A 54,900-nucleotide genomic window follows, 5' to 3' on the forward strand; every position below is an offset into this window, starting at 1 on the left:
GGGACTGAATATCTGAAAGGTAAGAAGAATCTCACTAGAATACTAACTTGATCCGATCGATTCCCGATCGTATGATCGATTTTCGATCGGATACTAACTTGATCATACGGTGCTGATCGCACCCGATCCATCACACGTGACGGGTCAATGGATCCAATCGATTCCCGATCAGATACTAACTTGATCATACGGTGCTGATCCCATCCGATCCATCACATGTGACGAATCAACCACAACCGTTGGATGGTTTCATATCTTGAAAACTTTAAGGTTCTCCATCTCCTCGCGACAATGCGTACGTGCAAAGTGCGTCTAATGCGCCCTAAACGCCCTTTCGCATGTCGCACGTACGCGTGCGCAAGCACCACCTGGAAGCACTGAATCAACGTCTAAAGGTGTGACACAAATACAATTAACTATGTTGACTATTACTTATAAGGTACACCATTTTCTTACTTGCGAGCAATATAGGACTAAATCTTACATACACAAAAAATCTCAAAAAACTAACTGAAGAAAAACAAACCAATAAACGCAAAAATCTTATTTTATTTTGAAAATATTCAACAAAAAAAAGTTTAACACCACAATAAACATGACTTGCACCTTGTGCGATAGAGGTGAGTCAATTTTTAGTGTCATTGCAAAGAATGTCACATATGTTTATTATCATCACTAACAAAGTCTTCTTCTTCCAAAATTGGAGTAAATTGAATTATCTCAATTGGGAAGCGTTTGGAAGCCCTAAAGAGAGTCAAACATTGTGCTAAATATTTTTCAAAATAGGATTTGAAAATAAAGATCATCCTCATAAAAAATCAGTTCATTCTAAAACTTCTAACCCCAGTTTACAAGTTGAAGAATCGTGAACCGTCCTATTTTTGTAAATTATTATTAGTGAAATTAGAAATTTTACAATAAGTTATTTTTTGTGAGAATGATCTCCTCTTCAAAGATATCATCCTCACAAAAAATCAATCAATTCCAAAATTTGTAATCCATGCCTTAAAAAATGTTTGACTCTCTTTAACGCCTTCGAAAGTCACCCATCTCAATTATGATGATTTCAATATTTTATATTCATTTCTTTCAATGCTTAGCTCAATACGTTATCATAAAAGGCGTTATCCCAAATTACAGCTTACTTTAAATAGAATAGAAAAGAAAATGTACTTGGATGAAATGTTACTCAAAGATGATGACGGCCTACAAAACAAAAAATAAGGCTCTGTCTGGTACCACTAAATTAGCCACTTGGCAGGTTCTCCTCGACATTTTATTCGGGAATTTTCTATATATGGTCCCCCAACACTCCATTAGGATTTTTATTAGTTAACATTGGAAAGATGTGTTCAATTATAACTCATCGTCATCATGATCGAAGCCTTATCTCAAATACTAGGGTTGGCCTAAACGAATCATTCTCCTATTCAATTCGGACAAAAGTCACGCCTACTATTGTTGAAAGTATATTTAATTACCAATTTCTACCTTCGCTAATCATGAAAATGTCAAATTTTGTAAGTAGACGAGACTGAATGTGAGTTGTGATGCATCAATGAATGGTAATTCCTAATGGGTTCTAATTCAGATTAATTCAAGATCCCACTCTAACAATTAAATCAAGGAATCAAATAGCTATTTACAATCAAATCCATTATAGTGATTCCTGTTCGTTCTTGCAAAATCAAACAATGGAGATAATCTACTCCAAACACCAACACCGCATAACACAATTATAAAAATGATGGGAACTTATTGACTAGTATTAGGGAGGCAGACGAAATTTGTCCAATTTATAATGCTTGTCCCATTTCTGCCCACCATGGTATTTGGAGAAGAGCTAGGAATCACATTTTTCAAATCATGGTGATCACAGTGGGAGATAATTTCATATCAACTCTTTATTTGAAAATAGATATTGCATATGTAAACCAAAGTGGGAGATTTTCATAAACAATTATTTTATTTTGAAAGAGGAAAGTATGCCATCCCACGTTTCTTGCAAACATGAAAACGCCCCCAACAATTCCATAAGTGCTTGGGCTTCTATGTTCGTGTTTACCAATTTATTTATTAGAAGAAAGCAGAAAAAAAAAACATGTAACGTCGATTATGTCCATTTAATTCTATGTAAAGGTATATAGAATCTTTCTTTGATTCATTAAGGATTTTTGTTGAAAGATCCTTGTTGCAGTGACTCAAAATAACATTTGAAGCAGAACTGTGTACAGCATGGTTTTAAAACTTGTTTTGATATAAACGAGATTGAGTCATCTTGGATGAGATATCCAATTTATTTGAGTTATTTTCGGACGAGATTTAAAAAAATGCCTAGAACCATGTCTTCGAGACAATTTGTCAACCTGTCTAGTTGGTGGACAATACCGAGACAACTCGGACGAGTCATCTCGATCTCGAACGAGATTTAAAGCCATGGTGTCTAGAGAACCTTATGTTTTTCCCAAGTGAATGACACCCGTACCGAGAGGAAAAACATATATGGTTTTCTACACACTCAAGTACACTCTGTATTACTTGGAGTGCTATTTGAAGTCACTTTAGAATTTTTCTCTTTGAAATTGTCTTAATTACATGAGCATTGTCATAGTGACTTCAAATAGCACTCGATGGGTGCAGAAAATGATAGATGCTTTTCCTTGAGATATTAGTGTTATACTAGAGAAAGAGAATTGATGGTTCTGTATGGTCAGGATGCTACATGAAGTGTTATTTCAAGTCATTTTTGAATTTTTCCAAAAACAATGATATTCGAATTAGGATAAAGATGTGCAATTGTATATCTTAAGGAAAGAGATCTATGATTCCATGCTCATGTCACGTCAGTCAAGTATTGAATGAGTGAAGACTTTCTAGTTAGAATATCAACACCCTTTCCTAATTAGATTTGCAAGTGATTAAATAAATAACAAAAATATTTAGGACAAATTACCATTTCATGAGTTGAGTATAACGAATTCCAACTCACTCTTCATTTTAATTCCCAAAACATGTAAATCCAAATCAAAAGTTTTTTAAAGTGACAATCTCTCTTATTAATTTAAAGTAGTTCAATAGTTGTAAACTTGTGAGATCATCACTTTTACAAGAGTTGTGATACTCTAACGCTCCTTTTTGGTAAGCTCCCTTTACAAAATTGTACAAAATCATAAATATATGTTCTTGTATATCCCAAAGCAATGGATATACATATTTGTGAAGGAAGCATAAAAGAAAAAAAAAAAGGAGCATTAAATTATCACAATTCCATTTATACCCGTGAGATTGTCACTTAAAAAAAAAAAATCAGCGATCTTGCTAATTTAAACTAGTAAGAGACCGTCAAATTTATAAACCTGCCATCTTGCTCTTCATATTTTGAAAATTAAAATGAAAAATCAGCTGAAATGGAAATTTCCTTGAAAAATAAGTTGTTCACGTTTTGGAAAATTTCTTTATTCAAAAGTACCACAAATATCCTTGTTGGATGGATAAGAGGGTTAGGAAAAATCCTCTAGAAACATAGGATAAATCTATTAATAATTGAAAGCGATCGACCAACAACCACCCAACGCACAGTTATAAGCTTTTATATTTATAGAGAACAACAGTTAGTAACTCAGATAAAAGATCCAACTATATGGAAGAAGCACAGAAGAGGAGAAGATGGTCTCTCAAAGGAATGACTGCTCTTGTCACTGGTGGTACCAAAGGAATTGGGTCTCCCTCTCCCTCTCCCTCTCCCTCTCTCTCTCTCTCTCTCTCTCTCTCTCTCTCTCTCATACACACAGAAACTTATGTAACACTTCCTTTTTCTCAGCCGTGCAATTGTTGAGGAGCTTGCAGACATGGGAGCGTCTGTCCACACGTGTTCCCGGAAAGAAGCCGAACTCAACCAGGTCTTGAGTGAGTGGACTGAGTTGGGTCTCCGAGTCACTGGTTCGGTATGTGATGCATCAGTGAGAGCCCAACGAGAGAAACTCATGGAGGATGTTTCAACCACCTTCAAAGGAAAACTCAACATACTCGTGAGTTTTTTTTTTTTTCTTTTCCAAATTTATAATTACGACTAAGATCAAAGGGGCTTTCCTATAAATAATAATCCGGGACAAAAAAAAAAAAAAAAAGGGGTCGGAACCGTAATTTGTATCTCTCATATCTTTCTCTTGGAGGGAACCTTTCATCTTGATGGGGGGACTTCCCCTTTGATCTGAGGAGCTACCATTCTCCCTCCAAGATAATTATCTCCATTAACATCACCTAAGACCTTATCCTCTATTTACGCCCTCTACAATTACTATTCATGATGGTCTGTACACAGTTGACGTGGCAAGTGCACAGAACCGTAGATTTTTTCCTTGTGTATCCCTAAGAAAAAGATCTATGATTCTATGCACTTTCCATGTCAACCGCGTATGTTTTAACACGTCATTCAATCACAACTCTATAATTAATTCTAAAACCAATTATTCCAAAAGATCGATTTGACGGAGAAGGGGGAAAACAATGAATATAAGAGAATTATGGGGCTTGATGGGGTATGACACACCCAAGAGTAGAGGAAAATATACACTCCCCCTCACCCATAAGGGTGGGAAGATTTGAAACCCTTGACCTATATGAATCTTGCGCTCTGATACCATATTAACTAACAAATTACTCCAAAAGACCAATCTATTGGAGAAGGGGAGAATAATGAATACAAGAAGGTAACGGGGCTTGATTGGGGTATGACACACCCGAGAGTGGAGGAAAATATACACTCAACATGGGGTAAGCCGATACACCATGTTCATTATCTCCTATTTGTGTTGCATATATAATTTCGTGAAATGTGGTAGGTTGTGGTTATGAACAATTCGATTGAAAGGAAGGAATAATGTGCACTTTTCATTTGGAATTTCCTATAGTAAATTGTTGCATCTTCCTTCGATTCCTTAAAATTCACTTTTGATTCCTTGGTTTTCTTCATTGCCTTGAAGTTATAGACATCATTAATTGGTCTTTTGAGTAGGGTTGTCCATTGTGCCTACTGGCCTGACCTTGAGGGATTGAAAAAAATAATGGTTAGGGCCTTGATCTTGATCCTAAAGAGATAGAGTCGGACTCAATTTTCCAACCCATGAAATTCGAGCCGGGCTAGGACTTAACAATGCCAATTGGTCTCACCCCATTTGTACACTTTATCACCATAACAAGCTCAATTGCGGAGATCTTCAGCTCAAATGTACCCTTAGGAGCCACCCTCATGGATTTGTCCCGAAATTACCTATGCGTGTGGGGGGAGGGGACTGCATGAGTCCGACGATTAGTCGGGTGCTCTAAGAGGCCTTGACAGTTCAATCACAAATTTAAAAAGATATTTAGAGTATATATGATGCATTAATAAGATGTATGCTAGTACTCGGCACACCATATCATGTTTAGGATTCCTTGTAATAACGTGTGTATGTCAGATATACCAAACCATCTCATCTTGAAGGTTAGATAATTAAAGAAGTAAAAATTAGGATTATATTAAATAGGTTACTTTCTACAACATGGAAAAAGCCTATATTGTACGGCCCAAGACTTGATAGATTAAGTTGTCAAAATTTTCATTATCAAATATTTCCTTTTGACGGGCCAAAACTGTTAAATTAATAGAGGATGGAGAAATTCGATGGCTCTAAACCATCGAATCTGGGGAACATAAAAAATTTTGATGGTCCTTAACCATTGAAATTCAGTTTATAAAATTCTTGGGCCTTTGGCCGTCAAACTTTCCTGTAGAATTTTCCACTTTTCACGTAGTGCTACTGCTTCTTCATCCTCTGTTTTTGTAGGTCTATATTGTTCTATGTGTTATATTGTGTTTATTATTTTCTTTATATTTGGAAAACCCTGATTTATTAAGCTAGCATGCAAGGAATAAAATGATCCTTTAGCAAATTCAAAGGGATGTTTTAGTCTCTTAAGTTTTATTGGAGATATACCCATTATTTGAAGAGAATTAGAATTGAATTGCTGACAAAAGTTGTATGATACAATAAATAAATGCCCGTATCTTATATCGTTACAAGAATGACAACAATAAAGTACATTACAAATCAAAATAGAAAAAGCACGATACAAAATTTACGTAGTTTGGCAAGATTGCCTGCATCCACAAACCATGATAAGATCCTTTCACTGTTTATGTGAAAAGAAGGGTTACAATCTCTGAATCTCACTTTCTCTCGAAAAAATTGAGGGCAAAAAAAAAAAAAAAAAACCATGTAGAAACTCTTCAACAAGTTGGCCATGAATTTATAGGCTGTACAAAGATGAAATCACTCTTACGACAAAAGTTATGAAATTGTGAAAATTTTACCTTACCGTGTAGAATCATTCCTTGGTGAACAGTCTCTAATACCAATACAAAGCTATTACACCTCCAAACATAAGACATGAGACAAATATGTTCGTTAGGAACCATAGATTATTTTGCACATAAAAGTCACGCATCCATGATTCATACTACAATATTGATGATATATACTTGTGGGTATTTTATTCTGTCATTGTTCTCCTTTGATACCCGATCAAATCTTGATTTTCTTTTTTTCCTTGTGTCGAACTTGGGAGAAGAGGAACATACCAAAATATTCACTCGGGATTGACTTGTTCTGTTTTTGTTGCGGCGAAATAGATAAACAATGTTGGGACAAATATATCAAAGCCAATTGTTGATTATACCGCTGAAGATTTCTCATTCATGATGGCTACCAACTTTGAATCTGCTTACCATTTGTGCCAACTTGCATACCCTCTTTTAAAAGCCTCTGGAGAAGGAAGCATTGTTTTTATCTCCTCTATTGGTGGTATGACAGGCATAAATTTGTGCAGTATATATGGAGCAACTAAAGGTTCGGTATATTCTTAGGAGTCGTGCTGGGGTGACACAAAGGGGGACACGGGTGACACAATGACTTGGTGGCGTGCATATAACTGTAGATGCTTTTCTGCGAGATACGAGTAAAAAGCATCTACGGTTATTTGTATGCCACCATGCAACTTGTGTCTCTATTTGTGTCATTCCAGCATTAGTATATTCTTAGTGGGTTTGAATTTAGTTTCTAAGCTCAAATTTGCTAAATAAATAAATAAATTTTCTATGTATTGACCTTATTAGGAGCAATGAATCAACTAACGAAGAATTTGGCGTGCGAGTGGGCGAAAGATAATATTCGGACTAATTGCATTGCACCTGGACTTATAAGAACCCCCTTGGTGGGAGAAGTAAGTTCTACTTCCACCCCTCTATTGCATTTTTATTCTTCTTTTTTTTTTTTTTTTTTTTTTTTTTTTTAAGTTTTTATAATTAGATTAACGATACCAAACACTCCAATTCTAATATCTAAACAACCGATTAAACCATCTCAATATACTAGACATAATGGATGATGATTAATGTCTTTATTAGTTATTTTTATTTTTTAAATCTCAGGCTCTTGAAAACAAAGAGTTCATGAACAATTACATTTCTCGAACTCCTCTCGGCCGCATCGGAGAGCCTAAGGATGTTTCATCATTGGTGGCGTTCCTTTGTTTACCTGTTGCTTCCTACATTACTGGACAAATAATATGTGTCGATGGGGGCCTTACTGTCAATTGTTTATAGAACAAAATGGTGATCTGTTAATTATCAATTATTATAGCCAATATTTTGTCGTTTGGAGTGATAAAAGTTCTTCAAATCTTGGAGAATTGGAACTTATATGTATAAAAGTCAAATAAGTTGTGATAGTAATTTAACACAAATAATGGATGTGTGAGACAATATCATCTTTAGTGTGCATATGTATAATCTCGAAATTAAATGCATCTTCACTTCTCTTTGATTTAAATCAGTTATGATGTTGGTTTATAACATAATGATGTGGCAATATCATAGCCCAAAATATAATACCAATGGAATTTTGAATTTTACCATGAATACTAAAATAATAAACCCTCAAATATATCAAAATTTTGAAATTGTGCTAGGAACCAATCTTGGGACTGACTTCAAATCAGCATGTATCAAGGTAATCTATACATAATAATCAAGCTCATTTTCATATTTGAGGTGAGAAAGAATGGATTGCAAATGTTACAACCTGGCTTGCTATATTGTTTGAATTTAATTTGTATCTAGAAGGCTTTTTTCAACTACTTCATAAGATTCATGGTAGCACTTTGGTGCAAATTGAAAGTAAGGGGAAGGAAAAAAAAAAAAAACCCCGAGGGATTGGCTCAATGGTAATTTTGGACTGATAATGTAACACCCCGAATTTTTAATTCGTATCTCGAGGAAAAAATAAATAATGAAATTTTAAGAAAATCTTGAAAGTGGAATTTAGGGGTAAAATTTTATGATGTTTTTGATCATTTTTAATGGAATCTGACCTCACCATTAAATTCAAAATGATCGAAAAACATAGTTTAGCCTGTAAACGCAGTCCGAATATAAAGTTACAAAATCCTGTAGAGTAAGAATTTTTAAGATTCGATTACACCATTGGATTCGTAACGAAAAATTATTCAACATGGACTATTTATTTGTCATTTTTGGAGATCACGAAGTCAAATTATCGTCAAAAACAAAAACAACATCAAGTTTAGGGGTCACCCCAGACCAAAAATATAAATTTTTGCTAGAGATAGAATTTGTAGAAATTGACTACACCATTAGATCCGGAACGAAAATTAGGCGAAATAGAGTATTCATTTGTCAGTTTTGGAGTCCGGATGATCAAGTTATCATCGATCGAAACAATTGACAAAATACCAAATTCGTCCCACATTTTATATAAATAATATTTTTAAATTTTTTTTTTCTCTCATCTTCCCCAACGCGTCTAAACAGCCGAGACTTATACGAAACGAAATTTTTTCTCTTCGACCTTCCACCTCAGATCTCTCACAAACGGTTCGCCGTCGACGATCGACGCAGAAGGGAGAAATGTCCGCAGCTACGTTCTCTACAAAACCCACCCAACCTTTCTTTGTTTCACTTTCTATTTCACCCGATATCGTCAAAAATCAGCCGTATTTGGATACGGAAATTTCGAAACTTTGACCTCGAATTTCGTCTGTTTCGGGGTCAAACCGTCTTCCGACGCAGAAGGGAGAAACGTCCGCAGCCTTATTCTCTACACAACCCAATCAAATTCCTTCCGTTTTCTCGTCTTTTTCACCCCCGTATAGTCAAAAATCAGCCGTATTTTTATACGGAGATTTCGTAACTTCAACCTCGATTTTCATCAATTTCGGGGTCAAACCGTCTTTCATCGTAGAAGAGAGAAGAGATGAGCACATCGAGATCTTCAAAACCACCGGGCCGGTTTCGAAAATCAACCGCTTTGAAGTTTGGTCCGTCTCGATTTCCGCGTCGTTCGCCTCGATTTCCGCGTACGTGCTTCAATTCCGTCGCCTAGTAATTGTAAGGAACTCTCAATTTCTATTAGTAATCGTAAATTGTGAAAATTGCATTTAGGATTTTATTAAAAATTTGTGGTGAGTTTCCAAAATATAGAATTCTTATGTTATTTAAAAATTCACGCCAGAAATTGCATGTTTGATATGTTTAATTATATTTTTAACAAATTATACGTAGGTAAGATATTTTATCGGGTTATTTCTGCCAGTTGGGTCTTGTGCACTGCTCGAACCCTGTTTTAATATAAGTTTTGTATTTTTTTCGAGATTTTTGATAGAAATGAATTTCATAGTTAGAAAAACGATTTACTATTCAATTAACTCATATTGAGTTGATGAATATCTGAAAATGGATGTTTTATTGAAGAGATTGAAAATTGTAAAAATCAGAAAAAGGGAAAAAGGGTATGAAACGGTAAAATGTCAGAGTCACACCCGAGGGGTGATGTCTGCATTTTACGTTGTTGTGCTGTGTGTAGGTTGGTGAACAGATATCCAGGGATAATATTATTGGTTGCATGTTTATTTCCTTTCTGTTAGCGTGAGGCGCTGTTTACGTTTCCGTTATGTTATTTATTTTAGGCCGAGTGGCCACACTTGCATGGTAGGAAACTGGATATCCATTATCAACCTTGTATTGTTAATTTCTCTTTTGTTTTCAAATGAAAATAGTATACATATGTAGCTATTTTGTGAGCTGTTAAAGAGTTTGTGAATGCCTGAAGGGATAGTGCGTCATATCATCCGGAGTGGTGTACTATCTTGGGATGTACGGTAGGGACCACCAAGCTCATACGTGGTATGGAACGCGTATGAGAATGGAGTCACAACTGGAATCCGGGTTTATTCCTCTCTATCTTTACCAGTGAACTGGTAATGTAAAGGTGGTCGTATACGAATGGTTTGTATATTTGGGAATTACATGCACGCCTGATAGGCATAGACGAAGATGATTAGTCAGTGATCACTAACAATTTATAGTAGTCGAACGTTCTAACATATCGAAAAGAGACCCATTGCTTATGGTCACGTCAAACGGCCAGCTTGAGCCGGATAAATGGTCAACCAAGTGTGGTAAGTGCAGCGACCAACCACAAAATCAGGAACTAAAAACCAGAGAAGAATTGTAACATTATGTCCCGACTGGGAGCGATCCAGTCGTGAATCTCAACTCTCTAATTCCAATACTCCACCATTGTGTATTATGTATCTGTTGTTTATTTTGATATATAAAATGAAATCCATGTTTATTATTTCCCTTTGATCAATTAGATTTGTATAAAAAGATAATGTTATAGTGAGTACTGCTGATCGATGTAATGTGAGTTTTAAAATGTTTAGTTGTTCATCCCTGGCTATATGTACCAGTTAATCGTAATTTCTTCTGTAAAACTTTGACTATTTTAAAATGATTCAGTATGCTTATTCGTTCATGTTAGGAGGGGTTATTGGCAGAAATTGTTTGTTTCCCTATTGGGTAACCATTGTTACTCACCCTTTCTTTCTCCATTTTTTTAGTTTCAGATCCGAAGTTTGGCGAGGCAGATATAGAGCACGAGTGAGAATCATCTGGTGGGTCAGATAGACAGCCAGAGTTCGTCACTTGGTGAGTATTGGGGTTATTACCCCTAGTGGTGTCGATTTATCTGAGAGTATTATACATGTTGTTCTAAGTGTTAGGATTTCTGTTAGAGTGAGAAATTTTGTATAATCCTGTATCCTGGTTATTCTTCCGCACTCTGATCTTTCGTACGTTATTAGACTTATATAGGCTTCCGCTAGTATTATATTTTATATCTGTATGCAGGATTGTATGCCGTTTATCAGGTGCTGATTAAACGCCTTGGACAAGACCATGGTCTATGGATTAGGAAAAACCCATAAGTTTAAAAGTGACAAACTTACGAATTCATAAATACTAAAAGTGATGAACTTATGAGTTTGTGAACGTGTAAAATGTGAATAGTGGACCGAGTGCATGTTTTGGGAATTAAAATAAACAATTTATCAAAACCATGGTTTTAAAACTCGTTTTGACGTCTCATTCGTGAATGAGACCGAGTCGTCTCGAATGAATTTTCCGATACGTTTGAGACGTCACGTTCAATGGTGAAAAAAATGAACGTGGGTTTAAACATAGTCACAAAGTCGGCATACAGATTTAAATCAGCAAGGGAAAACTTCGGAAAAAATAGAAAATAACGATGAAAATAAAAGATAAAAAATATATATTAAAAATTATGAAAAAAAATTCATAAAATCAAGTTATTATCATCAAATCCTATATTTTTAAATTTATTAACCATCAAATTTTATTATGCATCAAATCTCACATTTATAAAAAGAGGGAAAGTGTTTACAATTTTATCCTTGTGAAAAAAATGAAAAAAAGTCAGAAAAAATTGGCAATTTTCGTTAAATGAAAAAGTCTTATTTTTATTTATTTATTATTTTAATCATTAGGAATGCGCTTTTTCAAAAGATCACCGATTTTAGTTACAATGATTTTAAAAATTTGTCCATCCGTCCTGTTGTTGGGATATACCGAGATGACCCGGGTGATACGTCTCGATCTTGGACGAGTTTTGACCGAAATCGGAATTTGGCAACAAATCTATGAATTGTGGTGGCGTTAGCAAAAGTTGGTGTGGCAATAGAATATCACATTTAAATGAAGTAAGAGCCAGGTCAGCAGTAGTATAGAAAACCGTTTGATGTCGTATACTCGTATGTGGTCACTATGTCTTGTTAGAACCTCGAGATTGTAAATTTTCTTATAATATCACAAACGATCTAGATTTGTGGATGACATACTCCACGAATAGAAGGGTTGGTGGGCTGCAGCCGTCCGTCCGATGTAAAATGTCATTTTCGCATTCATCTTTCGGGTTCACTCTCTTCTCCAATCGTTCGTCGGCAGGAAAAGAAAACGAAGCACAGAGAGAGAGCTCTACTTGAAACCCTAATTTCGTAGAGAGATCTCTACTTGAAACCTTAATTTCGCAGATCGGCCATGGCTGCCACCAAAGAGCGTGAGAAATTCGTCTACATCGCGAAGCTCGCCGAACAGGCCGAACGCTACGATGGTTAGGGTTTATCTTACTTGGTCTTGAATCTCAACATAAGATTTTAATCTTTTCTCGTTCTATGAATTTTGAGGGTTAATTTTTCATAGTTTTGTGAATGGCAGAAATGGTGGATTCGATGAAGAAGGTTGCGAATCTCGATGTCGAATTGACGGTGGAGGAGCGAAATCTTTTCTCTGTTGGGTACAAAAACGTTATTGGATCTCGTAGGGCTTCATGGAGGATTCTCTCTTCGATCGAGCAGAAGGAAGAGGGGAAGGGGAATGAGCAGAACGCGAAGCGGATCAAGGATTACAGGCAGAAAGTAGAATCGGAGCTCTCGAGTATCTGTAACGATATCATGACTGTAATCGATGAGCATCTCATTCCTTCATCATCTGCTGGAGAATCCAACGTTTTCTATTACAAGATGTGAGGGATCATAGTGTTGTTGTTGCCGATCTGGATCTGTTCTTTTTTTATGATATTCTAGGGTTTTTAGGGTTGGAGTTTTGATTGGTTGCAGGAAAGGAGACTATTATCGCTATCTGGCAGAGTTTAAATCCGGTAATGAGAAGAAGGAATCCGCCGATCAGTCGCTGAAAGCGTATCAGGTCTGTTGATCTGTGTTTATTTTACACTAGATATCTATGTTAGATTTACCTATCAGAAAAAAAGAAATATATGTTAGATCTGATTACTACATGTCAAATAAGATTAGGATTTCATAAACTTAGTCTGCGATATAAGAGTTGAACGGACAATCCGATAGATGAGACATTTGATGAGATTGATGGACAAAGAATAGCCCTAAGAGTCCATTTCTATTACACAGGTTTATTAATTATCTACATAGATGGCTCTTGGCACCATGGTTTCAAAACTTGTCCGAGACAGAAGTATCGCCCGAGTCGTCTCAGTATCAGGCATGGACGAGACGGCCAGACAAGTCAATTTTACAGACAAGATTTAAAACTCCACGTTCATTTTTTTTCATTTTTGAATGAGACGTCTTAAACGTATCGGAAAACTTGTCTGAGATGACTCGGCATTTGGCATGGACAAGATGAGACGGGAAACCGAGTTTTAAAACCACGCTTTGCACGACAGATCCACTTTGAAGTTGACTTATTCGCTCCGTCAGTCATGGGAATGTGTATGAGAGATATCATAAGGGCTCAGTATCACAATAATAAATTGGATTGAATATCCGAAACGCAGGAATGATCTCACTAGAAAGTCATTGAAAACTTGACTAAAACCCGTGTTTATTGAAGAAGCAATAAACAATAGAGTTGTTTGGGGGCCATCTCGTCCTCCTTTTTCTTTGAACAATAAATTGTACTCATCAACAACAAAAAAGCAACAGAGTCGATCATAGAAAGTATTAGTTTGAAAGGCTCGTTGGAATTACTCCGTTACGAGATTCACATTATATGCTACAGAAGCATATGAAGTACTAAACGGAGTAGGTATTAGTTTGGTAATGGTTGGAGCAGAGACTCGGATTCAGCAAGAATCACATTATTGGGTAGTACAAAGGGGGAATTGGCCCCAAAATTGGATAGGGGTCAAGACACAACTCGGTGCTGGTGACTGACTCAAGTGCCCCCTGAACCGTGCTAAATGGTCACCTATTACACGGCTCACTAACTCTGAAACATAGCATGTTCATTTGATGAGCATATCATGGGTGAGGATGTTGAATGATAACACTAGCAAAGACAACTTGTACCCAAAATTCAAAACAAGCTTCTCCTTTTTAAGGTGTTAAGAACCCGTTTGGATAAAAAGTAAAAAAGTAGCTTTAGGATAAAGTAACTTTTAAAAGTAGAAATTAGTTTCATTTTGCTTTTCAAAAAAGTTAGTATTTTTACTTTTTAAAAGTAATTTTCTAAAATGAATCCAATGCATGGTTTTAAATCTCATCTGAGACTGAGATGACTCGTCCATGTTGTCTTGGTATTGTCCACCAACTAGACAAGTTGACAAGTTGGCTTAAAGGTATGGTTTGTTCTAATTCGAAGGCATTTTTTTAGATCTCTTCTGAGACGACTAGGTCTTGTTCATTGACAAGACGAGATGCCAAAACGAATTTTAAAACTATGATCCAATCAGACTTTATAACTTTTTAACTTTCAAAAGTTAAAAAAAAAAAAACGTTATGTTTTTTGTGTGCATCCAAACAGGTTCTAAAGGTGATATGGTAGCCTTTTCTTTTTATTCTTTTTTTTTTTTTCATTCCAAGTTCTTATGGCATGTACGTTGTGTTTCCTCAATTCCATGTACTTGATACCCATGCCATTTATTATGCATTTTTTGAAATTAATTATTCTTGATTGTATCAACAAACGGATCCTATTTTCTTAGACTAGTTTATTTGTAAGGAAGGCTCCGGATTACCCAAATGAGCAAGAACAAAATGAATGCATATTTGGGACTGAATGGTGAAGTCCATTCCACTTTACACTGTCCATTCTTCTTCTTAGGACAACAGAAAAAATGGAGGGAAAATGTTGTTGTGTTGTGTTAATCTTTGCATGGAAGGAAAACAATCTATTCATCTAGTTAGTTGTGGGGCTTTGATTACAATAAGACAGCTAACTGTTTTGAGTTAATTACAGCAGTCTGGACAGCTTAAAATGGTTAATTTGATACCAAGAATGGTTTCAAAATTATCTTCTGTTAAACTCAACTATAATGATATTTTATGAGCAATTTGAACATGAAATTTAGTTTGATCAATTAGTGCTGCTTACCATGAACTAATATCAGTTTTCTGTATTTTGTAATTTGTTCTCTCTCTCAGTTGGCGTCCAGTGCTGCAGAGGCTGATTTATCTCCTACACATCCCATCCGATTGGGTTTGGCATTGAATTTCTCTGTCTTTTATTATGAGATTATGAACTCACCCGAAAGGTATGCAAATTTTAGTGTTTATTCTGCATGATATGATACCTTCTTCTTGAATCCAAACTAGTCTAGAATCTGATGTCATGGATAACTTATATCTCAGGGCCTGCCACCTTGCCAAGCAAGCTTTTGATGAAGCTATTTCTGAGTTGGATACCCTGAGTGAGGAATCTTACAAAGATAGCACTTTAATTATGCAACTTCTGAGGGATAACCTCACCTTGTGGACTTCTGACATCCCAGAGGATGGAGGTATTGCATAAAGTTTTTATGATGGTTGTGCTAAACTGTTTGTGAGGTTGAGTTTATGTAGTTTGGTTGATATCGCTTTATGAGCATTTTGAGAATTTGACCCTGCCTTTATTAAATCATCGTGATATCTGGTTGGTTAAGCCATTTTTACTGCTATTCTAGTCTAGCTTTCTCTTTTGAATTTCTATTTTTTCTCCATCGATCATTTGCTAGTTCATCAATTGCTCACTTTTCTGCACATTGTGTTCTTTCTTTTAGATACAACTTCATTGATCTCAGGTCACAAGCCAATCAAATCATATGTTTTTATCTTCAATTTCACAGATCATTTAATCACGTCAGAGCGGATGCTAAAAGCATCTCACATAATTTAAATAATTAGAATCCAAGCCAATGATATCTCTATAAACAATCTCTCACCTTTTCTATCGAAAACATTGTCTTTTACTTTAGACAAATCACTCTGCAATGATAAATAATTTGAGGTGAGCTTGAAAGTTCAGTAAGTAAATAATTATATTTGTAGAGGGTTTAAAACTGATTGTCTAAATAAAACATATTTAGACAACTGATTCAATGGTTTTCTAGTATGCGTATAGAAAAATTCCTGCTTTATTTGATTTGGCCACATGGCACGACTAAAGATTTGGATATATATCTTACTGGAAAGAGAAGCCCAAATTGGAAGGGCTCTGATTGGAGAAGTGACCATTGGAATAACTCCAGATTGGGGAGTTTCTATTTTGGTTAAGTTAGGATTCTTTTTGAAGGGGAGGATCTTGTTCTGTTTAGTGAGGGGGGGATTGGATTGTAGAGGAGTGAGTAAAACGGAGGGGGGGGGGGGGGGGGGGGATTGGATTGTAGAGGGGTGAGTAAAACGGAGGTGGAGGAGAGAGTCGGAATATAAAGAAAGGAAGAAAAAACGGATGTAGAGGTGAGAAATTTGTAGTCGGTATCATACCTTAGTGGATTGACTGACTCACCATGAGCTCAGGGATGTAGGCCACGATTTCGCGACGAACCCCATCAATGACCTTCATTTTGCTAGTGCTCAAGAATAGGGGTTGCCTGGGTGGTGTTTTTCTGGTTTCGAAACTCTGCCATTTTCTATAATGTTCTAAGGTTTTCTTTATTTCAATTTCACCTGAGTTTAACGAAGATGGCGGGCAATCTGTTTTCAGATGGAGGGATCATGAAGGTTATGTTTCCTTTTGAGCCAACCCCATTTCTCCCAAATCAATATTTGAAGATGCGAACCAAGATGTACCTAGTTGCACTTGAGTCATAATAGCAACGTCAAAAACACCAAAAATCATTACCTAATTCAGTTACAACGCCCCAATAAGAAATTACTGCTTTCTTTCACAATTGGAAAGCTCTATAAGGATGAAGTGTAGTATGATGTTTTACCCATGGATGTTTCCTATGTTGTTTGAGAGAGCTTGGCTATTTGATCAGAAACTACATTTAGAATGCTGAACCTGATATCTATGAATATTTTGATGTCTAGGATTGACTCGTGTGCAGCTGTGTTGCTTTACACGGAATTCTTACTCACAAATACTCTGTATACATTGCACATATTAATGACCTTTGATTTCTAGACTCTAGACTGAACTTATTGCAGGTGTTTCACTATAACTGTTTATTTGAAAATGTACATTCTCTATTGTAGTTTGCAAAAATGCTACAAATTCTTAAGAGCCTATGCCCAGAAACTCCGAATTCTTAGAGCTACATGTTTTTTGTTCATGCAAAATGATAGATTTAACTGGTCATAGTTAGTTATACAAGAAAAAGGGGTAACTGTCATAGTCACCTAGTCGGAGAATGGGTTTAAAACGGCAAGGAAAAATTTCGGAAAAAAGGGGAAAGAAACGAAGAAAAATTGGGGAAAAAATGTATTCATAATGTAAAGTATAATACATTAGACATTTATTCTTAGTATACAAAATGATTTTGAGCGAAAAAAAATATTATTGAATATCTATGTATGATAACATGTTCCTATACATAATTATACATTTTATGATGATAAAAAATAAAAATAAAAAGTCTAACCATCAAGTATCTTTCGAGCAAAATAACACACTATTGAACAAAAAATATTCACAGCATCAAGCATTATCATCAAATCCTACGTTAAACAATGAACCAAAGTGCAAACAACGATAAGGCCATAGAAATTAGCCATAGACCTGCAAAAAATGGGCTATTTTGGTTTTTATTTTCCTAGAAAAAATGTGTTTAAAACGTGAACGTGTTTTTTTGAATAAGTTGAGTTTCTTTGTTGTTGTTGTTTTAATTGTTAGAGGTACAAAACGCGTTTTAAATGAGACTTTATTAAAAAATGGTGTGTTTTTTTGTTATTATGGTCACTATATCTACATCGAACAACAATTGATCTCATGCAAGCACCCCTAATTGTGCACATACTTTTTGTTTCATATACAGTAATAAGTTAACCAATTAGAAAATAACAATATCAGATGCTACGGTGACCATGATGCAGGTGTAAACTGTGGCAAAAGCACTGGCTATGATGGCTGTAACACTAGTCAAACCTGTGGTTAAAATGCTTGTAGTATAGATTAGATTGTGATGCATATCTATTATGATCTAGTTTTTTTTTTCCTCGCCCTCTCCGCTTGACATTCTTATCTTTCTCTGTGTTGTCTATCTTACATCAGAGGAATCGCAGAGGATGGACAGCTCAACTAGAGGTGGTTGAGGCAAATATGTGGAGGTGAGTGAGTTACATGGCTTTTCTGCTAAGTTATTATTAAATTAACTTTATTTTATCAATCGGAATATTCTATTATATGCAGTGAAGCCTTAGAGCGTGGAAACGGGTGTTAATGACAATGATGCCTTGTTAAATCTGAAATATATGTAACCGTTGGTTCCTATATTTGTGTGGCTATCTATTATTACTGTCTGTTATTATCATCATAATTTGAAATTTGGACATGGTAAGACCTATTTGCATCCTCCAAGCTCTCTCCCATCCGTCCTTGGTGCATGGATTCCAAAGAATTGGCGAGGTTGCTTTGAAGGTTCTCCTTTTATGCAAAATGCAACATAGTTCACATGGGACTACCACTACTACTACTACCACCCTATATTGTTGTTGGGTTTATCTTTCCATCTTATCTTTCTGCTTTCCCGTTGCATGTATTGAGATTTCCATGGCTAATCCGAATTCCCTTTAACCTTGTTGGTTGTGAAAGGATGCATAGAAATCATTAGTTTTGAGCTTGAAAGTGTTCCTACCTACCTATCAATAATTCTGCATTAGTTACTTGATTTATTTTGAAAATAGTCACTAACTCTGCATTCAGTAATAGTCAGCTTTTTAATCGATCTTAAGATCTAGACTTTAGAAGGAATCATACTTGATTTAATTGTAATTTTACGACAATTTCCAGGTGTACCAATCGATTAGTCTCTAAAATCTGGCACAATTTAGTATTATGTGAAATTGAGATGATTCGGTAGGTTTGACAATTATTCTAAATTTAATTAAACAAATCATGTTAAGGATTTTTTTAAAAAAAACAGAGAAATTAAAAAGATTATTTATTTTTGTAATGTATTTAGAAAGAAAAAAAAAAGTGTTTTTCAATAGTTCATGAATAAAAGGAGTATACTCGTCTTGTCCCTCCTAAATTATAGCAAAGTCCTTAAAGGTCACTTATGGTTCACATAAGATCACTAATTTTTTATGAGAATAGTTTCCACCTTGACCTAATTAGTGAAGTCCATAAGTCTCCACAATCGTAAAAAAACCAAAGCAAAAGCCAGTTAGGTCGAGTCTTCCAATACTTATTTTTGCTGGGACAATGGAGATTCTGGTCACAAAATTCTCTAATTTTTTTTCCAAAAGTTATCCAAACAAGGGATTAGTCTATTAAGTTGGTGAACTGATGAATTTTCTCCAAAATTTTGACAATTTTCTCGAATTTATCTGAATTGCAGTCAGTGCAGAATAATTACCAAATCTAAATTTTGTTGCTATACTCTACAAAAATATATAAAACAGAACTCTCTTGAGAATAAGGAAACGTCCACAACAACACTTGACTCCAACACCATAGAAAATATCAAATTCACATACAATCTTTAGAGAGTAAAAAGTCGTTCTCAGTTGATCAAATGTGAAGATCAAGCTCAAAATCTTGTCTTCAAATAAAATCACCATTTTCAATCAATTAAGTGCAAAGTTAGGAGGAGTGAAGAAAAATCACACTAAATCTTTAAGAAAGAGTAAGCTCAAAATTCCTCGTGAACTAAAGTGTTCTTATCACGATACGTGGTGCATGAAGTCTCTAAGAGGAAATCACTCACAAAATCCTTCTCTAGAAGCCTAACCCTTCAATGGATCAAGCACACGAAATCTTGAGAAAATTATAGTACAACAACTTCTCAATGATTTTATTCTCCATACCAGTTTGATTTTCATTCACTCTCTTGAGCAAGTGTCAGGGTTCCAGAATAATTCGCCAAGAAAAAGCTTCGGAAAAAGTTGGCAACGATTGATGAAGTCGGTATAACATCAGATAAATTAAAGGGGAAATTATAAAATTAAGAAAAAAACCAATATTATTAAATATTAATATAAAAAAAGTAATATTTTTTTTGGAAATTACAATTAGGAACCAAAATCACCACTCTAAAGAAAATATATATTTGTTTGGTTAAAAAAATCAAATATTTAAAAAATAAAAAATAAAAAAGTGGCTCCCAACTAGGGTTTTTGTTTACTAACAAACTTCAATAACCGAGAAACTATATGAAAAGAGTTCGACTTGTCTTACTAGGTAAGGGTCTTTAGACTCACCTTGTGGCATCAAAAACATGATTTGATAATTAAATATTGTAGAGGACAAAATTCTATGAACTTAAAAAAAAAAAAAAAAAAAAAAAGGTTATTTTCACCGTTTACTTTTAATTTTAATTTTTTGAATTAAATGGAAGTTCGTCAGCCATCCATTTTCAAAACCTTGGATCAAGCCAAAATTTTATTTATTTTTGTTTTGGATATAAATTTTTCGATGAAATTTAGAAGGCTGTGGTGTTGGATTGTTAATTTGATAATCCATTTGAGCAAAACAACTAGGTAAGGCTTAAAACCTTTACTAAGTTGGTAAAGAAAATGTTTATCTTTGGAATATTCAAAATTGTGTAGTGTTGCAAGTTTAGTTAGGTTTAAAAAGAGTACGGCTAGTCTTACTAAGTTGGTAAGGATTTCACCCTTACTAAAGGTCCCTAGACTCACCTTTGACATCAAAAAACATGATGTGAGGCACCACGGTTGTAGAAAACAAAATTATATGAACTTTGAAGAATTTTTATTTTTATTTTAAAGTTATTTTAAAAACCTAGTGTCAAAATTATTTCGAAAGCAATCTATTTTCAAAACCTTGGATCAAGTCAAACTTTAAAATTCAAAGGTTAATATAATTTTTTTTTCTTCAAAGTTCATATAATTTTATCCTCTACAATCGTGAAGCATGGGATCACATTTTTTTTACGTCAAAAGTGAGCCTAAGGACCCTTAGTACAAGACATGGTTTTGAAGACTCAAAAAAACAACATTTTCTTTATTAACTTAAAAATTTTAAGCCTTATTAAGGGTTGCTCAAATGGATTATCACATTAGAAATCCATTACCATACCCCTCTAGATTTCATCGAAAAACTTATATTCAAAAAATTTTTAAATATATATATATATTGGCTTGATCTAAGGTTTTAAAAATGGACAGCTAACAAACTTCCACTTAACTCAAAATTTTAAAATTAAAATTCATTGGCGAAAATAACTTTTTTTTTTTTTTTAATTTGAAGTTCATAGAATTTTGTCCTCTACAATCTTGAAGCATCATATCATGTTTTTGATGCCACAAGATAAATCCAAGGACCGCTAGTAAGGGTGAAATCCTTACTAACTTAGTAAGGCTAGTCATATTCTTCTCATAGAACTTCTGGCTATTGAAGTTTGTTAATAAACACAAACTTTGAATAGGATCCACTTTTTAGTTTTTAATTTCTTTTTCTGTGATTTGTTTTTTTAATATTTTTTTTCCCAATACTTCAAGTGGTGATTTTGGTTCCAAACTGTAATCTTAATATACAAAAATTAAAAAAAAAATTTACTTTTTTATTAATATTTAATAATATTGGGTTTTTTTATATAATTTCTCCTAAATTAAAATATAAAAATATATATTTTATATATTAAATCATAAAATAACACTAACAAATGCTAAAACTAAAAATAATCTGTGATTTTTTTCAAAAAAGAGTCAGTAAATCATTAATCAACATTGAAAATCATGATTTAATGGCGACCTTTTTTTTATCTTTTTTCCCTATGAAATTTGATGTCGAACAATGACATAAAATCAGTTAAGTCATATAATATTGAAATGGGTCAAATCTGATTCCAAGTTGAATCCAAATCCGAATAAAGCTCGATGATCTGGGTAAATTCTGAACAATAGGATCCGACCCATTTCATGCCCTTTTTACTATTTCTTAAAATAGTTTAAATTTGTTTCTTAAAAAAAAAAAATTGACCGAGTCATTCCCTTCCCTGACCTCACAAAAACCAAAGGTAATAACTGCCAACCCAAAATAACTATTAACACCCATTACTTTATAAACAATACCCTTTCTTCTTCTCCTTAACCCACCACCCTCTTTAGAAGAAGAAAATATAACAACACAAGAGGAGAGAGTATGGCAAAGTCTGTCCCCCTCCTCGCCTTTGCTCTTTGCTTCTTATCCTTCCTTAGCTTTGCCTATTGCCATGACTACTATGTCCAGGGCAAAGTCTACTGCGACACCTGTCGTGTTGCATTCGAGACCCAAGTGAGCGAATATATCAGCGGTAATTTAATATATTCTATATTTCTTCGTCGAATGCATTAAGGATAGATGTTTGGTTGCAGTGATAACTTTATTCCAATAATCCTCAAGGGTTGGTGAGATGGCCAAGATCACGCCTCACGAAGCGGAGGTCTTGGATTCAAACCCACCCCAGGTATTTATTCCAGCAATTACCTTGGGCGGGGGATTACACATGTCCTGAGGATTAGTTGGATACTCTAAGAGGGCCTGACACATTCGTTAAAAAAAAATGACATTATATTAATTAATGGACTTTAATTAAAATTAGAATATTAATAGAACCCCTAGTCCTTATTTTTTTAATGAGTGGTGCTGGGGTGACACACGGGGATCTCAAGGAAATGCATCAAAGATTATGTGTGCGCCACCATGTCATTTGTGTCCCCTTGTGTCACTCCAGCGTTAGCCTTTTTTAATTCCACCTTACACGAGCCTTCATTTATGTTTGGTCAATCCATACTACAAACAAAGACTCTATATCCTTATTTTCTTAGGTTTTCTTTTCAAAAATTTGATTTGCTTGAAGAAGTCATTTTTGGTATATATTCGAAGCGGATTCTGGTTCTAAGGGTTTCATACTCGAGACCAAAAACCGAAATCGATAAGAGCCAGAACTAATGTTTTATTTAGGATTTGGTTATATGGGTATATGTGGAACCAACCCGTTGACACCATTACATATGAGTGATCAATCCAATTTTTCAAATTATAAAAAATATTTCAATACATTAATATTTTGTACCTTACACATGGATTCCTCCTTTCGATGTGTCGAGCAGGAGCTAAGGTGCGCTTAGAATGCAAAGACCGTGCAATTGGGCAGTTGATGTACTCCATCGAGGGTGAATGTGATGAATCGGGCTCCTATAATCTACCGGTAGAAGGGGATCATGAGGAAGAGATATGTGAAGTATTGGTGTTGAAGAGCCCAAGGCTCGATTGCAATGAACTCATTCCTGGGCATGATCGTGCTCGTGTTCTCATCACCAATAATAATGGAATTTCGTCAAATATTCGCTATGCTAATTCGTTGGGGTTCATGAAGAAATTACCACTTCCAGTCTGTCCTAAAATTCTTGAGTCATTGGGTCTTCTCCCTTCTGATATCATGGTTTAATTGGATTGTAAACAAGGGTTATAAATATTGATTTCTTCTTCTTAATAATGTGTTTATTAATATAATTTTTTAAGTGGCTTTTGAATTTTAATATTTAGTTATTAAAATTTGATGAGATGAGGCCCTTTTTCGTGCACGCCGATGGTGCCCCTTTCTCTCTCCTGTCCATAGTAAAAAAATATTATTTTTCATTGTTGAATTTTATTTCTAAATTTGGGTGCTCGATGGCCGTCTATTTTCAACACCTTGCATCAAGTTCGAAAAAAAATATGTTTTTTAAATATGAATATTTTCATGAAATCTAAAAGGCTGTGCTATTGGATGTCAATGTGATAATCAATGTCGGCCCAATGACCCTTTTTTAAAATCTGAAATCTTAAAAAATAAATCTGTCAGCAGAGGCAAGAGAGAAAAGCTCTCTCTATTGCTGATGTCATTCGTATCATATGTCAAATGTTTGTTGGACTATGAGCAAACACGTCAGGGGCATGCGCCAAAAGGTGTTACATTATCAGCACTCTTAATTATTTATTGATTCAACTTAGTGTATAGGTTGGACAAGCAATCCAAGCTTTTTTTTATCTTTTCATTCATGGGCTTTTCGAATGGGACATGAGTAGATCAAGCCCATTAAAATGGGATGTCCATGAAGTCAAGTGAATTAAAATTTAGATAGAGTTATTTAACTAGTTCTGCTCGTGCGGGGAGCTAGCAAATGTTTGGATAGAGCTCCTTGACACTTTTACTCTTGCGCGGAGAGGATGATGGACTTCTGTTCTTAAGCAAAGAAGTGTATCCACACAGAATGTCGCCCAAGTTGGTGTAGGGAAGTTATTTTGAATATTTATTTATAAAATATTTCTTTTAATTTATGTTTTATATTTTTATTTATTTATTTTTTCAAACGGGCATTGGATATAGAAATTTCTCATGGAGCTTTTAGTCTGTCTCCATGATGAGCCTCTCTCTAAAGTCAACTCAATGATTGAACTTTTTTTTTTTGAGAAGGACTTTTCTAACCTCAACCCAAGGCAGAGGTTGCCCATTAACATGACCGTTAGGATTTGAGGAAAAAAACACAAATTTTCTTGAGATAAGTATCAATCTTTCATGGACAAATACACCTTTTCCTCGATATAACAAAGAGCATCAACCCGTGGGTGAGGTTAGCATTTACGATTTTTGAATTCAAATAAATCAATCTATTTGATCCAATGACTTTGTAACTGGTTCAGAGGTTTAGATCGTGGAAATGTTCCAGTTTCATAACCACCTCAACTACCTAGAAACCACCCACTTTTTCCATCTTTCAAATCAAAGTTACCTCTCTCTCTCTCTCTCTCTAAATAAATTTGTTATTTATCGATTTTAGATCTATTTGGGAAGATCTAAGGGTTGGGAGCAATCCCTACTAATAACCACCTCAACTACTTGGAAATCACCCATTTTTTTTTTTTTTGGTCTTTCAAATTCTAGGGCTGTGTTTGAGATTGCCGACAATCCTAAGTAATATTTGAAATCTCACAAGAGAGTTGCTATTGGTACCCTACCTTTTACTTAATATAACCCAAGTAAACATAAAGAAAATAAGTGAATGATTGAAATTAGGTAAAAGTTGGGATGCCAATAGAAATTCTCTCATTTGTTTTTGTTATATTTCCAATTTTTGGGTTTAGGATTTTATACAAGCCCAATCATAATCATAAACAACTATTGAAAATTGTTTGAACGTGTGATATAATGTTTTGTAAACTTGAGATAATAATTTGAGCTAAATCTATGTAATGTTTGAAGAGTATGTTCTAATTTTTAATTGGGATGTAACAAGTAAAATTTGATGTGCCAATAGTAACTCTCAAAGTTAAACATATGTTTCATTTGGTTTTCAATGAGTACAAAATATTTAACGTGCAAGGATATTCAACGAGTACAAAATTTTCAATGTATAAGAAACAAATGCACAAAATGACCCAAAGCATAGGATTTAAGGCATCTGCTAATATATATATATAATGGTGGATCATGGGACATAAATAAAAACAATCATTTTTCAAAAAAGATCATCCTCACAAAAAATCAGTTCAATCTGAAACCTCTAAATCCATCAAAAGTTATTTACAAATTAAGGGTAAAAAAATTGACAATCTATATTTTAAATTACTTTTGATTGGGTTAGAAGTTTCAGATTGGATTGAGATTTTTTTTAAGGATGATCCTCTCATCATAGAGATCATCCTTACAAAAAACTAGCTAAATCCCAAACTTCTAACCCATATTTTAAAAAATAATTGTCATTAAATTATTTTTACTTATGTCCCATGATCAGCCCTAAATATATATATATACACACGGTTGGATTTGGATTCTAAAGTTGGGATTTTATTGGACGTTCATTTTTGAAGTCTTTGATCAAGCAATTTTTAACCTAATCAAAAGCGTGATGAGCTCTCGAGGGCTGAGGTGTCATTTGGGTCAAAGTGGCAACCCACGTGGCCCAAATAAAGACATCAGTACAAATCCTAAATGGTTTCTTTGGCCCATCTAACATTTTTCAGATTTATACCATATATTTTATTTAAATAGATTAAGTTTATTTGTATCTTATATATCAAATAACAATTCATGGGATTCGGATCCGATAAAATCCATCAACAAGAGTCTGATCCAATTCTTGTTCGGTCTAGGTTTGATCCGATCCTTATCGGATTAGTCTCAAATTAAACCTGATTCAATCGATTGACAACGCTGGGCCTAAAATCCAAAAGATCATAAAAAAGATTGTAAGAGTAACTTGATTTGAAGACACATACTTATATTATTATTAATTATTATTAGATGTAATAAATTATTACTAGATCATTTTAAATATTTTTACTCACGAGTTGTCAATAAGACTAGTTTTATCGAAAAGTTCCGATTCAATAAGTTTGATAAAAATAGTAAATTTATAAATATTCCAAAAATATATTTTGATATTTAAAATAAATAAATAAAAATATTTATTTTTTGTTCTCCACAAAAATGTTTTATGTTGTCAAATAACTTGGTCAAGTTTCTGATTTGACTCATTGCATTTTCAAGCTCACACTCGACTGATTTGATGAGTTGAGTGGATGATTTTCCAGTTGAATAAAAGAGTTGATTCCATAGAACTTCTAGAGTTGATTAGGCCGAGTTTTGAGTCGATTTCGAGTTTTACAGTCCCATCTTTAAACGTACAATTATTAGTCTGAACGAATATTCCAACAGCCAAAGAGAAAGAAAGAAGCAGAAGGGTTTATACGGTATATTTGTTCGAATAAATTCTTCTATGTTTTTTGAGGTGATTTTTACCTACCCCACTACTTTTTGGTCAATATTAGAGATACCCCCTATGTTTTCAATAATGACATGCCCCTTGACCAAGGTGTCATTTGAGAAACTAACGTAAAATAACCTAAATGTCCTTATCTTCAACCATCTGTTATCTTTATATTGTTATCCACTTAACCTTTATGGTAAATTACTATTAATTTACTAAACCTGATTTTCAATCTATCAGGTTCAATCTATTGTAGAAAATCATTGATTTTTCTATAAAAAATCATCATTCTCATCTAAAAATTATGTCTTGTTTTTTAGATTTGACGATTAACTTATTAAATCTTGTATTTAATCACAACGTGAAAAAGTCTATAGTTGACAATTGGCTGTTGAATTTTATGAAATTCAGTTTCTAAAATTTTTGGGCTCTGACCCATCGGATTTTTTTGTCAAAATTTTCAATTTTCAAATAATGAATATCTCGCCAAAGCTCTTGATTTTTCTACCTACCCACCATCCCGACTTGTTCTTGATGTTTGAAAGTTGAAGAAGACAAAATCTTAATCTTGAAGAAGATGGTAAAAATCTCTACCCTAAGGTTAAAGATGATTGGCTTAGCTTAAAACTAAAAGTAGATTATTGGTTTTGCAGAGAAAATAAGCTAGAAAGTGAATATGAGGGCTTTCAAGTCATTTATATTAGTCTCACAGAGAACACCTACATCAAAGGGGCATGTCATCAATTTCTAAAAAAGCAGGGGTATCTCTAATATTGACCCAGAAGTGGTGTCTTCTTCAGGTTTGGAGAATAAATTCACAGTTCCTTACGCTACAATTTGGTTTGTGTTGGCATCCAATAACATGAGTAAAGGTGATAGCAAAGGGAATCTCGTACTGGTGCAACTTGGGTCGAGCCTGACTGATCCAACATGACATTGGGCCGCCTTTAGTGGGCCATGTGCATACATGCCATAATTTGGACACCTAGTGTGGTCTTGTGGTGCATGAGCACTAGATTCAAAAATGGTTTTATTTTGATGCAGCCCTTCATGATTTGATGAATATTTGAGATACCCCTATGTTTTCAGTTTTCAAACTGTTGATATGTCCCCTTTGACCTTGGTTTTCTATCATAGATTAGTAAAAAAAATACTTAAATGCCCTCGTCTTTAATGTTAAACCAAAAATCATTAATTTTTCTTCCCAAAATTAATCGTCTTCAATCTTTGGTAAAATTTCTCACTCCCTCATCTTCAACTGTTGAGTTTAATCCCGCATCGGACATTCATTGTCTTGTCTCTCTCCTTACAAGCTCCTGACCATCTTCATTCATTGATCTCTATTTTCTATCATGGTTTGTAAAAAATAACTTAAATGCCCTCGTCTTTAATATTAAACCAAAAATCCTTTATTTTTCTTCTCAAAATTAATCGTCTTCAATCTTTGGCAAAATTTCTCATCCCACATCGAACATTTATTACCTTATCTCTCTCTTTACAAGCTCTTGGTCCTCTTCATTCACTATCAATTGGTTTTGAGTTGGACCCCCCAAATTTATCATGGTATCAGAGAGGGTCTTTCTCTCCTTCATGTCACGCAATTCATATCTCCACGTGCTTTGGCCAAATCCAATTCACTCATGTGGGGGTGTTGTTGAGTTTAGTCCCACATCGTTGGTTTTATATTGGACCCCCAAATTTATCGTCAATATTTAAATTTTATCTACTTCATGGATTGAATAAATATTGAATAATTAATATATATATATATATATACACTTAGAGGTTGGGGAGCTCAAAATGACAGATTTTTTAAAGGAAAATCAAGGCTATTAAATGTTGAAGATAAGGGCCTTTAGGTTATATTTTGCTAGTCTATAATAAAAAACATGGTTGGAGGGGCATGTTATTAGTTTGAAAACATAGGGGCATATAAAATATTCATCAAAATGTGGAGTAATGAGGGCCTCCAAATCACCTTTATATAATCAAAGTTGAATACAATTAGATAATATTTTGACTTAGACCACTCATTTGATTTTGAAGAATCTAAACTGTTAATTTAGAATATATACATATAGGGAGCGGTTCAACAGCCCCATCATGGTGCCCCATATGGTGCCATGCATTTTTCAAAACATGGGTTACAAGCTTTGGAATGAGCTGATTTTTTGTGAGGATGATCTCTATGATGAGGAGATCATCCTCACCAAAAATCAGCTCATTCCAAAACTTCTAACCCCGTCAAAAGTTATTTACAAAAATTAGACGGTCCACAATTCTTCAACTTGTAAAATAGGGTTAGAAGTTTCAAAATGAGCTGATTTTTTGTGAGGATGATCTCTTCACTGTAGAGATCATCCTCACAAAAAATCAGCCTATTCCAAAACTTGTAACCCCATCAAAAGTTATTTACAAAAAATGCATGTCCCCATATAGGCACCATAAGGGGCTGTTGAACCGCTCCCATATATATATATATATAGGGTCCCGTTCAGCAACAAACATTTTGACCAACATTTTGGCAAAACATTTTTCAAAACATGGGTTAGAGGTCTTGGAATGAGCTGATTTTTGGTGAGGATGATCTCTACGGTGAGGAGATTACCCTCACCAAAAATCAGCTCATTCCAAAACTTCTAGCCCCAGTTTACAAGTTGAAAAATCGTGGACCGTCCATTTTTTGTTAATCATTTTATGGGGTTAGAAGTTTTGGAATGGGCTGATTTTTGGTGATGACGATCTCCTCGCCGTAGAGATCATCCTCACCAAAATCAGCCCATTCCAAGACCTCTAACCCATGTTTTGAAAATGTTTTGCCAAAATGTTTGTCAAAATGTTTGTTGCTGAACATTTCCCATATATATATATATATATAGGGTCCTGTTCAACAACAAACATTTTGGCAAAATATTTTTCAAAACATGGGTTAGAGGTCTTGGAATGGGCTGATTTTTGGTGAGGATAATCTCTACGGTGAGGAGATCATCCTCACCAAAAATCAGCCCATTTCAAAACTTCTAGCCCCAGTTTACAAGTTGAAAAATCGTGGACCATCCATTTTTTGTAAATCATTTTTGATGGGGTTAGAAATTTTGGAACGGGCTGATTTTTGGTGATGATAATCTCCTCACCATAGAGATCATCCTCACCAAAAATCAGCCCATTCCAAAAGCTCTAACCTATGTTTTTGAAAATGTTTTGCCAAAATGTTTGTTGCTAAACATTTCCCATATATATATATATATATATTAATAATGTTAAAATATTCTATGATCTTCTGGTTGAGAACAAATAATCCAAAATGTCGTCCATACGAACCCCACGAGGGTAATAAGAACAAGAAGTAAGTTAGGTAATATTTTCAAATTGATGACATGTTGCTCTCGACTTTGTGCTTTTCATACAAATTAATGAAATATTACATAAGGATGTGTTTGGTTGCAGATGAAAAGTAGGTGGGAAATTAATTTTTCATAGATAATTTTTTATGTATTTGATTGATTTTTTCTATGGAAAATGAATTCCCACCTTCATCCCAAATATCTAACAAAGTTTATTTTCATTTTCCTAGTTATCCTCATGGAAGAATGAAATTCACCCTCAAATAATAAAATTTGATTTTTTTCAATCTACTCATTTCTCACTACCATTTTTCTAGAGATTTCAAATTCCATAGAAAATGAATTTCATACAATTTAACAAACTCTAAATGCCCTCTTCTTCATGATTTTAGCAACAAAAAAAAAAAAAAACACTTGATTTTTCTCCCAAAAATTTGTCATTATCAAGCACTTCAAATTCCATGCAAAAAACTCTTAATATTGAACTTTTAATCTATAAAATCTACTCTTGAATCCATCATTTTTGAACTTTGGCTCAACTCCTTATAGAAAATTCTAGATTTTTCTACTCAAAATTCAATTATCTTCAACTTTTGAAGAAAAAAAAGAAAAAATTCTTACCCTGGAAATTTGAGGATTAAAATGGATACAATCTTAATATTGAAGATTGATTGATTTTGGGAAGAAAAAAAAATCCAGGATTTGGTTACACCTTGAAGATGAGGGTATTCAGGTCATTTTAAGACGTAAGTGAAGGGGCTTGCCAAAACTGTTCTAAAATATTGGGGTATCTCAAATATTCACCAAAATGTGGAGGGGTGTATCTAATTACCAATTAGAAACGGAAATCAAATTCCCCCCCTCCACATTCCCGCTTTCTAGTTACATCAACACACCGTTACACGTCTGTGTTTCCCTCTCTCTTATAAACCCCAGCTCCTCATCAAGACATCAACAACCATTCACGCTTTGGTCTCTCTCTCTCTCTCTCTCTCTCTCTCTCTCCGTGTCTCTTATAAATTCCAACTTCTCGTCTAGACATCAACACCCATTAACGCATTTTTTTTAAGTCTTTCTCTCTCTCTCTCTCTCATTTCTCTTTTACTTCTGCCATGAGTTGCTGTGAACACAACTCTTGCAATGCTGAGACTCAAATTTTGGCTGTTATTCTGGATTTAGATGGAACCCTATTGAACACAGGTTCATTTCTTTTTAGTTTCTATGTTCTGTTCAATCACATTTCTTTGATGGGTCTTTTTTTTTTTTTTTTTGAAATTCTATGTGGTTATTTACTTACACAGAGAAAGCTACAAAGGACATTTTAAAGGAATTTTTGGGGAAATATGGGAAAGTTTTGGATATTGAGAAGGAAGATAACAGATTGGGTCAGATGCATATGGAATCAACAACCTCAATTGTTAAGGATTATGACCTCCCTTTGACCCCTTCTCAGTTCTCCATGGAAATCATGCCTTTGTATCATCAGAGGCAAGTACCATCTCTCTCTCTCTCTTTCCTTATGTGTGTGTGTATGTAATATTCAGTTTTTCTCTTATTTCTTTGTGGAAGTACTTTACTTGCATTAGGACTTATTGAACTTGTTATTTTTTATGATTATGTCACATAAGTATATAAAACATCAAAAGGGTATTTTAGATTTAAAAAAAAAACTGTTTTTGTTTTATTTTCTAAATTTGATCATAAATAGAAGATGCAGAAACTTTTTGTAACTCTGTTTTATTGATAAATATGTGTCCTCTTTCTTATTGTAGAAATTTGGGTGCGAGAAACAACGATAATGAACAGAAAAAATAAGCAACTCAAGAATAAAGAGAGAATACAGCACATAATTTACGTGGTTCGGTCTATGGGTGATGATGAGATCCTTTCACTAGAACTGTGGAAACCAGAGTTATAATCTCTCAATCTCACTTCCCCTCAGAATTTTTTTTTGAAAATCCCTCTTAGAAACCCTAAAACTAGTTTGCTTTGAATTTATAGCCCATACAATGACAAAATTGCACCTAGGGAAAAAGTTATGAAGCTGGACTTGAGGAGTCATTGGCATACAGTTCATTCTGCCAATATAATACCACCAATGGTACGCAATAAGAAAGACAGAACTCAAATACTTCCATAATGTGCGGCTATCCTTCAACAACTAGAACATCGTTCACAATCGTTCAGTGTGTCAATGAGATAACCTATGAAATTTGGAAAACTTACTAGGCTTTTTCTCAAAAGATATAAGAAGGAGTTGGCTATCTTCTTTAGAAACTAATTTGGGTAGATGTTTGATATGAATATTTTAATTGAAGATTGTCACAAAGCCATCGTCGTCATCATTGAAGTCTTATCCCCAAAGATTTGGGATTGGATGAATGAATCTGGTTCCTTCATTCAATTTTTTCTAAACCTGTATCTTCTGTTATTGTAAGTGTTTCATAGAGTGGATCCAAACATTGGTTAAGGTTATTCTTGGAGTAAATTGTACAATTGCCTCTTTTTTATTTGGTTCCATATTGTTGAAATGCCTTGGCATGCCAGTTGGCTTAACCACATATACACCTGGTTGTAAACTTGCACAGCGAAGATCATCATCATCAAATCCTTATCCCCAAGATTTGGGGTTGACTAAACGAATCTTGTTCCTTTATTCCATTCCACCCAAACCCACGACTTCTGTTATTGAAAGATGAGAAAGGATGTCTTAATTTATTAGTTGTATTGGACAATATTGAATAGTAGAGAGCTGACTTGTTAGGTCCTTGCTTGAAGCTTTACTTGAAGCCATTAATGGCAATTCGAAAAGACTTGATGGACATTTATAGCCCATATTCATCATCAAGGATTTTCAATTTGTACAAAAGCGTACTTTTCATGGATTGTTTGGTGTTTGGCTATAGGTTACTTGACATCAAATGGATTGAGTGGTCCACGATTGCTCATCCAAGTGAAGGAATTGCCTCATGTCTACAAGGATGGTTCTCAACATACCATGGTTGATGCCATAGTTCCTAGTATGGAAACAAATGTGCAAAGGGAAGTGAAGAATAGAAATAGGAAATGCATCATTCTTTTCAAAATCTGTGACTATATCATGGAGCCAGAAAAAATGCAAAAAACAAGATGTCAGAAACCTGAATTTTTGTGGTGTAGAAAAATTGTGTGATAGAGCCAACAATAACAATCAAAACTAATTTTCAAATCAAAGTAGAAAGAGCACACCACAAAATTTATGTGGTTTGGCAAGATTGCCTACATTCACGGGCGGTGATGTGATTTTTTCAGTATCACTCAATAGCACATGAAAACTAGGGTTAGAATATCTCAATATCACTTTCTCTTAGAAACCTAAAAGTCCTCTATAGAAATCCTAAAATGAGTTTTCTATGAATATATAAACCGACACAAAAAATTGTCCGTAGGGTCAGATAGTTATGAAATTGAGTGAAAAAGTCACACTAAATTTTTTGGTTTGGAAGCTTCGCCCCCAAACCCCCAACCTTCAAGCAAGGAGTGTAGTCATCTCAATGTCGAGCTAGACCCACAGTATTCACTCCTTGGTGTAAAGCCTCCCCTGCTAATATTAACTGCCACCAATATAATACAAGATTACCATCTCTCAATCTCGATTTCTCTCAAAAACTGAAAATCCCTCACAGAAACACTAAAATGAGTTTTCTTTGAATATAGAAACTTTACAAAGATGAAATTGCCTCGATGGAAAATAGTTACGAAATTGAGTAAAAAAGTCACCCTAAGTAAGATGGGTCGGGAGCTCTACCCCAAACCATATGACAAGGGCCATACTGCCCCCTAATAATCTCAGCATGGAGCTGAACCATGGTATCCACTCCTTGGTATATTGTCTCTTCTTCCAATATAAAACTACCTTCAACAAAATACAAGGCACGAACATAACATGTAGGAAATTGTTTCTTGATTAACTATGAGCTGGAGCACTAATGATCAAGACTTGTGAGCTTGGAATTGTTACATCTTTGGAATTAAGGACCTTGAAGTTCGCTCCTCCCCTCAAGGAGACAATCTGCCTCTTATATTTGTCACTCTATTTAAAACATGGCTAAGATAGTTCGACACTGCCAGATTATTAGTAACTTACACATGGACAAAAGATGATATTGATGTTATGCTAGCTACTGCATGAATATACATATTTTACAATTTTTAGTTTCTTAAACTATTATTTTTCTTATCTCCTATTTTTTTTAGGTGAACAATTATTATATATAGTTTATTATAAAGAATTTTGTTAGATAATTTACAAAATATATTAAGAATAAAATATTTACTTAGTTTGTTACATTAAATGCTTTCCAAATTCATCATGCTTTAAATTAAATTTAGTACCAGGACCATTTATAAGAAGGTTTTGATTTTTTTACAATTTGTTTTTTCTAGGTGGCCACAAGCAAAAGCCCTTCCAGGTGCTAATCGCCTAATCATGCATCTCCATAAGCATGGAGTTCCATTTGCACTAGCTTCAAACTCTATAACAAGAAATATAGAACAAAAACTCTCTCACCAACAAGGTTTTTCTATTGACAATCTGACACATTCTATCATCCAACATCTTGCATTTCTTGTGTATTTGACTTAATTTTATTTATTTATTTATATATTTCATTTATTGTTAACAATATTGAATTATAGTCTAGGAAAAATGCCGCAAAGGCAATATTTTAGTGAAAATATGGACCAAAAGGTTTCCAAACAAAAAATATTATTTTTTTAACGCCCATTTTCTAGAATATTGTCCTTATAGACAATGTTGTCAACTCATATAAGTGATGGTATGTGACTAGCATATAAGATTCACACATTGCATATGAGATGGCTTATGCATTTTTTAAAATAAAAAATAAGTTAAAAAATAGGAGATTATTACCACAGATCTAGAGAAACATATTTGTTAAATTTTATTCCCAATTTAAATGATTTATTACATTTGCATATTTAACAAGTATGCAAGAAGCCAATAATGCATAAGCTTGTGATAGTTAGAAGTACGAGAAGTAGACATGGAAGAAATATAAGAATTAATAAGTAGAACTAGAAGAATTAATCTTTTAGAGCTTGTAGTTGACTAGTTATATAGATTACAAAATAGAGAATGAGCTTGTGAGAGTTAGAAAGTGCATTTTGTAGTTATTAGAATTGATTAAGATGTAAAAAAAAATAAGGTTGTTGTCTAATGGTCAAATTTGGACCATTGGACAGCTATGCAATCACATACTGTATATGTGATCTCTTAAGCACCCAATAGCTATATTTTTTCATGTGCTACTATCGCATATTCAAAAAAAATCCCAAGGTCACATGTGTGAATATGCGGAAAAAATATCCAGGTCTGCTTATGCGAATATGTGATTGCATATGACAACACTGTTTATAGTAACCTTTTCAAGTACTATTTATTAAATGCTTAAAACTCCCTTTAAAGCATCATTCAAAGCTTTAAAACACGTAGTCTCTTTGATGACGAAGATGATGATATGATGTTGTTGATGATGATGATGATGTGACGATAATCAACATCATCAAGGCTTTGAATGACGCTTTGATTGAAAGGAAACATATTTTTTCAAAGCTTTGATTGATGCTTTAAAGTGCATTTTAAGTATTTAATTAAAATAAAAAAAAAAAGCTTCAAAGGGTCCTTACAAGGATACTATTCTAAAAAGTGGGGCTTAAAAGGTCCATATTTCCTATCAGGATACACCTTTTGCTCTATATTTTCAAAAAGATGACCTCTAGCGGCAATTTCCCTATAAATTATCATCATTGTTTTCATTCACTTACACTACCAGAATCATTTTTGTTCACACTATACCTTTGGACTATGACATTCGGATACTTAAATGTGCACCCATGTTTGCATGCTACATGGATGGATACCTATACTTATTATTTCTTATACCATTGGTTATTTTGTTGACTTCTAATATGTACCAAAAAATGTTCCATCATTGTCATCATCATCATCAAAGCCTTCTCCCAAAATATGGGATCCGCTGAACCTTTTTCCTCCATCCACTTTGTTCTACTGTCATAATATAGATAAACATTTGGGCCTCAAAGCTCACCCTTTGGAATCCACACACGTCAACATTCAAATCCAAATGAAAGAATAATTTACAATATTTTCAGGCCATACCTCTTCAACATTCAACGGCCGTCATAAAAATTGCTCCAATCAAGCTATGCTCGATGTTCTTTGAGCAAATGTTTCACATGAATCCGGTTAATCCGTTCAATCACTCAATTATGTTGTGCAATTCTAGTCACTGTCCAGTGTATATCAACCTTGTTCATATTATAAAGATCCTGAAACAATTAAGTATGTTATGTGTTCAACGGTGTGCTATGTCCACAAGATAGTAAAAAAAACATGGTTTAATCTTCTTCATTTTAGAGATAACAACTAACAAGTGCCAGAACTTCTCTAGCTCTCAAACCATAAACCCAAAGAAAAATCACAATATTCAACTATTTTCCATAATAAAGTTACCAACACCACAATAAGTTCTGCACCCTTCTATATGAAGAGATCTATATAGACCTGTGTCTCTCACTCAATTTCAGAATCAAGGCTTCACTACCTTTTACAAACAAAGGATGTCTAACAGATATAGTTAGCTTGTCGGAGATGTGTGATTGACTGACGTCTCTAATCATCAATTCAATTCCATAAAAAAAGATCATTTCTTCTATGTATTAATTCTCATTGGAGTTAAGTATATTATTGTTATTTCCACTCTTATTTATGGATGACTCTTCCACAGTTGTATCAACCTTTGTACTCATCATCCAAAAAAAAAAAAAAAGAAACCTTCATCTTAATTGTTTATTTCTCTTTCTGTTGTACACTATTTTCACACTTGTCTGTGCTATGGTTGGTCTGGTTCACTTTATTTAGATGACTTGTAGTTGATCAATTATATTTTTCCTGTATTATTTTTCTACTCAATTTGGTTCATTTCAAACACTTCATGTAGGATGGAAGGAAATGTTTTCGGTAATTCTTGGAAGCGATCAGGTTAATTCTGGGAAACCCTCTCCTGAGATGTAAGACTAAACATTTTGAGTTCCTTAAGTGATGGTAGTGGACATTTACTTTTTTACCGAAAATCTCTTATGAATGAAAGATCTTCTCTCTTTTCCTTTCATACTTATTTCTTTGGTCTCTTCAATTTGGTTTAGATTCCTAGAGGCAGCAAAGAGAATGGGCATAGATGCAGGGCACTGTCTGGTGATCGAGGACTCCTTGTAAGTCATCCTAAGCAATAATTATCTTCAAATAAATAACTTGAATTCTGTTGTAAATAACACTATTATGGATTTTACATCAATTTTTAAATTTTTTTCTGTTGCTCTATGTTCTTGTCAATGCTTAAAGTCAGAATCATTGGAGGTTGTACTGGTGAATTGTCGTTACTATGCCTTGTATTCTGTTTTCATAATTATCTTCCCTAGGGGAAGTATGGTATTTTGAGAAGGAAAAGGAGTCAGTTACGGTTTGGGTAACCAAAATGGTCTAGAGTTGGTTTTGGATTAGGAAACCTACAGTTTTATAAGGGCTATATTCATTCTCAAATATAGTGAAAATTCTCTCATCCTGGAACCTAGTTATAGCTGAACTACATAAATCTTGTGTTTCTTGATTGTTCTTGTTTAGTTTCATAGTATACATCACTAGACCTTGGGATACGTGCTTGCAGTCATAGATATTGGTTTAAGTTGCAGCTCATGGTATAGACTGCTGACCATCTTGAAGCACCATGGTAACTAGATGACAATGACCAATTTAGTGAAACCAAATTCCTTTTGTTGATTGTGCTCCCAAGAGTAAATGTGAAACTGAGAACCACTATTGTCCTACTACTCGACAAACTATTGGATACGAGGGAATTTGAGGAGGGGGGTCGGAGGGGTAGCACTTTGTGTGTTGGATCGTACTAATTAATCACATTCTTTAATTCTCCTTAACCACGCATCTGAGGCTTCTGATAATATAAACGAAGTATAGATATGATGTCTCAGTGAGGTTAGCAGAAGATAAAACACACACACACACTCACAAGTAAAATGCAACATTCAATGTGGACTTCTACTACTTGGCTCACTCATGAAAATTGTGAATATGTATAATTTGTACCATTTGTGTTATATTTAATATTTTTTCATAATCACATTTAACATTTTTCAAATTACTTTTTTTTTTTTTTTTTTTCTTTCTGATGGTGGTGGGTAAGCTGGATTTGAACCCATGACCTCAAAAACGCATTCCAATATGTCATCCAACTGAGCTATGAGTCCAAGCCCATCACAATCTAATGTTTTAGTTTCATAAGTTCTTTGGTTTACCCTTCACAATAAGACTAAAGATCTTAGAAATAATAATTTGTGAGTAACCTGTCGACTTTTTTATTTCCGGTTATGTTTTAGGCCTTGTATGATTCTATCAGTGGTGGAGCCATTTTAGTCTTGAAACAAAGTTAAATGACTTTTCGTTATTTTATTAGAGACCTTATATGGTTTTACAAAATATAAATCCTCACAAATCAATTTTGGCTTTCTCAAGTATTCGATCACTTAAAAACTGCCTTGTTTCAAATCCCTCATCTTTACTGAAATTTAGATATTTCAGTGCAATTGTCTCTCAAATAAACTTTAACAATCATATTCCTTTTTCTTTTCTTTTTTTGATATCGTGGGTATCCCCATCTTTTGGGTGGGACTAATCTTGTGGTCACACACACCACCTCCTCAGAAAGTCCTACGTGCAACAGGTTGAGTCAAGGGTCCACTGGACCCTGGAGGGTGGCCCCAAGAAATTTATAGCTTCGGGGGGTTTCGAACACTTGACCTACTCTTCCTGAGGAGCTTATCAAGGCTCAGCTTGCCACTAGGCCAACCCCTTGGGGTTATCGTATTCCATATCGCTTCATAAACATTGAAGTCACACGGCAATATCATAACTAATTGACACTATAACTTTTTTTTTTGCTCACACCCGCATCACTTTCTATATTTTATATTTCATATTTCAATCAGGGTTGGTGTTACGGCTGCAAAGGCTGCAGGAATGAAGGTAGTGGCTGTTCCATCCCTTCAAACTAAGGCTGATTGTTATTCCATAGCGGATTATGTGCTTCATTCACTATTAGAATTTCGTCCTGAGCTATGTGGTCTTCCTGCATTTGAAGATTGTACATTTCTATTCAATTACTCTTTCATTTTTGTTGTTGTCGATCAGCTTTCTGTGAATCCATGACCATGATTGGTATTAATGGTTGCAGGGGTGGAAAATACGCTGCCAATTGAACCCATGTATGTCAGAGGTCAGGTTAACAAGGGACTTCTATGTGAAGTTTCAGGTCCGTTGAGTTATCTTCTTTATGTTCTTATATCATAATTTTATCTTGACTATCAGAGAGGATCAATATGTTGCATGTTATATATATATATATGTATGTATTTTTCTTTCTATTCTCTGATACTGAATTGTGGTGCTTTGAACTCTCGTCATTTTCATTTATCGTAAAAAATAGATGATGGTTCAACTGCTCTTCCTGATCAAGTTTGGGGAGTTTACTTCGGTTGGGCCAAACTTGGCACAGATGGGATTTTCAAGGTCGTCGTGAGCATTGGATGGAACTGTCTTTCATGTGCTGTAAAGAGAGTAATTGTGAGTAACTAACCATTAAACTGATTTAACTTCCAAATAAGTCTGTTGGGAAGATCTGTATATAGTAGACAACATGAATATCTATTGGGCACAATCTGGGGATAAGCGACTAACATGCAGGGAATCTCATCCATTGTCGTCCCAAAACAAGATTGCAGATAGACAGTTGTGATTATTAGATCTCTTTAATCTTTGATTTTGTTGAGACCCTTTTAATGGTGGACGCTGATCCTGCATCTGTACTTCCCGACATCTCTAAATTTCTATGTTTTGGCTTGCTTTCTTCTCTTTTGCAGAAACCATGTTTAATTGGTGAATTCGACAAGTCTATATCTGATCAACAGTTGCAAATATTGCTTGTTGGCTACATCCGAGAAGTGAATAGCAAGGTAATTGAAAATTTTGTGGAACTCTTTTGTAGAAAACAAACAAAAAAGGGAAAGAGAGAAAAAAAGGATTGTGCACTAGATAGTTTCCCTAAAGATATCCATCAAACTCTGCATTCCGAAGCCTTTAATGAAAATTCTTCCCTACATGTATTAGTCCCACACCTAGTTTACTTCATAGGTATGGTAGTACTATAAGGAGTGACTAAAGATTATTTTTCCTGAAAAACCAAGCTATTAAATCATTCCTTAGCTTGATTTATGTCAAGCACCTTTACATAGTTGGAATTTCTTTCGAACGTCAAAATTTATTTCTCACTTAGATTTTAATCTTTCCTTACTGGTATTGCCTCTGTGCAGACCTGCACATTGATGGATTTCGAAATACTTGACAAAGACAAGTCCATTGCAAGTGAAGCTTTGGATCTTCCTATGTTTGTCCATCATATGAACAACCCTCTCTTAGCAGAAGATTCTTTTGTGGTTGACAATGCAAGCTTCAATGAGAAAGAATAAGGTTAGATTATATATTGGGTGTACTTAGTATTTTAAGATTAAAAAAGTAAAATTAAGGTTAGACTATGTATTAGGAGGTGTTAGTATTTTAAGAATTTGATACCGATCAAAAAACTATTATTTAACTGGTATAATTTCTTTTCAAGCACAATGTTCATAATCTGTCGTAGAAATACGTCAAACGCTCCCATGGGTGGTTTCTGTTTGTGAACAAATTTGGTAGAATTGCGAAATTTGAGCTCAAGTAGCGGTGATTATGCTTGCAGAAGGTGTTATTAGATATTTTGCAATGAAGTGGTAAAATGTGTTCGTCAGTGTACATGTGGGTAAGGTTTTGTATGTGTGTATGAAGAGGGAGCAATGAATGGGGATATTTTGTTTTTGTACCATGGTAGCCTTAACCTTCTAGGAATAATAATCGATGAAGGATGAAACCGCTCATCTGACAACACATGAGATGTGATACATTTGTGGATGGAATGTGCAGATGTGTTGCAGCGCTGGTCGTGATTCTCTCTTTCCCTTCCATTATTGTTTTCTAGTGCAACTGTTCCAAAGCTAAAAACATCACATTTCTATGAATTAAGTTCACGCCTGTGATCTTAAACAACTAAATTGAATCTTTCACCTCGTTCAGTTGTGTTTAAAGCTATGTCTTCGAGTGTGTTCAAATCCGATTAGAAAAATCAAATTCAAATTCAATATTGATTTAGAGTATCAAAGAATTCAAATTTGCAGTTGTGAATTTTTGTGCCTCCCCTGAATTCCATTAAGAAATCACATAAAACTCTTGTCAAAAAAAAAAGTTCATAAACTAATTTTACCAAATTTTATGTTGCATACTTTGGGATTTTATAATAGGGCTGCAACCTTAGACTGGCTCAACTCAAGTGGCAAAGCTCTCGACTTGAGCTCAACTCAACCCGAACATTCATCCGAGTTCAACCTGCTCAGGTTAGCTCGAATTAGGTAGTTTTTGATGGGTTGGGCACATTGAACAAGTCCAATTTTATTTTAATTAACAAAAGAAATTGTATATCTTAAATATAAAATAACTGAGAAACTTTAAAAGTAAATGAAAATGTATAATATAAAAATATTTATACATTATATAATCTTGGTTGCGTTCGGATTGAATTAGGATGTCTGCTTCCTCAACCTGAGCTCAATCCGAATTAAGATTGGGTTGAGTTTTCTAACCCAGACTCAACTCATGTTCTACATAACTCGGTCCAAGGTCATCCATCAATAGGTTGAACCCGGGTTAGCCCGCCCAAGTTGCAAGCCTAATTTTACATTGATGTACTAGCGTTCAAAGTAGAGTCTAACCATAGTTGCTCACACAAATTACCTCTAATCATAGTTTTAAAATTTTGCTAAGTTGAGTCGAGTCAAATCAATTGGATTTTGAGTTGACTTGGCCCCAAGACTCTAAGGATACAACTTATTGAGTCAACTTACAAAATCATTGATGCAACTCATCAATTCAACAGAGTCAATTGAAAATACCCCGAATTAGGTTAGAAAATCAACCTTATCAAATCAAATTGTCCTAATGTCCGAGCACAACGTTTATGGCTTGGAATCAGGTTCCTTGACTAGGAAACATTCCCACTAAATCCCTGCCACCAGGTAGGAGACAACAATTACACCCATGTTGGGTGGTTGACTTGATAAGATAAGTGTCCAAACATAGCTAACAAATAATCATGTCATGTTGGCACAGGGTGGTTAGACTTCGAGAAATATCGACATGTACTAGATTGAATGTAGTCAACTTCTCCGAATATGATTGTGAAGGGTAATAATGGTATATTATCTAGACTGTACACGTGTCCTAATCAAATAAGTGGTACTCGGAGCAAGTCAGTATATCCAGCCCTGCCCAACAACAGGGTAGACCAAAGTAATAACGTCTAGTCTGACTAGTAGGGCAAGACAACGTAAAGGGAGATATGATCTACCTAGCAGGATAGGTCTAGTCTGAATATCTGCATGATTTCAAATTACACATATCCAATTCCGTTTAGGATCCTTGCAATTATAAGATTCACCGTAATCGAATCTTGATTAAAAGGAAAATCCTGATTTGAAGAAAGAACCTATAAATAGAGGAATCAATGCAAGAGAAAAAATGTTAAAACTTGTTTTCTTTAACACGGTTATTTCTGCACCTCTAACTTGGGCATTAGAGGATTATTGGTAAGTATCACACTGATGCTTACAGGAGGAACTCAGGAGCTACTTCAGATCAGTAGAGTATAATCGATCAAGATAAAACTCGATTCCACCTCTACACAATGAAATTTGTCATAATTCTTAATATTTTGAACTTAATAAATAAGATCTCATTTGAATGTAAAGATATGTAATTTACCCATTTAATTTCTTTAATCTGTTGTAATCGATGATGATTGATCGTTAGAATGCAATCATAGATCTCCACCAATGAACAAAGAACGATCAACCCAAATCAAACTAAAAAAATGGAAAGTTCAAGGGATCGAGGCAAGACAAGTATTTTAGACCCACGTAAATAAATATTTATAAATGGGTCAGGCTCTGGTGGCTCCTGAAAAATGACTCATGTAAAAAACACATGATCTGAACCGAGTAAACTCAATTTTCATTTGTCCAAATCAAATCATGAGTCTATGGACATTTGAGTCGAATCAGGCTTTCTAATTTTAAAACCATGTTTCTAATATCACACTTTACAAGCACAAAGCATAAACCTACACTTCTTGCTCAAAAACACGACAGGAGTGAAGAAGTCAATCCAATATTTGAATGGGTCCATCGTTTGTAGATCAATCATGCCCTGATCCAATAAAGGCTGGTCCATTCTCAGATCCGATCCAATTGTTATTGGGCCCAATTTGACTCATTTCGGATCAGTTTCAGATCAACCCTGATCCAATCCAAGTTTGACCATTACCAGCACTGGTCAGCGTAGTACAAACGCAAGCACCCCAAATAAATTCGTTGATGATAAAATAAAATTCGCTAGCAAGCAAATATTGAATTATTAGGCCACTTGCGTATTATCAAGAAAAGTATCTTTTGGAGAGGCCCAGCCCAGGCCACAGACATGATTTAAATGCTCACGCCTTCAATGATAAGCTCATGAAATGAGTAATTAAAGGTTGTATTTTAATAAGAAAACGATTTAACATTAAAGAAAAAAATGGGCTCACCAAAAAGAAATAAGAATCGTGATTTTCTGACATAAAATTATTCACTCGGTCAATATGCGGCTGACATGGCAAGGGCACAGAACCATAAATCTTTTTCTTCAGGATACATAAGGAAAAAGATCATCGATTTTGTATCCTTGCCACATTAGTCGAGTACAGATCAAGTAAAAATTTTCGACTTAGAAAATCATTAGTGAAGAAATAATGTGGCCCTTTTCACGACTAGGTTAAGTGGGATCCATTATCTCTAATATCATCATCTTCCAAGCCTATGACGAATGATTTGGAGTTGGCTAAATTCCTTGTTACATTATTATAAGTGTGTTTATATCAATTCCACTATTTTAATCCAAATGGAGAAATATAGTTTTGAGAAAAATTATTTGATGCAACTTACAGGAGGGACTAACTTTTTTTTTTATATGACGGGGGTGTTCGAATTTACGTCCAACTAGGGGGATTAAAGGAGCTAGGGCCGGAGCCAAGGCATATGGGTCCCTCCCCCGGGCACATGAAATGCCTGCACATCACACGCACTGGGTAAGTGAGGGTGTGCTCTCATGGATGGAACTCGAGGAAATATTGCTCATATTGGGTATCGAACTCACAACATACGGACTCTCAATGCTTATTGGATCCGATGTTGCCATTGAGTCACCCCCCTCAGGGTTTAGTAAACTTTTTCTTTCTTAATACCCCCAACCTGTGAGATCAACATTACTTGGTTTGGGGTTCACTTAGTTAGAATCCGCAATTCGTCACTCTAGAATGAATGTGATTCATAGGGATAGATAGTGATAAGAGCATTTGAAGCTTAACGTGAAGAGTAGGGTAAAAAAAATATTGAAGATGGTTGGTTTGGAGAAGAAACAACCAATATTTTTTTAATTATAAATTGAAGACGAGGGCATTTGGTGGTTTTCCTTAATCTATTAATAAAGACCAAGGTCAAACGGGCATGCAACCAGTTTGAAAACTTGGTGAGATACCTCAAATACTTTCAAAATATGGAGGGTTATGTGAAAAAATAAGTTAGATTAACACAATTAGCTCCTTTCGCTACATTTCATGAACTTAGAGGGAACTGTACTCCGAATTGGTTCGACTCGAATAGATTCACAATTCATATCATGTGCAATGAATTATGTGATAACCTTGAGTGAGATCAATGTTTTTAATTGTCGAGATTGATAGTTCAGATCATTGAGATCGACCTTTGCTTCAATCGTCAAGATCAAATATTATAAAATTGTCAATCTCGACATTTGAACAAGAATCATTGAGATCAACATTCAAATAGCCAAGATTGATCTTCTTACAATCGTTGATCTCAACGTTTTAGCATGAATCATAGAGATTGATAAATAAAATTATTGATTTTAATGATTTGAATTGTCAATCTTATTTGAGTTTGTCATTTTATTAGATGAGGGCTTGAGGGGTATTAAGAAAGAAAGATTTTAATAACAAATTGTTATTTTATTAAGATACCAATCTCACCGTCATATTCAACGAATCAGCTTCACCTTTATTCTCACTTTCCCTGCAAACCCCCTTTCAAAAAATCATTGATTTTACTAAATTTGATTAAGATAATAAAATATCTTCTATTTCCACATCAATTTTTACTAATGCCACCCCAATTCATATGTTACCATTTTCGTTTGGTGAATATGACGAAATTTCGAGTCCAATATATTATTCATATTAATTTCGAAAACATGCATGAATCATTTTTCAACGAATTAGTTGCTAGGTATTTTTAATTTAAAGTGGCAAACTCGTTGATAAATTACCAACGAATTCGCCATTAAAAAATAAGAATATTTTATCTTTAAATTTGCTAACGAATTCGTTTTTGTCACTTTAAAATCAACGATATTTTGACTTCAAATTCTTCAACGAATTTGTCATTTTAAATTAAAAATACTTATCGACAAACTCGCTGGAAAATGATTCATGCATGTTTCCGGGAATAAAATGAAGAGTGCATTGTGTCTGAAATTTGGACATGAGTTGCTAATGTTTGGATAAAAATCCTTATGTAAATTACTAAAGATTAGCAGACATCTTGGAATGGCATTAGCAAAAGTTGGTGTGGCAATAGCAGATCCCGACAATAATCATGAGAATAAAGAAGGTTTGAGGTTCTCTATCAAAGGAGTGGTTGAAATTGGAGGACCTCACCTAGACTTTTAATCTCTAGAAAGCTTTTATGAAAACTGGTGTTTTTTCTCTCATCTCAACGGTTTGTTTGATTTTGACCAACAAACGTAGTTTGAGATTAGTAAAGTCCTAACTTTTTTACATCATTACCCCCCACCACGATACCCAATTTCGACCCAACGAACCCAGTCCCCGTGATCTCTCTCTCTCTCTCTCTGAAGTCTGAACCTAACCTTTAATGGCGAACAGCAATCTACCTCGAAGGATCATCAAGGTATGTATCCATATTCTCTTCCCGATCGCTTGTTTAATTTATTCGATCACACACTTTTTCATTTTCACTGACTTTTATCGATCTCTGAAATTTAAAGTGAAAGAAGCAGACAATTTAGGATTTTTTTTTTTGGTGCTTTTTTGATTTTCTGTTTGTCTTTCGTTTCTAGGGTTTCTGATTCTTGTTTTGATCTTTGATCAATTTGTTATGTTGTCTAACAGGAAACACAGCGGCTTCTCAGCGAACCAGGTCTCTCTCTCGATCGTTCTTTATATTGAAAGCTCGGATATCAGTTTTTTGTTTTTGTTTTTGTTTTTTTTTTTTCTTTTAAATTTTCGTATAATCTGATTTTCTTGATTTAAATAGGGTTTTATTAATGTTCTTTAGATAATTATTAAGTGGTGTGTGATGGATGTTTGAAGATCCAAGAATTGTTTTAATTAGAGTATTTTTGAGATGGAAAATGCTGGAATGACACAAATGGAGACACAAGGGTGAAAAAAATGAGGTGGTGGCGCGCACATAACCTTAGATGCTTTTTACTCGTATCTCGTGGAAAAGCGTCTACTGTAATGTGCATGACACCACGAGTTTTTGTCACCCCAGCACGGCTCTTTCAAAATTGTTAAATAGCTAACTTCGTGAAAACTCACTGTAAATTGGAGTGATTTTAAGGCATTGTTTATGATTTCTGATATACATGGTTACAGCTCCGGGAATCAGTGCTTCTCCTTCAGAAGACAATATGCGGTATTTCAATGTCATGATCTTGGGACCATCACAATCTCCTTATGAGGGTAAATTACTAGATAACATTCTTTTTGGACTAATTTGCTTATATGAAAGATTATTTTTCTGTGGTGTTGTTTGGTTTCATCTTTAGGTGTGAGGGATCAAATTGATACCTTTTCCATGTGTTTTTGACATTGATTTCATTGCCATCATTTTGAACTATCTCTATGATGAATTTGGAGGGGGTGAAATTGTGGTTTAGGAAGGTTGGATAACCCTATTAGTTGTTGTGGTAAATGACGCTCGAGCATGACCTTGGGATTGTTAAAAGTCCTTCGAAATAGTGAAAATCCCATTTTTGTAGTTTTCTAGAGTAGTTGTTCTGTGATGAGATCGACAGGCTCAAGTGCTTGTGTTCGTTTACATTATGGTCACTTGCATAGAATTATGGTCCAGATGAGTCTCTAAAATTTTGTTTGGGCTTTACTATACTAGAAAATGTATTGGGTAACAGTCATATTAGATTCATAGATTTCTTTGGTTATGTGTCTCAACGTTGTTATGTATTACTTTGGTTTACTTGTTTAATGTTTATTTTTCGCTGATGCGTCAGTGTTTCTTATTTGCGTAAGTTGTTTGGATTTGTTCGGTTATCTTTCTAAAGTTAGCAAGGTGCTTACTATTAAAAAATGACATGTCATGCATGGGTACACAATTTGAAGGGGTTAAGGTACTATAGATGGAATTATGTACTAATGTGTTGGCTGCCTATTTTAATAATTTATGGTGTCTGACCATTCAAATCTCTGTGAGACTGATGTAAACATGACAGGACATCTGTATGGTTTAACTGCAATAAATTAATTAAAATGAGAAGTGAAAAAGATTAAAATTTTGAAAACTAATGGAAACTTCTATATGTTGGATGTGTGGTTTCGGAGATGAACAAGTCTGGGACGTCAACTTATGCATATTCAGTGATTATTGACATCTTTGTTCCCACCCTAGCCATGTTGCATGGACTCTTCTAAATGGGTGAAGTACCCGTATTGGTCACATATCAGATTCTGACACCTCACGAACTCTTGTGAGACACTTCAATTTATTTATTTTCCAAGACATTGAATATTATTTATCATAGATTGATATTTCCCCCCTTTAAAAGAGCAAGAGGAAGACCCAAAAGAATATGGATGGAGATGATGAAAGAAATATGGACACTCTCCCTTTTTGATAGGTAAATGTTAATGGTTAGCACGAAGGTGGGTTCAAGAGGGTTTGAACCTAGGATGTGGGAACAACACTCCACACGACTTACCAATATAGCTCAGTTGACACATTCAGATATGAACACTCTTTCAATAACAAAAGACATGGCTCTGGATAGGGTGGAATGGTCAACCCCCACTCTTTGGTGTTTTAACCTTTCCAATCTATCAAATGAAAAAAATGTTTCTCCTTTTCATTGAAATTTTCTTTGTACTGAATGTTCCATTAAATATGTGTTCATTTGCAGGTATGTGTTACATTAAGAAGATATCCCATCACAATCCTTCATTTTCCTTCTTTTATATAAAAATAAATAATTTATTCAAAGTTATACAAAATTATAACGTCCAGTCCATGAATCCTGGGTATGCCAATCTCTGATTCTGTATGCATGTTGGACTGACACCCATATCCATATGTCCATGTAACACAAACTCTGGTAACCAATGATTGATGTAGTGTTGGAAAAACTGGTACTTATGGTCTTTAGTTATAAAGGTGTATTTTTTCACTCCTTAAGTATATCAAGAAACGCAAGAATTCAGGTTCTGATTTTTATTTTAAATTTTGTTTTTTTTTTTTCTGGATTCTGTTTCTCACTTTGTTGGTATCCGACTTAGATGATCAAATTCATGGCACTGTTTTTAGATGATTTTAACAATATGGCTTGTTGGACACAATCCTTTTGAGACAGAATATGTCTGTTTTTTTTTTAAGCTTTTCAGGAGATGATGCTATTCATCATATATGGGTTTTTTATTGTCATACTTGTGTATTGCATTCTCCAGCATGTCATCATAATATCTGGGAAGGAACTTGATTCTTGCTTGTACATTTAGTAGGATTTGTTTGGATGTCCTTTTTATGTTTGATATCAGATGAAAAGAAAGTGAGATGATTACTGGTTGCCAATATTTTCCCACGTTATTCATTATCTTCAATGCCTTCTCCCAAAAGTCCAGGGTCGATTGAACTTCCTCCTTTCAGACCTAAACTCATGTCTTCTGTTCTGAGTTTTCAGATCTTTCAGCACTAACCGTGCCTTTTTTTAGTTTTCCTCACTCTTTTAAATCATCTTTAACTATTAGGGAAGTCAAATAATATCAATTTATTTGGGAGCTTTTGAGTCAGGAAATATTAAACAATATCAGTGTATATTAGGAGCCTTTGAGTCACAAAATATTAATGCATCAGGAACTTTTGAATCTATTATTTATTTTGAGTAGCCTATCTAACGACTGGACAACAGTTTTTGGGTTCTTTGTCATTTTGATATACAGAAGATGTGTTCGACATGTGTCAGTACAACAATTCATCCTTTAGTTTGATGGGTTGTAATAAAAAGTGGTACTATGAAGGAGGACTGTGTGTTCTGTTTGCCATACACTACTCTATTAAACTGTCCAATACAGTAAATAAAGTTGTTTGACTTCTTGCTTGTGGGTCCTAATTATAGTTAAGGTATTTAGCTCTATGGCGCATGGAAATGTTTCTTCTACTTTATATATATATTTCTTTTCTTATGATTATATAAATCTCTTGATTAATTTATAACTAAATTTTGATTTGGTTCCAAAAAAAAAAAAACTAAATTTTATCAGCATTTTGGGCTTCTTCTCAAGAGTGTCATGTCAGGCCCCAAAACGTGAGTCTTTATGTCCATGCCATTGTTACATAGGAAGTAATGCAACAGCTTAAGTTTAATATTTCCCCCATTTCTCTCATATATTTGCATTCAGTCTGACATGTTATACTCATTTCTTGTTTTGATATCTTCTTAGGAGGAGTTTTTAAGTTGGAGTTATTTTTGCCTGAAGAATATCCAATGGCTGCACCTAAGGTATGGTAATTCTTATTTGAAAACCTGTCAGCTGTACTATCTAGCTCATTTTATTAAAGGTAATTGGTGTTCTATTAGTGCACTCTCTAATTTCTGGAATTTCAAATATTTTTTGTAATAGATGTTTTATTTGGTTGTTATTTGTCAGATGCACACAATATTCATATTCCAAGTAACAATGATGCAACACTTTTAATTTTTTTTCTTTGCCATTTTTTACACATCAACACAATTAGCATGATGAGATGTCTACCTATAAAAAAAAGCACGATGACATGTCTCAACACACATCCTTAGAGCTACAGCTATGTCACCCTTTATTTTAATGTACTTTGTAGAAGTTGATTTCTAGAAAAGGCTGCACTCCTTCATTAAGTTGTTAAAGAGAACTATATTTGTTTAATAGGTCCTCCTTGATATATTAGGTTATTGGATAGCTCTATGGTCTGAGAGGAATTTTTTATTTTTTTGGTTCTTTTCTTAATACTTATGATTTTAATACAACTAAGTGTGATACTATAATTCATGTGAACAGATGTGTCTGCATTTAGGACTTCTAGAAGGTGATTTTTTCCTTGTGACATATTGTGTCCGACCAATTATTTTGTGCTTTATCGAGATGCGTACAAATTCAGTTTGTGTTCTCTCTCTCTCTCTGAAATGGGTTGTGTTTTCTTTGTTTTTTGAGTGTTTGACTTCATGTTAGATGTTTTGTAGAAGACATTTTATTCCAATGTACTCATGGATGTGTATTTGCTTTGGAATGCCTCTTTTACGGCCCAATTTCTTTTGTTATTGTCAAGGTTGCTCTTCCTTGGAACTTAGGTCTTAGGAGAAACTTGAATGATTTAAAAGTGGAATTGATTGCTTCATTTGTGGGATGTTTCTCCTCTTTTTATCTCTCCTCGAGGATGGAAAACAAAAGGAAATGACTGAATATTTTGGTCAAATCTTTTTTGCTCTCTTCTTGTTTAGCACCCCTTTCATCCATTTCCATTGGCTTTTATGTGGGGATCTAAAATTCCTAATAATGTTGTTGTGTCCTTTGTAGCTTGGAAATCTTGAATAAAATGATAACTATTGATCACCTTGTTGCTCGTGGAATGAGCCTTGTGGATTTCTGTGTCACACATGAGGAAATTGAAGAAAATGTCAATGGAGTCCTCCCTTGTCTGATAGCCTTACCATCCCCCCCTCCACTTTTTCTTGTTCTTGAATGTATCATCAGTAGATGCTCTATTTTTTGAGAGTTGGTCATCATATACTTTTAATGCTAAAGATAGAATCCTTGAGGATCTCTTATCTTTTGTAGTTTTCTAAGGACTATGGAAGAGGAATTCTCAGATATTTGAGGGAAAGGAAAAGGAATGTATTAGTTTTCATTATTGATTTAAAACCTAGTATGTTCCTCTTGTCTAAAGTCTTCCAAGAGTTCAAAGGGAGTTTTTAATTTCTTTTGATTTTTGATGGGATCCATTGATTATGTAATCGGGAGGGTTCTTGTGAGGACTTCTTGTTTTGTAGGTTTGAGATTGGTTTTTTCCTTTGGAAGGTGCTTCTTTAGTAGGTCACCTAAATCTCCTTTGAGCTTTGGAATGCTTTATTTATTTATTTATTAATAATTTCTCTTTATCTATAAAATTCAGTTTAATGTTTATAGATAAAAATTATGGCATATTATCTATCCTTCAATCATTTTGGAATTTTCATGTATGTTATCCTCTGTTGTTTGTCCTTATAACAGGTTCGCTTTCTCACTAAAATCTACCATCCTAACATCGACAAGGTACCACTGCTAACTCTTGTTTTTGGCTCCAAAAGTAATATCCCTGGCCTCTAAATTGAAAAAATAAAAAAATCTTATTGCAGCTTGGAAGGATATGTCTCGACATCCTCAAAGACAAATGGAGTCCAGCTCTCCAGATCCGAACGGTGCTGCTAAGGTACCACAATCATTGTGCTATTCCATAATCAAACAAAAGCCCTAGGTGTGTTAATTTTTTTATCTGCTCTCCCTCTATACTTACCAAAATAGGAAAAATAAAAATCCTTGGATGATAACAGTAATGGATGGGGACTGGTTTTCATTAACTATCGATTGGAGTGCAAACTTTCATTTTGATAAGTATCCATAAATTCATAATGCGAAAGGAAAAATAAATTGATGCTATTGTTTCTATATCTTGATCAGCATTCAAGCACTTCTGAGTGCTCCAAACCCGGATGATCCACTTTCCGAAAATATTGCTAAGCATTGGAAGACAAATGAGGTTGAAGCTGTTGAAACAGGTAGTGGAGATAATTTTTCCCTATTTGCATTGTTATCTTATTCCAGCTTTGATGACCAAAATCATTTTTAAAATCGGAAGTTAGCACTGAAATTTTCTATTACAAGAGATATAAAACACTTCCTGTGGCAGTTTTCTTGAATATTATCAAATTCAACTCATCATCATCAAATCTTATCCCAAGGGTTCAGGATTTTGGCTAAATGAATCTGGTTCCTTCCATGTCCACAGTAGTCTTTTTTATTGAAAGTGTGTTTTTATCCATTTGTACTTTTGCAATCCACAATTTTTTGAATCTTTCTCTTGCTCTTTTAGGACCTACGATTTGAAAGTTTTTTTTTCTTCAAATTGGGACTGTAATTGGCTATTGTTAAAACATGTCCAAACCACTCGATTGATTTTCTCTTAAGTTTATTGTCTATTAGATTTACATGTTCTCAAATGTGTTAAAAAAATTATAATTTCATCTTTCATGGTCTCTTCATTTATTTAACATGCTTGAACTTGGTAGATATGCATTACAATTGCTTGACGAGTACTATGTTTTTGGATCCTTACAGCCAAGGAATGGACCCGGCTGTATGCGAGTGGTGAGTGATGACATGGTCACGGATGACATTCTGCAAAGTATGTAACAAAATATCCATCATTTATTCTCAAATGAGATTTTAAGAATTGTTGTCCGAATTATCAAAGGCTTAACTTTTCAAAGCTCTTCAGTTACCTTGTCTGAATGAATATGTATGATTAGATAAAAGTTCTCTTTTCTAACGACTATTGATACAATTTCATAATGTTGTGCGCCTCTCCTCAGGGTCTTAGTTTGAATGAAAACTATTTCAATTTCATGTAATTTGTTCTCTTATAGCTAATAATATGCCTGCAAAAGAATCAAGGAAATTGACAATTGACAGAACAGAGATCGACCACATTCACGTAAGAGAGAAATCTGAGTCAATGTTGTTGGACTTGGACAGCTCCCAAAACCAGGCTTCAGGACTGTATTTACAAAATGAGATGTGGTGGTGGTGGTGGGCACTCACTACACTTTTAGTACTACAAAATGTGAAGGTGCTTCGTTGAGTATTTTGTTAGGGCAATCTGTTCTCAGGAGGAGTTTTAACATTTATTGGACCGCTGTGGAATTCAATTAGAACATGTGATTTTTATTATTTCTGGACTGGAAGGGGTTTTCAGTAAAACCTGTGCTCTTTCATTGTGTGATGGGTATGATTTTATTGAGAAAGCTATGTTTCTTTCCCGTTCGATGGTGGATTGGTCATTTCTGTGAGTTAACATGGAAGCTAAGGGTATATGTTTGCTACGAGTTTTTCTCGTTTCTTTGGGCTTTTGAGCTGAAAAAGCACTTTTTTTTAAACTTGGGTAACTAACGACTTTTGCTTCAACAACTTTTGTGAGAAATCTTGTTGGATTTGCTTTTAGCGAGTCACTATAAATAAATAAATAAAAATTAACAAAAAAAAATGAAGTCAACATCGAAAAACTAAATGACAATTTAACCCTCATTTTTTTTTTTTTTTTGTAATATTCATCGATCGATCAAACAACATTCTCATCGACCTCTACTACTACTACTACTACGTTAAATTCTGTAACTAACAAGATTCTCGGGGATGTAACTTCCCATATTTTTCCTAGACACAGAATCCTGAAGCAGTAGCTGACTGAAATCTGTAACAAACATACCCCAAGCCAAGTGATTGGCTTCAATGTTAGTGAATTTGGATGCTTAACTTTATTGCAAGGTCTTGTATGCTCCAAAGAGGATTGTAGGTAAGCCTAAAGACGTGTGATGATGATTAGATAGAGCTGAGTATGTCAGAGGAAGGCCATTGGGAAATTGTCGTGGAAAAAGCTTCTGATCTATATATGAGAGAGAAATAAAACATTCTTGATTAGGGGTTTAGTGGACTTGGTGGAAGTTTAAGAAGAGTAGTTCGATTGCAAAACATTAGGATCAAGTGTTGTATCCTATCTAAGCAAGAGTTTAAATTGGTAAAGTATTGGAGTTATTACAAGTTCTAAGCAAACAGATCCTCGGTTGATGATGAAATTCTGGACAATAATTTTTTGAGATATGATGACAAAGATCATACCAAACAAAGAACCATTATTAATTGTAGATATATATCTATAAACATAAAATATA

General features: G+C 34.4%; 5 protein-coding genes across 6 annotated transcripts; all 5 read left to right on the forward strand.

Annotated features, from left to right (window-relative positions):
* Positions 1-3,559: 3,559 nt before the first annotated feature.
* LOC147411167 (tropinone reductase homolog At5g06060-like) lies at positions 3,560-7,871 on the forward strand. Of its 2 annotated transcripts, none has more exons than XM_086445404.1 (5): positions 3,560-3,720; positions 3,821-4,028; positions 6,671-6,887; positions 7,154-7,260; positions 7,469-7,871. In XM_086445404.1, the coding sequence occupies exons 1-5, from the start codon at positions 3,641-3,643 to the stop codon at positions 7,640-7,642; spliced, it is 786 nt and encodes a 261-aa protein (XP_086301530.1). In that variant the 5' UTR covers positions 3,560-3,640; the 3' UTR covers positions 7,643-7,871. The 2 variants fall into 2 exon arrangements, with proteins under 2 accessions (XP_086301530.1, XP_086301539.1); XM_086445413.1 differs by having other exon boundaries at positions 3,620-3,704.
* A 4,392-nt stretch (positions 7,872-12,263) lies between these two features.
* LOC147411168 (14-3-3-like protein D) lies at positions 12,264-18,900 on the forward strand. The gene is made up of 7 exons (XM_086445484.1): positions 12,264-12,527; positions 12,632-12,938; positions 13,033-13,120; positions 15,316-15,425; positions 15,523-15,671; positions 18,362-18,417; positions 18,500-18,900. Exons 1-6 carry the CDS (start codon positions 12,455-12,457, stop codon positions 18,400-18,402), a joined length of 768 nt encoding a protein of 255 aa, XP_086301610.1. The 5' UTR covers positions 12,264-12,454; the 3' UTR covers positions 18,403-18,417; positions 18,500-18,900.
* A 3,443-nt stretch (positions 18,901-22,343) lies between these two features.
* Positions 22,344-23,775, forward strand: LOC147411169 (olee1-like protein). Its single transcript, XM_086449735.1, has 2 exons — positions 22,344-22,565; positions 23,365-23,775. The coding sequence occupies exons 1-2, from the start codon at positions 22,415-22,417 to the stop codon at positions 23,700-23,702; spliced, it is 489 nt and encodes a 162-aa protein (XP_086305861.1). The 5' UTR covers positions 22,344-22,414; the 3' UTR covers positions 23,703-23,775.
* Positions 23,776-31,302: 7,527 nt separating this feature from the next.
* On the forward strand, positions 31,303-41,350 carry LOC147411170 (bifunctional riboflavin kinase/FMN phosphatase-like). Its single transcript, XM_086445495.1, has 10 exons — positions 31,303-31,547; positions 31,649-31,835; positions 34,773-34,903; positions 37,370-37,439; positions 37,575-37,640; positions 39,429-39,583; positions 39,674-39,751; positions 39,926-40,062; positions 40,359-40,451; positions 40,809-41,350. Exons 1-10 carry the CDS (start codon positions 31,460-31,462, stop codon positions 40,962-40,964), a joined length of 1,161 nt encoding a protein of 386 aa, XP_086301621.1. The 5' UTR covers positions 31,303-31,459; the 3' UTR covers positions 40,965-41,350.
* A 5,110-nt stretch (positions 41,351-46,460) lies between these two features.
* On the forward strand, positions 46,461-53,583 carry LOC147411171 (ubiquitin-conjugating enzyme E2 36-like). The gene is made up of 8 exons (XM_086445507.1): positions 46,461-46,601; positions 46,823-46,850; positions 47,312-47,398; positions 50,384-50,442; positions 52,187-52,228; positions 52,312-52,385; positions 52,634-52,731; positions 53,291-53,583. The coding sequence occupies exons 1-8, from the start codon at positions 46,566-46,568 to the stop codon at positions 53,326-53,328; spliced, it is 462 nt and encodes a 153-aa protein (XP_086301633.1). The 5' UTR covers positions 46,461-46,565; the 3' UTR covers positions 53,329-53,583.
* The last annotated feature ends 1,317 nt before the right edge of the window (positions 53,584-54,900 follow it).

Source organism: Akebia trifoliata, chromosome 1, assembly GCF_017979445.1.
Source record: "Akebia trifoliata isolate Shusen 1 chromosome 1, ASM1797944v1, whole genome shotgun sequence".
Classification (NCBI taxonomy): Eukaryota; Viridiplantae; Streptophyta; class Magnoliopsida; order Ranunculales; family Lardizabalaceae; genus Akebia; species Akebia trifoliata.

What these genes read in the sequence shown, in the direction of transcription:
- LOC147411167 (XM_086445404.1), top strand. Translation starts at nt 3,641, where the DNA reads ATGGAAGAAGCACAGAAGAGGAGAAGATGGTCTCTCAAAGGAATGACT. An exon ending in GGTGGTACCAAAGGAATTGG is followed by an intron (nt 3,721 to 3,820) that starts GTCTCCCTCTCC and finishes CCTTTTTCTCAG; the next exon opens with CCGTGCAATTGTTGAGGAGC. An exon ending in GAACCCCCTTGGTGGGAGAA is followed by an intron (nt 7,261 to 7,468) that starts GTAAGTTCTACT and finishes TTTAAATCTCAG; the next exon opens with GCTCTTGAAAACAAAGAGTT.
- LOC147411168 (XM_086445484.1), top strand. Translation starts at nt 12,455, where the DNA reads ATGGCTGCCACCAAAGAGCGTGAGAAATTCGTCTACATCGCGAAGCTC. An exon ending in ACAGGCCGAACGCTACGATG is followed by an intron (nt 12,528 to 12,631) that starts GTTAGGGTTTAT and finishes TGTGAATGGCAG; the next exon opens with AAATGGTGGATTCGATGAAG. An exon ending in AACGTTTTCTATTACAAGAT is followed by an intron (nt 12,939 to 13,032) that starts GTGAGGGATCAT and finishes GATTGGTTGCAG; the next exon opens with GAAAGGAGACTATTATCGCT.
- LOC147411169 (XM_086449735.1), top strand. Translation starts at nt 22,415, where the DNA reads ATGGCAAAGTCTGTCCCCCTCCTCGCCTTTGCTCTTTGCTTCTTATCC. An exon ending in AGTGAGCGAATATATCAGCG is followed by an intron (nt 22,566 to 23,364) that starts GTAATTTAATAT and finishes TGTGTCGAGCAG; the next exon opens with GAGCTAAGGTGCGCTTAGAA.
- LOC147411170 (XM_086445495.1), top strand. Translation starts at nt 31,460, where the DNA reads ATGAGTTGCTGTGAACACAACTCTTGCAATGCTGAGACTCAAATTTTG. An exon ending in TGGAACCCTATTGAACACAG is followed by an intron (nt 31,548 to 31,648) that starts GTTCATTTCTTT and finishes TTACTTACACAG; the next exon opens with AGAAAGCTACAAAGGACATT. An exon ending in AAAACTCTCTCACCAACAAG is followed by an intron (nt 34,904 to 37,369) that starts GTTTTTCTATTG and finishes CACTTCATGTAG; the next exon opens with GATGGAAGGAAATGTTTTCG.
- LOC147411171 (XM_086445507.1), top strand. Translation starts at nt 46,566, where the DNA reads ATGGCGAACAGCAATCTACCTCGAAGGATCATCAAG. An exon ending in GCGGCTTCTCAGCGAACCAG is followed by an intron (nt 46,851 to 47,311) that starts GTCTCTCTCTCG and finishes ACATGGTTACAG; the next exon opens with CTCCGGGAATCAGTGCTTCT. An exon ending in ATCCGAACGGTGCTGCTAAG is followed by an intron (nt 52,386 to 52,633) that starts GTACCACAATCA and finishes TATCTTGATCAG; the next exon opens with CATTCAAGCACTTCTGAGTG.